Source organism: Camellia sinensis, chromosome 1 (assembly GCF_055761805.1).
Source record: "Camellia sinensis isolate YWXY chromosome 1, ASM5576180v1, whole genome shotgun sequence".
Taxonomy (NCBI): Eukaryota; Viridiplantae; Streptophyta; class Magnoliopsida; order Ericales; family Theaceae; genus Camellia; species Camellia sinensis.
The window spans coordinates 194,393,966-194,466,054 of record NC_138961.1 but is presented as its reverse complement, the minus strand read 5'-3'; the positions used below and the strand labels follow the sequence as shown (position 1 = coordinate 194,466,054).

At 43.1% G+C, this 72,089-nt stretch overlaps 1 pseudogene; it reads right to left on the bottom strand.

Moving 5' to 3' along the window:
- Positions 1-26,027: 26,027 nt before the first annotated feature.
- Positions 26,028-45,289, bottom strand: LOC145821908 (uncharacterized; annotated as a pseudogene).
- Between the last annotated feature and the right edge of the window lie 26,800 nt (positions 45,290-72,089).

The following is a 72,089-nucleotide window of genomic DNA, read 5'->3' as shown; positions in this document are numbered from 1 at the left end:
GGCAGAGCCCACAACCGGTCAGCCTTATGGTCATGCCTTGACAAGACAAGCCTCCGGCAAACCGTTCAGGAATAGCAGATGGCAAACACAGTGTCCTAGGCGCACCAATGCAAATGCAATGCAAAGAATCACACAAGTGTAGTCAAAAACAGATATCATGAGTTCGAGTCAAGTTCTCTAAATCCCCAGCAGAGTCGCCAGAAACTGTTGACGTCCCCGAACGCTCCCGGGAGGAACGAGCTCCCGTTCCGTTCATTTGGGGTCACTACAGCTCGGACTCTTAAATGTCACGGTTCCTAATCTGAACCAAAGAGTCCAAATCCGGCAAATCGTTTTGAGAAACTGATTTTTTTAAAAAAAGTAGTGCCAAATATGGACTGCTTTGCCAGATACAGAGTCGCCACCTAAATATTTTATTTTGGGAAATTTAGGAAACCCTGACTCGGTGCCAAGAGGCCACGTGTCCGTCATCACCAAAGTTGCCTCGGCTCGGGAACTTGGGTACGATTGGGGAAGGTCACTTCGTGAGCACCCCCACTCGCCCGGTCATAGACCGGCCTCTACTAACCATGATATCAATTTTTGAAAACATTGTATGTTCTTATTCCGGTTATTAGCCTAGGTTACTATGTGATGCTCACAGCATACAAGTATAGACTGGATCGCCTGAATTGGAACAAAACATTTCATGCTTGTTTTTGAAAATGGTTTGCTACCCGCAAGTAGGTTTGAAACATTTGATGATTTATTCCAATTCAGATAACCCAACCTTCACCCACAGGCATTCAGGCAGTTATATCATATAAGCACATAGTCTCATGGTAAGCATGCTATCATGGCAGCCACTCACACGCATGTAAGGATGCTAAAGCATAAAACTCACCGAGTACTCCAAGCCAAAATAGAAACTACATTAGAAATCATGCATGATCCTAAGTATACAGAAATGCCTAATGCAACACATGCAAAATGCAACTATAGCAGGCTCGGCTATTCTAAGATGGCATATGGAATGTTACAACTATCATGTATCCAACTTTGAAATTGAAAATACAATGCAGTTAGTATGATGCGCCGAGCCCGGTGCATGCAATGCAGATGAATGAATGCAAACATGCTGTCATACTGTATGCTAATTGAAACATGCCCTAATCTAACCATCATAAGCGGATAAATAAAAGGGAGAAAGACGTGGGGTTGGAAGACATACAACACACTCACGCACACTTATTACAGTTGTGCCCTCTCGCAGAGGGTCTGAATAAATATACAGTCCAAATATTACAGTCCCGAATAAAAGAATATTACAGTCCAAAATATTACAGAATCCTAATTAATTAATGAATTAACTAAGAAAGCAAATAAAACTGGCGTGCAAGCCAGGGACTGCCTTGCTTCTGACGGATGATGCATGTCCGGATTGTCTTGCGCGGAAATCCACCGGAATGCCCCGATTAGCCTCTGTTTACATCTGTTCTTGAAATGCGTGCCAAGCCCCAAAAGGTTGTTGATTCCTGATTTTGCTGCAACAGAGAGCAGGAAAAGGGCATAGCAATGTATTTGCACAGATATATGCATGTCTCGATCCTCGTGCCACCAATCACGCATACCGAGGCATGATGGCCGAGGAGTCGAAATGCACAACTCAATATAGGATGAATGCATATGAAACTACAACTAAAACCTAACTCCATCATGGATAATTCGGAGTGTCGGTGACTGGGGAATTGAGACACATTCCGTCACTCGGAGTACGGAATGTACCTCGTTTCCCGTGCCCGGGCTAACTCCTATTCCGGACACGATGCAATATGCATGATATGCATGAAATGCAACTAAGATACAATCCTAACATATACAATGCTATGGAAATGAAATGCCTCGAAATGCGTGCACACTGGCACGCAAACCGAGAAAATGACAGAATGCAATCTAAGATACAACCTAGTATGCACAATGCTCTGAAAATGAAACGCCTTGAAATGCGTGCACAGGGGCACGCAAACCGAGAAAATGCAAGAATGCAATGAAAATGAAACGCCTCGAAGTGCGTGCACTCGGGCACGAAAACAGAGGCAATGGAAAAATGTGATGAAAATGAGGTGCCTCGAAATGCGTGCACACGGGCACGCAAACTGAGGCAATGATAGAATGCTATGAAAATGAGACGCCTTGAAATGCATGCGTACGGGCACGCAAACCGAGGCGATGACAGAATGCAATGAAAATGAAGTGCCTCGAAATGCGTGCACACGGGCACGCAAACCGAGGCAATGGAAAAATGTGATGTAATGACATGGAAACATGATATGGGCTTATACCAACATGAGTGAGCCTCAGCCACACTCACATAGGATGCCGTCGGATAAAAATGAAGTGCCTCGAAATGCGTGCGCACGGGCACGCAAACCGAGGCGATGACAAAATGTGGTGTAATGACATGGAATGATGATATGGGCTTATACCAACATGAGTGAGCCTCAGCCACACTCACATAGGATGCCGTCGGATAAAAACGAAGTGCCTCGAAATGCGTGCGCACGGGCAGGCAAACCGAGGCGATGACAAAATGTGGTGTAATGACATGGAATGATGATATGGGCTTATACCAACATGAGTGAGCCTCAGCCACACTCACATAGGATGTCGTCGGATAAAAACGAAGTGCCTCGAAATGCGTGCACACGGGCACGCAAACCGAGGCGATGACAAAATGCGATGTAATGATATGAAAATGGCATGAAATCATCCTAATGGAATTTCAGCACTAAAATATGGGGGAAAACAGTCCCGAAATGAGGCGAAATGACATGAAATGCAAGGAATTGTCCCGAAATGCGAATTTTGGCCCCCGAAATGGCCTATAGCTATGCCAAACATGCACAACATGGACATGCAATGCAAAGACAGAAGCTAGACAGTCCCAAAAAAGGCACTTTCACAGTTATAAACATGGCCAAACAGCAAGCATAGGTATGGCAAAATGGCATGCAAGAATAGGGGCCAAATAAGGGGTAATGAAGCAAGTGATACAAGAAAAACCCAAACTGAAAAATTTCCTTCTACAACATTGAAGAGGGACGAAAAATATGAATATTTAAAGCATATGGAAGCCTCAAAATCAGTATACAAACATGATAGAAATGTGATGCAAAATAAGGCTCAAAAATGGCTATAACATGAGGTATGCAAAATAATCACCAAACAGACAAAGACCCTTAATAAAATATGTAGAATGGACCAAAATAAGCACTTTTTCAGAACTGTAAAATGGCCAAAAACAAAAGCATGGTAGGCTGCCATTGCATGCAAGAATGGGGAATAAAAGAGGGATATAACATGAAGTGACCTATGGAAGCCCCAAACCATGAAAGGATCTAAATGAAACATGAAGTATGGACCAAAATAAGAACTTTTTCAGAACTGTAAAATGGCCAAAAACAAAAGCATGGTAGGCTGCCATTGCATGCAAGAATGGGGAAGAAAAGAGGAGTATAAAGGTAGGTACAACATGGAAGTCCCAAATGGTGTTGATCCCTTCTTCAATGTTGAAGAGGGGCTCAAAATAATCCTAATATCAGTTTACAACATGCTCGAAAACAGATTTCTCATGGGCCAAAAATAGCATGCAAAACTATGACATACAAGAGGATAAATGAAGCAAGTGTGTCATAGAGAGCTCAAACAGGGTTGAGCCCTTAATGAAAAGTGAAAATGAGCTCAAAAGAGGGTCCTTTTCAGTTAGGGCCGGAGCTTGAAACAAAAAGCAAGTGAGGCTTACAAATGAATCAAGAAAAAGGGTCAAAGTGAAGAAAAGGTTACTCACCCTTGAAGACTCAAACTTTTGTTGCTTCTTGGATGAATTTGCAGCTTCTTTGGCCTTTGAGAAACCTTCCTTGTTGCTGGAAATGAGGTGGTGGTGGTAGAGCTTGGTGGTGTAGAAGGAATGATGGTTAGGGACTTAGAGATTTTTCAAGAAATGAGAAGGATGAAGATGGAGTTGTGTATGGAGGCTTGAAGGAGAATTTTTCTAACCCCAAAATACTACAAGGCTTGCTTGCTATATAGGCCAACAAGGGGGTGTAAAGGTGGGGGAAAAGGAGAGTAATATTCCCCCACGAAATATCCCCCAGATAAAGATCTTTTCTGGGGGATAAAGCCTCACAGCTGTAAAGGGAACAGTGCAAGGAATACGGCCGGCCTGGTACTTTTGTTGCAGGTGGCCGGCCGGCCACACCCCCTAGCCGGCCGGCTAGGGGTCAAAAGGTTCAATGAGATTTTCTGGCCGGCCACCAACTGGTGGTGTTCTCCTATGTGTGTACAACACAACCATGTGGTTAAAATTCCAAGAAAGTGGGTCCAAGGGGTTCAACATTAGCCCGGAAGGAGGGGGTCAAAAGGGTCAAGTTGAATTAATGGCCGGCCATGAACTTTTAGGGTCCTCTCATGTGTGTACATCACAAATATGTGGTTCAAAGTTCAAGAAAAAGGGTCCAAGGGGTTCAACATTAGCCTGGAAGTGCGAAAAACGGGCGCCGGAGGGCGTCGGAGGATGTATAACTGGTTGCTGTAACAATTGCTGGCCTCTCACCCTTCAGTGACCTCCGCGGTGATAAAACAGAGGTACCTGCCAAAAATGAATGAAAACCGTTGCAAAACGAATGCTCGGGGACCAAAACACGCAGTTCGGGGTCCCGGAAACTGCCCGTTAAACACCGAAAGTGGCGTTCGGCCACGAAGTGGGTTTCTCAGACCCCAGTGTCCCTCAAAAGGGAGAAAATAAGATGTATGCCAAAAAATAGAGCAAATGGAGATGGTTAAGCGGTCCCGAACCGAGGCACACGGCCAACGGTCCCGAAAAACCGGAAACCGGACTCCGAAATGGGAAAAATGGCGTGCGGCCACAAAATGTAGCCCGTGGCCACTGAGAGAGGGTTTACGGGACCTCTCCCTCCCCTCGGGAAAAGAAATAGAGAAAACCGAGTCTGGTTCGCAAACCAAGACAAGACACAGAAGAGGGTTCGGAAATCCGGAGGCGGGGCTCGCAGCCAAGACTCTGAAACTTCTGAACGAGCACATTATGCAATATCACCAAGTGCTCAACTGGTGACGTTTGAGTCTCAAGGTCGGTCAAAAATGGAGTGTCTACAGTTGCCCCTCTTTGACAGAACTCGGAAGTCACAAGTGACGGGAGTGAATGTCAAAGCCCAGAGACAACCCATTTTTGACAAGGCCGAAGACTTAGACAAACATACAAGATAAAAAGGGATGTGCTCGCAGGCATGCCCGCAGGCAGGGGGGGCAAGATGCAAAAAGATATGCGAGAAGATTTTGAAGATTGGACTTATACGCTACGCGAAGCCGGTTTTTGAAAGTTGGACTTATACGCTACGCGAAGCCGATTTGAAAGTTGGACTTATACGCTACGCGAAGCCGATTTGAAAGTTGGACTTATACGCTACGCGAAGCCGATTTGAAAGTTGGGGATTCATGCAATGCACTGTGACGTAGTGGCTAAAATGCAATGTAATAGCTAAGAGGTAAAGGTACCTTACAGGGGCAATTGGCAATGACTTACCTCCTCCTACTGGGGATCTTCCGCTTCTTTTTGGTTGAACTGTAGGTACAACTTTTCTCCCTGACCATGGTCGCAGCTTTCCCTATTCTCCAACGGGGTGACAGACTAGGTTGGTTCAGTATCCAGAATTGAGGTGCATACACGCTATCTCAACCTATGGGGCTTCCATACAGATTTCAAGCCGAGGACACGCCTCTGGGTATTTAAACCAGACTTTAGTCACGGAAATCCCGAATCTTTACGTTCTAGGCATCAGCCATTCGAACTCTAGTTTCCACCGTCGCAGTTGGTCTCCTAGGAACTCACTGCAAACACAGGCAGGTGGCTATACCGGATCACCGGAAGTTGTTCGGGCACGACAAACACCAAAGGAATTACACCTTTAGAGGATTTAAGGTCTCCCAGACCGGGAGTGCACAAGATAGTGCGAATAAAGATGCAGGATTTAAGGTCTCCGCAGACCGGAAGATTTAAGGTCTCCTAGACCGGGGAGTGCACAAGACAGTGCGATGCAGAGTGAGTGCACAAAACAGTGCTAAACAGATGCACAAAATAGTGCGATGCTAAAGGTGTATAAAACAGTACGAGCAAGGTGAATGCACAAAACAGTGCGATACAAATAAGGTGCGCAAGATAGCGCGATACAATGCACTAACAAGTACAGGTGAGATGCGCAAGATAGCGCGATGGAATGCATGCAAAATGCAAGTAAGGTGCACAAAACAGTGCAATGCGCAAGAAAGCGCGAGTGATTTGAAATGCACAGGACAGTGCGATACGCTAAACAGCGCGATTGAAATGCACTAAACAGTGTGATTGATTCGAAATGCACTAGACAGTGCGATGCGCTAAACAGCGCGATTGATTTGAAATGCACTAGACAGTGCGATACGCTAAACAGCGCGATTGATTTGAAATGCACTAGACAGTGCGATACAGATACAACCACAAGATGCACAAGACAGTGCTAGCGAGATACAAAGTGTAAGTGCACAAGATAGTGCGAGTGAATGCATGTTCTATGCAAATGAGGTGCATTTTCTATGCAAGTATGGAAGAGTGCATTTTCTATGCAAAAGATACGAGCATTTTCTATGCAAGAAACAGGAGCATATTCTATGCAATATTGAAAGCAAATTCTATGCAGAATCGAGAGCAAGCATATTCTATGCATGAATCATAACGATGTGTGGCACGCATGCAACAATAGTGTATATGAAAATTCATATTCTATGTAGTTGAGGAGTATCAAATATGTACTCTGGTGCCTCTGATTTACCTCTTAGAGGACTTTGCAACACACTCAGCTCAAAAGGGGCACGCCCTGTTCATATTGGCGAGAGATAACATCTGTTGCTGCTGCTTTAATTGCCGTTCTGACTTGAAGCATGCTTAAGCTTGGAGTAGAGGCACACTCATTCTTCAGGGCACTAGCAAGGCCTGAAGAGGTACATATGGAATGTAATCTCAGAAGTTTCTGAAGGTGAAACACACTCAGATGCTCAAAATTTTCCCTATTTTCTTTTGCTTTGCAGTTCGGAACTTATATAGCTTCAGATAGGTCCTGGTTTTGCTGCTCTGACAATGACCTGGGTTGAACCCTGCAGTTTTATGAAAGAATGAATCTTGTTTTGCACAGATGTGGAGAACGGCACGGCACTCTGAGCGTAAAACGATTTTATTTTGGAATTGGTAAATGAGCTTTTGACCGGATATCAAGCCTATGACTGCACACAGCAAGACAACTCAACACGGAAATAAAAGGCACACAACCTAGACACATCGGGTAACACTCGAGACGACTCAAAACAAGAATCGAGATAAAACAAAAAGACACGACAGTCAAATGTGCACAGGGAGCCTGTTTCACCGGGTAGTGTTTCCCACCCTTTCTTATTTGTGGTGCTCACATCATTTGGCCCTCAAGCTTTGTTTTTTCTGAAAAAGCCCCTTTCTCACTTTTTCTCTCATCGTACATCTCTCTATTCTTCAATCTCTCGTTTTTCATCCCTCCCCTGGGTGGTTGATGGATGAACAGGAAGTTGCGGGCTCACGCCCAACATAATCAGCTCGCGGCTATTTCCTTCGGTGACATCTGTCGATGCGCCGGATGAGGGAATGGAGCATCTTGATCCATTCCAATTCGTGCTTCGCACTCGGCTTGATACCTCGCTGCTTGGAGGATGAGAGAGCTTTCAGCCCTTTGTTGTTAACTTCGGTCATCCCTTTTTTTTTTTTTTTGCGGGTAGAGTGGCCTTTCTGGCAAGTATGTTGGCAATGGGGAAAAGACAGGAAGCCTGACTCAACTGTGCCCGTAGTTCATCATTTTGACCATTTTTTAGTTTTAGTTTTCTCCTAAAAAAAAAAAAAAAATTGACCAAAATGAGAGTTAGATTAACATACTTGTTCAATTTTCTGATTTAAAATCATGCAAGTTAGGCAGTGAGCACTGAGAGTTTTCCTTTTTTGGGTCCAAGAAATGGTCCAGTTTTGAAAATGGAATACTTTTCGAGAAGATTAGTCAACCTCAGTAAAAATTCTCAAAAACTATTTTCGCAAACGACAACTGCTCAACGAGCATGGGACCTACTCTTGAGATGCGCAACCTCGGATCCATGGCAATGGAAAATTGCCCCTTGTCTGAAGGACACTGCATGGCAACGGAATGTTGCCCCTTGTTTGAATGGCACTGCGGCGTTCTGAATGGCAACGGAAAGTTGCCCCTTGTTTGGATAGCACCGCAGCGCATTGAATGGCAACGGAAAGTTGCCCCTTATTTGAATGACACCGCGGTGCATTAAATGGCAACGGAAAGTTGCCCCTTGTCTGAATGGCACCGTAGTGTATTGTAGTCAGTCCTCAGAGCGACGAACGCAACCAGACTCTCAGATATAGAGAAGGCAAAGATTATCAGAACCATTACATGGACATGATTGAGTTTGAAGTGTGTTACGGCTGGACTTCAGAATGAAGTTGCCTACGTATCCCAAAGATGGGAATCAAGCCTCACGTAGTTCGGGGTTAAGGTACACTCGGGTATTAACCTCTCCTTTTTAGGCTCTAACTTTTGCCAAGGCGCCCGTTGCGGGTTTTCGGCCTTGCGAGCTTTGTTCTTCTTTTTTTTTTCAATTCTTTTCATTTCTTTTTCCTTTTTTGATTTTTTCGTTCTTTTCTTTGCATCTTTCTTTTTTGTTCTCTTTTTTTCTTTTTGCATTTTTTGCTTCTTCTTTTTTTTGTATTTTTCTCTTGCTCTAACTTTTGCCTGGGTCGCCCTTCCGGGTTTTCGGCCCAGCGAGCCTCTCAAGGGTAAAAGTATAACAAGTCCATGCCAAATGGTTTTGAGATCCTGGAGTCATCTGAATCCAGGAGAATGGCTGCTGCTTTGCTTTGTAAGCTTCTTCTGATGAGATCTGATCTTCTTGACCTGACTTTGGTGCCTCTTGTTCGAGGGCTGCTTCAAATCTAGCCACACAGGCCTTACATCGTAGTTGACCGTTGAACCTTCTGATTTCAAGTTCAAGGTTTGGAAGCGAAGGGGTTGAGTCTCGAGGCTGAGAGCGATCCTAGGCTGCACAATCTCAAGAGCGATTCCACACAGGTCTTCGCAAGACCGCGCAAAACATTTTGTTTTTGAAAGTTTTAAAGAAAGCGACGAATCGCTCGCGCTGAAGGTAGTGTGAAACCAGTCTGGATCAAGCCAGGGTCCTTCTCAGTACTCACGCTAACAAGCATGATTTCATTCATTAAGGACTTAGCATGCCTCTCTTTCTCTTAAATGATCAAAGTTTTGCAAATCCCGAGGAATTCCTTCCTCTTCGTTTTCACCGCAGTGTTCAAAAAGTTTTGAAAAACTTAGGTTAAATGCAATGATTTTGGGGTGCAGAAGAGAGCAGGTGGAATGTACTGCCATTTCATTCAGATTCCGTCACAACTAGCACACGGCAGAAGCGAACATAGAAGTGCAAAAATTACTGCTGTTTCATTCAAATCTGTTGGTACAACTGGCTCCCTGGTAGAAACAGACTCAAAACAAAACGAAAAGACAAACACAAAACAAAATGGTGACGCCCGAGGTAACACCCCCCGGAATCACCCGACTCCTGTACAACAGGACTGACTCGATACAACAAGATAGATCCAAAATAAAAAGAGACTGACTCAAAACAAAAAGACAGACTCAAAACAAAACAACAAGACTGACCCAATACCCGAGTCGGAAACCGGCATTCGCCAATGCTCAAAACAGTGCATGCCATCCACCATATCTGGAGTAAACTGAGCGCTGCCCGCAGGTGGTTCATCCCTCCAATCACATCACATTATCCCCTACAAATTCACTGATCAAGTGCCGATAGACTTTGCAGGACCTGGTGCGGGGATGACCCCATTGTCAAATAGATCCTGTACTTCATGGCGAAGACGGAAGCAGGCGTTGGTAGTATGGCCAGTTTGTTGATGGTACGCGCAGTACTGGGTAGTATCATGTGTAGCCGGAAGAGGGTTCGGGAGAGGCCGAGGCTCAAGGGGTTTGAGATGGCCTTGTCCAACAAGGATTTGGAGAGCTTTGGACAAAGGCATATAGAGGGCATGGAAGACCCTCCGACCTCGGGGTTGGTACTTCAAGGCTTGTGGATTTTTACTGGGCGCACCAGCAAAGGGATTGGCAGGTGCTGGCCTGGTTTGCCGATCTCTTCCGAGTGGAGGATTAGAGATAACAGGATCGTCTCTGGTATGATAGCCCTTCCCCCGATGTTCCCTTTGATTCGGACTGCCTCCAACCTGAGTAGCGAAAGTGTCATCCACAGCTTTTGCAACAACTGCGAGGACTTGCTCTTTGTTCAGTCCCTCGGCTTTCAAAGCCTCAACAGCCAACAGAAGATGTTCATTGGGATCCATGTCCGCCCCTATCTTGTTCCTCCCACTCACCTCCATTCTGCCAAGGGATTGGCTTTCCTCAAATGCAGCCCGTCCCAACATCGGGGAGTCTCTTGGCATGAAGTTCCTGGTATGTGGTGTGGTCGATGATGGAGCCAATGTCCCGGAGGCCAGATCCGTCACGGTTTTTTGAAGATCTTTAATCATTCCCATCAACTCAGAAGTAGTGGGTTCACGGGTTTGAAATGGTTGAGGTTCGGGTGTACCCATCATGCATAAGTCCATGCTTTCTGGGATAAACACCTCAGGCTTGGGTAGATGGGCCGGGGTGATGTATATGCTGGGGTCAAAGGTGGATGGCAGTATGTGGATGTCATTGAGGTAGGCAAGAGATGTTTAGTCATTGGGGTCCGAAGGTGGAGCTATCGTCCGGTTGTCGATGAGATTTTGGATCTCATGACGAAGGCGGTAGCAACGGTCGGTGCCATGACCGCGCTGCTGATGGTACACACAGTACTTGGCGGGGTTATGTCTGGCTGGGAGTGGGTTGGGAAGAGGTTGAGGATCGAGGGGTTTGAGATGCCCTTTTTCCATCAAGGCTTTTAGTGTGCTAGTCAGGCTCATATAGAGGGGGGTGAAAGTTCTACCCTGAGTTCGGGCTGGGCCAGCTGTTTGTAGGCTCGGTTTGGAAAAAGGGTCGGCTGTGGCGACCGTATTGATTTCGGTGGGTTTGGGAATAGCGCTACTACCAGCGTTGGTACTCCTTGAAATCACCTTCCTTGTCAGTTCCCTTGTCCTGGGAATGATCCCGCTGTTGAACGCATTCTCGACTTGAACCCCCAGTTCATGCAAACTTTTGAAAGTGAATAGTGGAGCGACTATCAACTTTTGCAACATATCATGCTCGAGGTTTCGGACCATCATCTGCACTTGATCCTTCTCAGAAGGGCGACGATCTGTCATTTGTGCTGCCTTGGCTCTCCACCTTGCAATGAATTCCACAAAAGGCTCTGTTGGGTTTTGGCGAGTTGCTTCAAGCTCTTGGATGGTCATTTCAACTTGGGTATTGTAGGAACACTGATCGACAAAGGCCTCAGCCAGTTCTTCCCAGTTTTGCTTCACTGTATCCTCCAATTTGGTATACCAAGTGGCTGCCACACCCGACAGGGTTCTTCCATACAAAGAGAGTTTCTGTGGCTTAGTCAGACCCATCGGCTTCAGGACATCTAAGAAAACTCGGATATGTACCATTGGATCTCCAGACCCATCGAAACGGTCGATATATGGCATTTTGAATCTGTCTGGGAGCCGGATGGAAGCCTCGGTGTGCCCATCCTCAATGCCAGGAATGGAGTTAAGGCCCTGTGCCCTTTTGAATTGCTTCTCAAGGTTTGCAATTTTCACTGCAGTCGGATTGAACTCATCAACATGAAAGGGTTGAGTTTTCTCATTAGGCTGCACCAGGGGTCTGAGCACCTGAGCTTGAGCCAACCATTCTCGAGGATTCAGACACTGCAAGTCTTCAACTGGCGGAATTGGGTCAAAGTTCGGCTGGGGTCCCAAAGCTGGATGTGAGGCAGATGCCCCAGATGGGCGCTGCGTTTCAATACTGGTCTCAGCTTGCATGGCAGTTCCCCGATTTAGCGCTGCTGTCACGGCTGCGAATTCTTCCGAACCTTGTGCCATCACGGTCTGCTGAGTCTGAACAAAAGTGATGTGACTGGCGACTGACTGATTAGATGAACATATGAGCCCTGACCGGCTTTTCTTTACCTTGCCTCAGCGAAAGAACACTGATTACCCTTGAACTGAATCTCTGACCTCACAAAGTCTATCATCACAAGTTCGATGAACCTCGGGGGATATCGGAGCCTTCTGAAGCGACAGTTTCGAGACTACCTAGCAAAAGAGAAAACAGACAGCATCTCAGCCTGATTCCACCTGAATAGATATGAGCCTATTTGAATGAGTGTGCTCTCTACTGAATTCTGCCCCAAACTTCGGCCTCAAAATCTGAGTCTGATACCCACGGGTAAAGCTGACTCCCAAATACTGATAGTAATGCCCGCAGGCCTGATGCCAAAATTCGCAAACTGGTGCCCACAGGCCTGGTGCCCAAACTCATACACTGATACATGCATTCCTGTAGAGACGCACTCTAAAGCACATAACAGATAAGTGAGATCCAAAACACCCCTATGTTGGGGTAGGGTTTCCCTGTCCTATCGTGTCAGGAGCTAGGGTTTCACTACGCACAGAGCGGTTTCAAACAACCTATAAACGGGTAAGCAACCTGTCCTAATTTGGAATGGTCACTATGGATCCGAATATGCACTAGGTCGAATGGTCAAAGAGGGTGCCCCGGTAAAACCGGGGTTTGTGTTCCCACACTGGCAGAGCCCACAACCGGTCAGCCTTATGGTCATGCCTTGACAAGACAAGCCTCCGGCAAACCGTTCAGGAATAGCAGATGGCAAACACAGTGTCCTAGGCGCACCAATGCAAATGCAATGCAAAGAATCACACAAGTGTAGTCAAAAACAGATATCATGAGTTCGAGTCAAGTTCTCTAAATCCCCAGCAGAGTCGCCAGAAACTGTTGACGTCCCCGAACGCTCCCGGGAGGAACGAGCTCCCGTTCCGTTCATTTGGGGTCACTACAGCTCGGACTCTTAAATGTCACGGTTCCTAATCTGAACCAAAGAGTCCAAATCCGGCAAATCGTTTTGAGAAACTGATTTTTTTAAAAAAAGTAGTGCCAAATATGGACTGCTTTGCCAGATACAGAGTCGCCACCTAAATATTTTATTTTGGGAAATTTAGGAAACCCTGACTCGGTGCCAAGAGGCCACGTGTCCGTCATCACCAAAGTTGCCTCGGCTCGGGAACTTGGGTACGATTGGGGAAGGTCACTTCGTGAGCACCCCCACTCGCCCGGTCATAGACCGGCCTCTACTAACCATGATATCAATTTTTGAAAACATTGTATGTTCTTATTCCAGTTATTAGCCTAGGTTACTATGTGATGCTCACAGCATACAAGTATAGACTGGATCGCCTGAATTGGAACAAAACATTTCATGCTTGTTTTTGAAAATGGTTTGCTACCCGCAAGTAGGTTTGAAACATTTGATGATTTATTCCAATTCAGATAACCCAACCTTCACCCACAGGCATTCAGGCAGTTATATCATATAAGCACATAGCCTCATGGTAAGCATGCTATCATGGCAGCCACTCACACGCATGTAAGGATGCTAAAGCATAAAACTCACTGAGTACTCCAAGCCAAAATAGAAACTACATTAGAAATCATGCATGATCCTAAGTATACAGAAATGCCTAATGCAACACATGCAAAATGCAACTATAGCAGGCTCGGCTATTCTAAGATGGCATATGGAATGTTACAACTATCATGTATCCAACTTTGAAATTGAAAATACAATGCAGTTAGTATGATGCGCCGAGCCCGGTGCATGCAATACAGATGAATGAATGCAAACATGCTGTCATACTGTATGCTAATTGAAACATGCCCTAATCTAACCATCATAAGCGGATAAATAAAAGGGAGAAAGACGTGGGGTTGGAAGACATACAACACACTCACGCACACTTATTACAATTGTGCCCTCTCGTAGAGGGTCTGAATAAATATACAGTCCAAATATTACAGTCCCGAATAAAAGAATATTACAGTCCAAAATATTACAGAATCCTAATTAATTAATGAATTAACTAAGAAAGCAAATAAAACTGGCGTGCAAGCCAGGGACTGCCTTGCTTCTGACGGATGATGCATGTCCGGATTGTCTTGCGCGGAAATCCACCGGAATGCCCCGATTAGCCTCTGTTTACATCTGTTCTTGAAATGCGTGCCAAGCCCCAAAAGGTTGTTGATTCCTGATTTTGCTGCAACAGAGAGCAGGAAAGGGGCATAGCAATTTATTTGCACAGATATATGCATGTCTCGATCCTCGTGCCACCAATCACGCATACCGAGGCATGATGGCCGAGGAGTCGAAATGCACAACTCAATATAGGATAAATGCACATGAAACTACAACTAAAACCTAACTCCATCATGGATAATCCGGAGTGTCGGTGACTGGGGAATTGAGACACATTCCGTCACTCGGAGTACGGAATGTACCTCGTTTCCCGTGCCCGGGCTAACTCCTATTCCGGACACGATGCAATATGCATGATATGCATGAAATGCAACTAAGATACAATCCTAACATATACAATGCTATGGAAATGAAATGCCTCGAAATGCGTGCACACTGGCACGCAAACCGAGAAAATGACAGAATGCAATCTAAGATACAACCTAGTATGCACAATGCTCTGAAAATGAAACGCCTTGAAATGCGTGCACAGGGGCACGCAAACCGAGAAAATGCAAGAATGCAATGAAAATGAAACGCCTCGAAGTGCGTGCACTTGGGCACGCAAACCGAGGCAATGGAAAAATGTGATGAAAATGAGGTGCCTCGAAATGCGTGCACACGGGCACGCAAACTGAGGCAATGATAGAATGCTATGAAAATGAGACGCCTTGAAATGCGTGCGTACGGGCACGCAAACCGAGGCGATGACAGAATGCAATGAAAATGAGGTGCCTCGAAATGCGTGCACACGGGCACGCAAACCGAGGCAATGGAAAAATGTGATGTAATGACATGGAAACATGATATGGGCTTATACCAACATGAGTGAGCCTCAGCCACACTCACATAGGATGCCGTCGGATAAAAACGAAGTGCCTCGAAATGCGTGCGCACGGGCACGCAAATCGAGGCGATGACAAAATGTGGTGTAATGACATGGAATGATGATATGGGCTTATACCAACATGAGTGAGCCTCAGCCACACTCACATAGGATGCCGTCGGATAAAAACGAAGTTCCTCGAAATGCGTGCGCACGGGCAGGCAAACCGAGGCGATGACAAAATGTGGTGTAATGACATGGAATGATGATATGGGCTTATACCAACATGAGTGAGCCTCAGCCACACTCACATAGGATGCCATTGGATAAAAACGAAGTGCCTCGAAATGCGTGCACACGGGCACGCAAACCGAGGCGATGACAAAATGCGATGTAATGATATGAAAATGGCATGCAATCATCCTAATGGAATTTTAGCACTAAAATATGGGGGAAAACAGTCCCGAAATGAGGCGAAATGACATGAAATGCAAGGAATTGTCCCGAAATGCGAATTTTGGCCCCCGAAATGGCCTATAGCTATGCCAAACATGCACAACATGGACATGCAATGCAAAGACAGAAGCTAGACAGTCCCAAAAAAGGCACTTTCACAGTTATAAACATGGCCAAACAGCAAGCATAGGTATGGCAAAATGGCATGCAAGAATAGGGGCCAAATAAGGGGTAATGAAGCAAGTGATACAAGAAAAACCCAAACTGAAAAATTTCCTTCTACAACATTGAAGAGGGACGAAAAATATGAATATTTAAAGCATATTGCAGCCTCAAAATCAGTATACAAACATGATAGAAATGTGATGCAAAATAAGGCTCAAAAATGGCTATAACATGAGGTATGCAAAATAATCACCAAACAGACAAAGACCCTTAATAAAATATGTAGAATGGACCAAAATAAGCACTTTTTCAGAACTGTAAAATGGCCAAAAACAAAAGCATGGTAGGCTGCCATTGCATGCAAGAATGGGGAATAAAAGAGGGATATAACATGAAGTGACCTATGGAAGCCCCAAACCATGAAAGGATCTAAATGAAACATGAAGTATGGACCAAAATAAGAACTTTTTCAGAACTGTAAAATGGCCAAAAACAAAAGCATGGTAGGCTGCCATTGCATGCAAGAATGGGGAAGAAAAGAGGAGTATAAAGGTAGGTACAACATGGAAGTCCCAAATGGTGTTGATCCCTTCTTCAATGTTGAAGAGGGGCTCAAAATAATCCTAATATCAGTTTACAACATACTCGAAAACAGATTTCTCATGGGCCAAAAATAGCATGCAAAACTATGACATACATGAGAAGGATGAAGATGGAGTTGTGTATGGAGGCTTGAAGGAGAATTTTTCTAACCCCAAAATACTACAAGGCTTGCTTGCTATATAGGCCAACAAGGGGGTGTAAAGGTGGGGGAAAAGGAGAGTAATATTCCCCCACGAAATATCCCCCAGATAAAGATCTTTTCTGGGGGATAAAGCCTCACAGCTGTAAAGGGAACAGTGCAAGGAATACGGCCGGCCTGGTACTTTTGTTGCAGGTGGCCGGCCGGCCACACCCCCTAGCCGGCCGGCTAGGGGTCAAAAGGTTCAATGAGATTTTCTGGCCGGCCACCAACTGGTGGTGTTCTCCTATGTGTGTACAACACAACCATGTGGTTAAAATTCCAAGAAAGTGGGTCCAAGGGGTTCAACATTAGCCCGGAAGGAGGGGGTCAAAAGGGTCAAGTTGAATTAATGGCCGGCCATGAACTTTTAGGGTCCTCTCATGTGTGTACATCACAAATATGTGGTTCAAAGTTCAAGAAAAAGGGTCCAAGGGGTTCAACATTAGCCCGGAAGTGCGAAAAACGGGCGCCGGAGGGCGTCGGAGGATGTATAACTGGTTGCTGCAAAAATTGCTGGCCTCTCACCCTTAAGTGACCTCCCCGGTGATAAAACAGAGGTACCTGCCAAAAATGAACGAAAACCGTTGCAAAACGAATGCTCGGGGACCAAAACACGCAGTTCGGGGTCCCGGAAACTGCCCGTTAAACACCGAAAGTGGCGTTTGGCCATGAAGTGGGTTTCTCAGACCCCAGTGTCCCTCAAAAGGGAGAAAATAAGATGTATGCCAAAAAACAGAGCAAATGGAGATGGTTAAGCGGTCCCGAACCGAGGCACACGGCCAACGGTCCCGAAAAACCGGAAACCGGACTCCGAAATGGGAAAAATGGCGTGCGGCCACAAAATGTAGCCCGTGGCCACTGAGAGAGGGTTTACGGGACCTCTCCCTTCCCTCGGGAAAAGAAACAAAGAAAACCGAGTCTGGTTCGCAAACCAAGACAAGGCACAGAAGAGGGTTCGGAAATCCGGAGGCGGGGCTCGCAGCCAAGACTCTGAAACTTCTGAACGAGCACATTATGCAATATCACCAAGTGCTCAACTGGTGACGTCTGAGTCTCAAGGTCGGTCAAAAATGGGGTGTCTACAATAAGCAACATCCGACATTTTCTGATGACTCTCGAAATGTAAGGCTAGGGCTGGCAACAGATGGTTTCAATCCATTTGGGAATATGAGCACATCATATAGCATGTGGCCCGTAATCTTAATGCCTTGCAATCTTCCACCGTGGAAGTGCATGAAAGAGCCATATTGCATGATGTCATTGCTTATTCCCGGACGTTCGGCACCTGGAAGAGACATTGATGTTTACTTGCAACCATTAATAGAAGAATTGAAGAATTTGTGGGAGCATGGTGTGCAAACATATGATGCATCGAACAGGCAAGTTTTTAGAATGCATGCGGCGGTAATGTGGACCATAAATGAGTTCCCTGTGTACGGTAACATGTCAGGGTGGAGTACAGAGGGTTACTTGGCTTGCCCTAATTGTAACAATAATGCATCGTCCCAGGGATTATGGAGTAAAATAGGGTATATGGGTGCTCGTCGCCACTTGCCTGAGAACCACACTTGACGAACAAGTAAGCTCTTCAATGGTCAAACGGAGCATAGGTCCGAGAACCACACTTGGCGAACAAGTAAGCTCTTCAATGGTCAAACGGAGCATAGGTCCAAACCTTTGGACTTATCGGGGGACCAAATACTAGAGCAAATTGATTCTGGGACTTACAAGCCGTATGGAAAGCATCCACAAATCGAAAACGACAAAGGAATGAACATCAAAATTTGAATTGAAGCAAGAGAAGCATTATGTTTGACTTGCCCTATTGGAAAACGTTGAAGCTTCGACACAACCTTGATGTCATGCATATTGAAAAGAATATATGTGACAATGTCGTTGGGACACTTTTGAGCGTAGATAGAAAGAACAAGGTCACAGACAAAGCACGCTTAGATTTGGAGGACATGAAAATACGTAAAGAGTTACACTTGAAGAGGCGTTCTAATGGGTCCTTTGAGAAGCCTCCTGCATTGTACACATTGTCTATGAAAGAAAGAGAAGGCTTTTGTGATTTCTTGAAATCAATGAAGTACCCTGATGGCTTTGCAGCAAATATCTCCAATTGCGAGACCGCTCAAGCTGGAAAATTATCTAGCCTCAAAAGTCATGGCAGTCATGTCCTTATACAACGCCTTCTTCCAATTGGGATGCATGGCTACCTGAATAACGAAATTGGAACGAAACTTTTTGAGTTGGGAAATTTCTTCAAACAATTGTGTTCAAAGACATTGAGGCATTCAAATTTGCAAAAATTGGATGAACAAATCGTACTCGTACTTTGTAAGCTTGAGATGATTTTCCCGCCGGCTTTTTTTGATGTCATGGTCCACTTGGCAATTCACTTGCCTCGAGAGGCTATGCTTAGAGGCCCAGTGCAATATCGATGGATGTACCCAATTGAGAGGTATTAACTCATCCCTCGTATTACTGTCAAATTTTAATTAACGCTTTACTGCTGATACAAAGATTGTAGTATAACATTGTCATCGACTTAGGATTTAGGTTGCTTGGCCGGCTAAAAGGGTTTGTGGCCAACAAAGCTCATCCTGAAGGTTCTATTGCCAAGGCTTACATTTCCAAAGAATGCACAACGTTTTGTTCAATGTATTTGGATGGAGTTGAAACATTGTTTAATTGCCTAGAAAGGAATTATGACATGGGTGACCGTGGCCCAGGGTTGGCGGTATTCACTCAAACTGTACGTCCCTTTGGTCTAATGACAAGGGCGTCCGATGTGTCCGTAGCTGAACGCGAGATGGCTCATTGGTTTGTCCTATACAATAGCATAGAAGTGGATAAACACATAGAGTATGAATCCTCCAAACGTATTTATAATGTGTTTGTTGTAAATTGATTAGTCTTTATCTTAGTAAATATTTATGAATCGTATTTCTTGTAACTAGGGAGCACAAGAACTTGTTACACCAAAGAGCCGGTGCGTTCGACATCGAAAATAGACATCGGAAAGAATTCCCTAAATGGTTCAAAGATCATGTAAGCTAATATTCTCATATCCTACCATAAATCGTACATTACGTAAAAAAAACGCATGCTTGTAACATGACACGTGTTCTTTATGTAGATGAATGAATTGCGGAGCCAAGTTTCCCCTGAAGCAACTGATGATATGTGGTCATTAGCCAATGGTCCTAGTGGCTTAGTGAACACATATTCAAGATGTATTTGTAATGGTGTCCGTTATCATACTATCGACCGTGACAACCGTCGGAAAAGTCAGAATAGTGGATTAGTCGTGGAAGGGGAGCATGAAGGGCAATTGATACACTTCTGTGGACACTTGTACAAAGTGTGGGAACTGAACTATTTGTTTAGACGTCGGATTATATTATTCCAATATGAATGGTTTAACAGCGGTAGTAGTAGAACTATGCATGTAGAACCACATTTCACAACAGTTGATGTAACAAGTCGATGGTACAAAGATGACTCATTTGTATTACTAAGTCAAGTTGAACAAGTATTCTATGTTAATGACACCAAATTAGGTACCAATTGGAGAGTCGTTGAAAAGTTCCAACATCGAGGAATTTGGGATGTGCCAGAGATGGATGTCGTACAACCTGATGATGTGTTCTAACAAGAAGAAACCACTGAGGTCGTACCTGCTATGGCTATTGATGATGATGTGGTTTTGCGTCGAGATGATATTGAATCTGAAATTATTCCCATGGAAGTTTTGCAATCTGTCAGAGAGGTAGAAGCCAAGGGTGTTACAGATGATGCTTTCATCTGTGATGATGAAGATGGATTAATGAGGGAGGGTGACGACGCAGACGAAGAATATGACGTACAAAGTGATTTTGATACAGATGTTGATATAGAATCTTGATGTATATCATGCTTTAGTTCATGCCATAATTTGAGCAATGTGAATGTTCAATTGGTGCACAAATGCAAGGGAAACTCAAAATAATGAAGGGGGCTATATCTTCGTAAATGTCAATAAACTCAGAAATGAATGTGTGTTTAAGGCAGCTAATCCAAATTTGATGGAGTTGTGTGAATTGGTTAAAACTAGGATGGCTCTGTGGTTGATTCCATATTCCTCAAGAGTTCCATTTCTGAACCAATGATTTCATCTGTAATTTAGGGCAGATCAGAATGTGTTTTGGAGGTGCTGAGCTGTACTGAAATGAGTGGAGTTTTGCTGTGGGTGTACCCACTCAGTGCAGAAGTGCAGGCCTTAGGCTCATGTTTTTCTTTTCTGCCATTCTATGTTTTTTTTCTCTGGTTTATCTCTGCACTGGCTTCGGGAAATCTGCCCTGGAAGGCTTGTTGTCCAGAATGAAGTGGGAGGTATTTTTGGTGTATCTTTGGTAGTGAAGTTTATGGTGTAGCTTTGGTATTTCCCAGCATGCTTACTGTGTCAAGTAGAATGTTTTCTGAGGAGGCCTGGAGTACATTCTCTGGAGCTGCTGTCAAATGGTTGGCCTACTGTAAATGTGGTGTTTTGTTGGGCTGTTGTCAAATGGAAGGGTGCTGAATTGTTGCATTGTGGTGTTTTTTTTTTTGTCTTGTTATTGGTGATGGAAGGGTGTATTGGATCTGGTGTGTTATGATCTGATTGTGAGGGATGGGTCAGTGCACCCCTGTTTTGCAGTTCTGATGGGTTACTGTCTCATGCTGTTTTCAACACCACATGAGGCTTTGTGCTGGTCTGCATCTGGTTTGGCTACAGCTATGCTGGTCAAATTTTGAGTTGAGCCCAGTTAAACCTGCATTGATTGAAGATCTGAATGGTTGGTGTATTTAATGGTCATCATGGCAGTTTGTACAATGGGTTACTATGGGGTGTGCTGGTGGAATGTAACTGAAGGGTGCCTTTTGGTGGAATGCATCTGATATAGGAAGCTCTGAGCTTGTCTGCATTTGTTTGGCTACAACTATGCTGGTATGGCTGTAAAGCTGATTTTGTCTGGTTGCTGCTCTGTTTTGCAATGGGTTTTTGTTGTGATGCTACTGTGTGGATGTTGTTGGGTTCAAGTTTCGGGCTGCCTCTGCTATGTTTATGCTTTGTTGTTGGTATTTCATGGTTTTGTAGATAGACTGATCAATTCTGGCTGGTATCTGCTGGTAGTTGTTCTGCTAAATGTTGCTGCAGGATCATGGGCCTTGTGCTTTTCTGGCTGTTTTTTTCTATGCTGTGTTTATCTGGTTTTTTTCTTTGTTTGTTGTTGGTTTCTCACCAACTGGAGCTTGGAGCTTGTGTTAGCTCCAAGCTCCTCTTTATTGATGTACTCGTTCATCCTTCGTATGTTCTCATCAATAAAAAGTTTGTTTTGCTGATCAAAAAAAAATATGTCGTGACATAAAACACTATCATGAATGAGTTTTTTTTTTTTTTGGAACAATTGGTGCTCGTCAAACTTCTATTATTATGAAAATTCAATAGTGATAATAAGAAAATCTGGTAATCTGAAAATTCTGAAATTCTGAAATCTGGAAATTTGAAATATGAAAATCTGGAAATCACTTTGGTCTGCAAATTCTGGAAATCTGGAAATTTGAAATCTAGAAATCTGAAAAATCTGGAAATCTGAAAATTCTGAAAATTCTATAGTTATAATAAGAAAATCTGGTGCATTTTCAAATAATTTGATTTTTGTCCAAATCTGGAAATCACCTTGGTCTGTATCTGCAAATTTGAAAATCTGGAAATCACTTTGAAATCTGGAAATCTGAAAAATGTGGAAATCTAAAAATTCTGAAAATTCTATGACATTCAAAAGTATCTAGTTTTTATTAGTATATATATATCTCTCTCAATGCTATAATACAAAGCAACAATAATTGAAAGCAGCATATGCCTACTTTCAGTGACACTAGCAATGTCTTTAACATCCTAATAATCTTCCAATAAACACAAAATTCTGGTATTCAAGTAAGATATTCTGGTATTCAAGGTCTTGCATTCAAATCTCTCAATTTGCATTCTTTTTGCACAATTGAGCAATTTCAAGATGTGCCACAATTGAACCTTTCATGGTAGTTTCACTAATGATTTATATGTTTTCTTCCTTAGCAGAGAACATATCTATGTTCTTCGTATATGCCTAAACGTAGTAGCTTTGGTGGTAATCTTGAGACTGAGGTATTACTTTCGGTAGGCTTTTTTTTGATAGGTTCTGTATTGAGGTTCGTAGGAAATAATTTCGAAGGTTGTGTTTAGATTATAAATTTGTATATGAATTTGTTGAGAGAAAAGAAAAAGACATAAGGAATGTGAATGACTTTCTATCCACAATTTTTTACTTAAATTTGTGATTCAAATACATTCTGAGGATATTAAGATTAAGGATAAATTATAAATATATTTCTTAAAATTTGTTTAAAATATTAATTACTTTAAGTGGTTTAGAAAATAACATCACTCTTTCAAATTTCTAATCGTATAAAAAATGACTTCTTTTATTAAGCTTGCATAAAATATTAATTGTCTCAGTCATTTTGAAATTCTATCTTGCTTATTAAAGTAATTAATAATTTTAATAATGTCAAAAATATATTGTTATTAATAGTTTCGTTAGCTTTATTGTTGTATAGAAAGATAGTTAGAAATTTTATTATTTCGGTTAACTCTGTTAAATGATAACACAAGCACTTTGAATGCAAAGTTATGGAGAGATTTGAATGCAAAGATATTCTGTTATTCGAGGTCTGTTAGATGCCAAAAATATATGTTAAGTGAAGTTTCAGTGGATTACACCAAATCATTGCCTACTTAGCCCTTTTCCAACAAACTTTAATGGAAGAACAGCCTATGAGACCTTTCTTTGATGTGCTTTCATTATATTCAATGACTAACCAGTAAATTATTAAAGGATCCAACCAATTGATATGACAGCTATTATGTTCTTCAAGGCTTGTGATTACACAATTGAAAAGTGACCACATGCATTGTTCCCTCACATGGATGTAGATTAATATAAGTGATTCTGCCAATGTTTAGACCTGTAACTGGGATAATTCTCATAAAAAATTTAGGGGGAAAAAATAAACCAAATCAGACCCTAGCAATGGTGATATAGTGATTTTGATCTACTGCATGTTGGCTGAGTCTTTGTAGTCTGCTTAGTTGCTTGGTGCAGGGTGTCATGTATGGTTTTGATCTGCTGCAAACATGGTTTCTTGTGCTGTTTATTTGTTGGTTATTTTTCACCGCGTGGCTTATCTTTCTCTGTAAAAGATGGAGTTCTTATGCTAGGTTCTATTTTCTTGCAGGCTGACAGTGCAATTGCTGCTTTGAACTGTAGTGGTGTGGTTTTGGGATCATTGCCTATAAGGTTGGTTTTGTGAATTGTGCACTTTACATACTCTGACTATATTTTTTTGGTAGATAATAAAAAAAAAGTATGTCATTTCCATTAAGCAGTAAGTGCTTGTAACTAACTCAAGGAATGATATATGCAAATAACTTGGTATAAAAGAATAATTAGTACACACCCATGTCATTGTTCGAAGATTACCTGAGCATTTCAACTAATTAACATAATCATACTGCATTTCAGCACAGCTGGAGATTGAGAACCATACCTTTCTAGCTCGTGATGGTTTTTCTGCACTGGCAGGGCTCTTTGGATCAGGAAGCAATTCTCTCACAATCTTAGACAACTCCCTACCAGGTCTTGTTTACGCTTCTCCTCTTGGAAATTTTGTAGTAAACTCCATGTTTACTACTTGAAGTTCTCATAAAAAGCAGTGCTTAAAAAAAAAATCAGCATAAGAACAGCATTATAACAAAACACATGAAGTATCTTCCAAAGTAGCTCATTAAGTGGTGCTTTAAATTCCATTTTAACAAGTGTGTTTTCCCTTCTTTTTCATGAAAGGCAATGCTAACAATCATGTCATTTTTAAGGAAGATAGTTTGGATGTAAACAATTTTTGCCTGCTTGAGCTGGAAGATAGTCTTTTGTTAACTGACTGATTTTCAATTAAACATTGCTTTTGTGGTCCACCACAGCTGATTGCTATGACTCAAACCCGTGCAACAGTGCTGGGAGTGGATAGCACATGTCGTTGTTCTAAGTCACAGCAAATATCCTTTAGAGGTGCATTGTTTAAAAAAGAAAAAAAAAAGACTTTTAACATATCTCTGTGTATGCCTGTAGTAACTCTAAACAGAACCATCTTCAGCATGTTATTCCCTCAAAGTTGTGCTCTGTTAATAGAGTATTTATTTCTTACTGAGTTTGTCCTTCACCCGCTTTCAATTGATTTGTGCATATTATGCTTCAGTAACAGAGGTTGTTTGGGAGGGTGGGGAGACAGAAACCAAAGCTGATAGTAATACAATGAAGAAAGCAGACAACAACTCAGTTAGCAATACTGTTAACAGGTAATCATTTTAGTAATTAACTATTTTTGTTTGTTTGCTTGTTAGTTTATTTTTAGTTATCTTGCTCACACCTCTTCTTTTCTTTTCTTTTTATTTATTTTATTTTATTATTTTTTTTGTGGGGGTTTTGTTGCAAAATGATGAAACATTGTAGGGACAGATGACTGTAACCAGAAATTCTATTTGTCAGTTCAGTTTTTTTTATCTCATTGCATCAATACTAATTTACCATGCTTTGCATGCCATATTCTATTTTTCAGTTCAGTTTTTTTAAAATAAGTGGTGCGGTACAAGTCCGAGAATAGGTCAGGAAAGAGAAGCCATGCTACTGAGGGGATCATACTAATGAGATCGGAAAATTTGGGATGATCTCAGAATTACTTCAAATTTAGTAGTAGTTTTGATCAGCCATAACAAGTTGAACACAATGCATTGCCTTTGGCAACGATGCATGTGGAATTGGCTAAATTCCATTGATTAGGCTTCCAAAATAGCTTTTTCTTATTTTAGGAAAGTTTTATTCTTTCTATAACTTTGTTTTGAAGTTTGTGCTTTCAGCACCACTTATTTTGGCATGTCTTATAAATCAAGGAGTATTCAAGTTTGGACTTAAATTTGTCATTTTAGTGATTTTCCCTTTTCTTAGTTATTTCTGTTCTGCAAGAATTATGATTAATCTACAAATAGAGATGTGTTTATATTTTTTCCTTGTGGATTAATTTTCTTTCTCATGGATTGAAGATATTTTTGTCTTCTAAAACAATATCTAGACATCGTACCCTATTTTGTTGCGTTATGTGAATAACTACATGACTAGACAACTATTAAGGGCAGAATTTGCAGAGTAACTGAATAATCCAATGTTTTTTGTTTAAAAATAAACAATCCAATGCTTAGAATGTACAATAGCTCAAATTCAAAAATATATATAAAAAAAAGAAGAGAGTACAATAGCATAATAACTTACAAATAAATAACTGTGCAAATAAAAAGCCATTACTTCTATTTCAAGAAAATTTTGTAGATTGATGTCAGACATGCCTCCATGGCCTTTCTGTAATGCTCACACACTCACTAAACCTAAAACAATCAACAAGATGATCAATTGTCATTCCTGCGGCTTGCATGAATGAATAGACAATCACTGGTCCCACGAACCAGAAACCGCGCTTCAATAAGTCCCTGCTAACGGCCTCTGCTTTTGGAGATCTCAAAGGAACATTTCTTGGGTATCTGTATCTGTTGATCACTGGTTTGTAATCTACATAAGCCCACATATAGCTACTGAAAGATCCAAATTCCCTCACAATCTGCATTTGTAGTTCAAATTCAGCTACTGTATCTATGTTAGTTGATGCATATGCTCCGTTTGTTTCGGAAAAAACTTTTTCTAGAAAATGTATTTTGCAGAAAATGTTTTTCTGTGTTTGGTTGCTTCTGTATAACTGATGTGCTGGTGCTGTGGCGGTGGTAGTGAGTTAGAGATTGCAGTGGTTGTGTGGTGGTGGTAGTGACGGTAAAGGTCGTGGTTGGTGGTTGGTGGTTGGTGGTGATGGTGATGGTGCTGGTGCTGGAGTGTCAGTGACAGCGATTGTTGTGTGGTGTTGTGGGTGGGTGGTGGTAGTAACAGTGGCGGTGGTGGCAGCGGCAACATTGGCAACGGTCGAGGTGATGGTAGGGTGGTAGTGGTGTTACCTCTAGTCCAAAAAACATTTTTCATTTTTAAAAGTAAAAAATATTTTTCACCCAAATAATTTTGTTTTCTGTTGATCACATAAAATATTTTAGTGTTATTTGATTTTTCAACATAACAAACGTAAGAAAATAGAGAAACATTTTGTGCCAAAACAAACGGAGTGGAAAACTTGTGAAGACACGAATTATGCAAAACTTGCCTGCACTATGCATTTGGCATTGTCTACAATGCACCTCACTCTGCTCTCTGTTAGCATTATTGCTTTGTTGGATGCTATTTCCATGATCTCTTTCTCCGCCATTTTTGCAACAGTGTTAGGATCAAATCCAGCAAACGTTTCTCTACATATATGCTCATTATTGTACTAATATTGCGTCCAATATATGATATTGACTAAAAAAATTTAGCAAAAAATAAAAATAAAAAGAAAAATCTTAAGTTTTTACTAGCATTGTGTAGACACCCCATTTTTAACCGACCTTAAGACTTAGGCGTCACCGATTGAGCGCTTGGTGATGTTGCATAATGTGCTTGTTCAGAAGTTTCGGAGTTGCGGCCGTGAGCCCTGCCTCCGGACTCCCGGACCCTTTTCTGTGCCTTGTCTCGGTTTGCGAACCAGACTCAGTTTTCTCTGTTTCTTTTCCTGAGGGAAGGGAGAGGTCCCGTAGACTATCTCTCAATGCCCGTGGGCTACATTTGGTGGCCGTAGGCTTTTTTTTTCCCATTTCGGAGCCCGATTTCCGGTTTTTCGGAGCCGTCAGGCCGTGTGCCTCGGTTCGGGACCGCCTAACCATCTCCGTTTGCTCTGATTTTTGGCATACATCTTATTTTCTCCCTTTTGAGGGACACTGGGGTCTGAGAAACCCACTTCGTGGCCGAACGCCACTTTCGGTGTTTAACAGCCCATTTTCGGGACCCCGAACTGCGTGTTTTGGCCCCGGAACATTCGTTTTGCAACGGTTTTCGTTCATTTTTGGCAGGTACCTCTGTTTTATCACAGGGAAGGTCACTGAAGGGTGGGAGGCTAGTAATTGTTGCAGCAACCAGTTATCTCTCCTCCGGAGCCTCCCGGCGCCCGTTTTTCGCACTTCCGGGCTAATGTTGAACACCCTAGGGTTAGTGTTGCCAACTTTCAACCACATATCTGTGATCTACACACCTGAGAGGCCACTAAAAGTTGGTGGCCGGCCATTAAGGTCACCTGACCCTTTTGACCCCTTTCTTCCGGGCTAATGTTGAACCCCTTGGACCTTTTTTCTTAAACTTTGAACCACATATTTGTGATGTACACACATGGGAGGCCACTAAAAAGTGGTGGCCGGCCATTAATGTTGATTGACCCTTTTGAACCCCTCTTTCCGAGCCAATGTTGAACCCCTTGGACCCATTTTCTTGGACTTTGAACCACATGGTTGTGATGAGGAGACCTAGGGGAACATCACCATGTGGTGGCCGGCCACCAAATTTGATTGAACCTTTTGACCCCTAGCCGGCCGGCTAGGGGGGGTGGCCGGCCAGCCACCTGCAGCCAAAGCAATGGGCCGGCCTGCTTCCTCACTGTGTGTGCTTTACAGCTGTCCAGCTGTTTCCCCCCAGAAAATATCCCAATTCGGGGATATTTTGTGGGGAAAGATTGCCTCCTTTTGGGCCCCACCTTTACACCCATCTTCTTGTCCATATAACCAGCTGAGGTCCTTCTTGACAAGGGTTAGAAAATTTGATCTTAAGAACTCCATAGCTATCTCCATCTTCTTCCTTCTCAATTCTTCAAAAAACCCTAAGCCCCTAACCACCATTTACACTACAACACCAAGCTCTATCACCACCACTCCATTTCAAGAGCAAGGAAAGGCATTCCAGCAGCTAAGAAGCAACAAATTTGGTCCAAGAAGCAACCAAAGAATTGATCTTCAAGGGTGAGTAACACTTTTATCCTTTTGACCCCTTTTCTTGATCTATTTCTAAACCCCACTTCCTTTTGGTTTCAAGCTCCGGCCCTAACTGAAAAGGGCCATATTTTGAGCTCATCTTCACTTCTCATTAAGGGCTCAACCCTGTTTGAGCCCTCCATAATACACTTGCTTCATTGATCATCTTGTATGTCATAGTTTTGCATGCTATTTTTGACCCATGAGCAATCTGTTTTTGAGCATGTTATAAACTGATATAAGGCTTATTTTGAGCCCCTCTTCAACATTGGAGAAGGACTCAACTTTGTTTGGTGTCTCCATGTATCACTTGTAGTTATATCCCTTGTTTGGCTCCATTTTTGCATAAATTGGTAGCCCTCTTTGCTTCTGTTTTTGGACCTTGGTCCGAACTGAAAGTGGCCTTATTTTGGCCTATACTTCATGTTTCATTCACACTTTTTTTCTGTTTGGTGATTATTTTGTATACTTCATGTTTTAGCACCTTTTGAGCCTCATTTTGCATCATATTTTTAGCATATTTGTATACTGATTTGAGGTCTGCTATATACTGTAAATGTTCATATTTTTGGTCCATCTTCAGTGTTGTAGAAGGAAATTTTTCAGTTTGGGTTTTTTTTATACCCCTTGCTTCATTACCCCTCTTTTGGCCCCTATTCTTGCATGCTATTTTTCCATTACCTATGCTTGCTGTTTGGCCATGTTTATAACTGTGAAAGTGCATCTCTTGGGACTGTCTAGCTTCTGTCTTTGCATTGCATGTCCATATTGTGCATGTTTGGCATGGCTATAGGCCATTTCGGGTGCTTAATGTTGCATTTCGGGACATTTCCTTGTATTTCATGTCATTTCGCTTCATTTCGGGACTGTTTTCCCCCATATTTTGTTGCTGAAATTCCATTGGCATGCTTGCATATCATTTTTGCCATATTTCATTGCATTTTATCACTGCCTCGGTTTGCGTGCCCGTGTGCACGCATTTCGAGGCACTCCATTTTTATCCGCCGGCATCCTATGTGAGTGTGGCTGAGGCTCACTCATGTTGGTATAAGCCCACTTGTCATTTCCATGCCATTTCATTGCATTTTATCACTGCCTCGGTTTGCGTGCCCGTGTGCACGCATTTCGAGGCACTTCATTTTCTGCAATCGGCATCTTGTGTGAGTGTGGCTGAGGCTCTCTCATGTTAGTATAAGTCCATGTTGCATTTTCCATGTCATTCGCATCGCTTTTGCATCGCCTCGGTTTGCGCGCCCGCGTGCACGCATTTCAAGGCACTTCATTTTTATCCGATCGGCATCCCATGTGAGTGTGGCTGAGGCTCACTCATGTTGGTATAAGCCCATTTGTCATTACCATGTCATTTTGTCATTACCTCGGTTTGCGTGCCCGTGTGCGCGCATTTCGAGGCACCCCTTTTTTATCCGATCGGCATCCCATGTGAGTGTGGCTGAGGCTCACTCATATTGGTATAAGCCCATTTGTCATTTCCATATCATTTCATCATATTCTAGCATTGCCTCGGTTTGCGTGCCCGTGTGCACGCATTTCGAGGCACCTCATTTTCATAGCATTTACCATTGCCTCGGTTTGCGTGCCCGCGTGCACGTATTTCGAGATACCTATCATCGCCTCGGTTTGCGTGCCCGCGTGCACGTATTTCGAGACGCATATCATCGCCTCGGTTTGCGTGCCCGCGTGCACGTATTTCGAGACGCCTATCATCGCCTCGGTTTGCGTGCCCGCGTGCACGTATTTCGAGACGCATATCATCGCCTCGGTTTGCGTGCCCGCGTGCACGTATTTCGAGACGCATATCATCGCCTCGGTTTGCGTGCCCGCGTGCACATATTTCGAGGCACCTCATTTTCAGTGCATTCTGTCATTTTCTCGGTTTGCGTGCCCGTGTGCACGCATTTCGAGACATCTCATTTTCATAACGTTGTGTATGTTAGGATTGCATCTTAGTTGCATTTCATCCATATCATGCATATTGCATCGTGTCCGGAATAGGAGTTAGCCCGGGCACGGGAAACGAGGTACATTTCGTACTCCGAGTGACGGAATGTGTCTCAATTCCCCCAGTCACCGACACTCCAGATAATCCATGATGGAGTTAGGTTTTAGCTGTAGTTTCATGTGCATTCATCCTATATTGAGTTGTGCATTTCGACTCCTCGGCCATCATGCCTCGGTATGCGTGATTGGTGGCACGAGGATCGAGACATGCATATATTTGTGCAAATACATTGCTATGCCCCTTTCCTGCTCTCTGTTGCAGCAAAACCAGGAATCAGCAACCTTTTGGGGCTTGGCACACATTTCAAGAACAGGTGTAAACAGAGGCTAATTGGGGCATTCCGGTGGATTTCCGCGCAAGACAATCCGGACATGCACCATCCACCAGAAGCAAGACAGTCCCTGGCTTGCACGCCAGTTTATTTGCTTTCTAGTTAATTCATTAATTAATTAGAATTCTGTAATATTTTGGACTGTAATATTCTTTCATTCGGGACTGTAATATTTGGACTGTATATTTATTCGGACCCTCTGTGCGAGGGCACAACTGTAATAAGTGTGCGTGTGTGTGTTGTATGTCTTCCAACCCCACGTCTTTCTCCCTTTTATTTATCCGCTTTTGATGGTTAGATTAGGGCATATTTTAATTAGCATACAGTATGACAGCATGTTTGCATCATTCATCTGTATTGCATGCACCGGGCTCGGCGCACCATACTAACTGCATCGTACTTTCAATTCCAAATTGAATACATGGTAGTTGTAGCATTTCATATACCATCTTAGAATAGCCGAGCCTGCCATAGTTGCATTTTTGTATGTGTTGCATTAGGCATTTCTGTATACTTAGGATTCATGCATAATTTCTAATGTAATTCTCTGTTTTGGCTTGGAGTACTCGGTAAGTTTTATGCTTTAGCATCCTTGCATGCGTGTGAGTGTTACCATGAATAGCATATTTACCATGAGGCTATGTGCTTATCTGATATAACTGCCTGAATGCCTGCGGATGAAGGTTGGGTTATCTGGATTGGAATGAATCATCAAAATGTTTAAAGCCTACCTGCGGGTAGCAAAACTTCCTTTAAAAGGCAAGCATGAAATGTTTTGTTCCAATTCGGGCGACCCGGTCTATACTTATATGCTGTGAGCATCACATAGTAACCTAGGCTAATAAACCGGGATAAGAACTCGCAATGTTTTCAAAAATTAGATATCATGGTTAGTAGAGGCCGGTCTATGACCGGGCGAGCGGGGGTGCTCACGAAGTGACCTTCCCCAATCGTACCCAAGTTCCCGAGCCGAGGCAACTTTGGTGATGACGGACGCGTGGCCTTTTGGCACCGAGTCAGGGTTTCCTAAATTTCCCAAAATAAAATATTTAGGTGGCGACTCTGTATCTGGCAAAGCAGTCCATGTTTGGCACTTCTTTCAAAAATCAGTTTTTCTCAAAAACGACTTGCCGGATTTGGACTCTTTGGTTCAGACTTAGAACCGTGACAACGAAAAGTCGAGTCCGAGCTGTAGCGAGGTCCCCCGCGGGCTTGTTACAGTTTCTGGCGACTCTGCTGGGGATTTAGAGAACTTGACTCGAACTCATGATATCTGTTTTTTTTACTACACTTGTGTGTTTCTTTGCATTGCATTTGCATTGGTGCGCCTAGGACACCGTGTTTGCCATCTGCTATTCCTGAACGGTTTGCCGGAGGCTTGTCTTGTCAAGGCATGACCATAAGGCTGACCGGTTGTGGGCTCTGCCAGTATGGGAACACAAACCCCGGTTTTACCGGGGCACCCTCTTTGACCATTCGACCTAGTGCATATTCGGATCCATAGTGACTATTCCAAATTAGGACAGGTTGCTTGCCCGTTTATAGGTTGTTTGAAACCGCTGCGTGCATAGTGAAACCCTAGCTCCTGACAAAATAGGACAGGGAAACCCTACCCCAACATAGGGGTGTTTTGGCTCTCACTTATCGGTTATGTGCTTTAGAGTGCGTCTCTACAAGAATGCATGTATCAGTGTATGAGGTTGGGCATCAGGCCTGCGGGCATCAATCAGTATCTGGGAATCAGTTTTGCCTGAGGGTATCGATTCACCGGCAGAATTTTGGGCAGAATTCAGTAGAGAGCACACTCATTCAACTATGTTCATATCTGTTCAGGTGAAATCAGGCTGAGATGCTGCACGTTTTCTCTTTTGCTAGGGTAATCCTGGAACTATAGCTTCAGAAGGCTCCGATATCCCCCGGGTACATTGGATCCGTGTTGATAGACTTTGTCAGGTCGGAAATTCAGTTCAAAGGCAAATCAGTGTTCCTTCGCTGAGGTAAGGCAAAGGAGGGCCAGATAGGGTTCATTTGTTCATCTAATCCGTCAGTCGCCAGTCACATCACCTTTGTTCAGACTCAGCAGGCCATGATGGCACAAGGTTCGGAAGAATTTGCGGCCGTGACAGCAGCGCTAAATCAGGGAACTGCCATGCAGGCTGAGACCAGTATTGAAACGCAGCGCCCATCTGGGGCATCTGCCTCACATCCAGCTTTGGGACCCCAGCCGAACTTTGACCCAATTCCGCCAGTTAAAGACTTGCAGTGTCTGAATCCTCGAGAAGGGTTGGCTCAAGCTCAGGTGCTCAGACCCCTGGTGCAGCCTAATGAGAAAACTCAACCCTTTCATGTTGATGAATTCAATCCGACTGCAGTGAAAATTGTGAACCTTGAGAAGCAGTTAAAAGGGGCACAGGACCCCAACTCCATTCACAACATTGAGGATTGGTCCACCGAGGTTGCCGTAAGGCTCCCAGCCGAGAGTACCAATGTTGGTGGTAACACTATTTCCAAACCTGCTAAAGTCAACACAGTCGCCATAGCCGACCCTTTTGCCAAGGCCAGCCTACAAATAGCCAGCTCAGCCCGAGCTCAGGGTAGATTTTTCACCCCCCTCCATATGAGCCTAACCAGGACATTCAAAGTTCTAATGGAAAGAGGGCACCTCAAACCCCTTAATCCTCAACCTTTGCCAAACCCACTCCCTGCCAGACATAACCCCAGCAAATACTGTGTATATCATCAACAGCGCGGCCATGGCACCGATGGTTGCTACCGCCTTCGTCATGAGATCCAGAATCTCATTGACAACCGGACAATAGTTCCACCTCAAAACCCCGAGGACCAAGTGCCTCCTCCACATCTCAACCTCAGCCAAACACTGCCACCCACCTACGATCCCAGTATATACACCCCGACCCATCTACCCAAGCCTGAGGTGTTTATCCCAGAAAGCATAGACCTATGCATGATGGATGCACCTGAACCTCAACCATCTCAAACCCGTGAACCCACTATTTCTGAGTTGATGGGAATGATTAAAGATCTTCAAAAAACCGTGACAGATCTGGCCTCCGGGACATTGGCTCCATCATCGACCACACCACATACCGGGAACTTCATGTCAAAAGACTCCCCGATGTTGGGACGAGCTGCGTTTGAGGAAGGCCAATCCCTTGGCAAAGTGGAAGCGACTGGTAAGAGCAAGGTAGGGGCAGGCATTGGTCCCCATGAACACCTTCGGTGGGATATTGAGGCTTTGAAAGCCGAAGGGCTGAACAAGCAGCAAGTACTCGCAGTTGTTGCAGAAATTGTAGATAACACTTTCGCCACTCAGCATGAGATTAGTCTGAATCAAGGGGCAATCCGGGAGAAGGGCCGCTGTACCAGGAATGTTCCTTTCAGCTCTAAACCCTTACTCGGAAGAGATCGGCAAACCAGGCCAGCACCTGCCAATCCCTTTGCTGGTGCACCCAGTAAAAATCCACAAACCTCAAAATACCCACCTCGAGGCCAGAGGGTGTTCGCACCACTATACATGTCTCTATCAGCGGCCTTTAGGATCTTGGTTAGAGAGGGGGATTTGAAGCCCCTGGAGCCGCAGCCATTACCAAAGAACCTCCCTCTCTCGCACAACCCAGCCGACTACTGTGCCTTCCATCAGCAAACCGGTCATGACACTGACATGTGCTTTCGTCTCCGCCACGAAATACAAGATCTGATCGACAATGGGGTCATCCCCCTGCTAAGTCCTGCAAAGTCTATTGGCACTTGATCAGTGAACTTGGGGGATAATGTGATCTGATCAGAGGTTGAACCAGCTGCGGGTGGCGCTCAATTTACTCCAGACATGGTGGATGGCATGCACTGTTTTGAGCATTTGTGAATGCCGGTTTCCGACTCGGGTATTGGGTCAGTCTTGTTGTTTTGTTTTGAATCTGTCTTTTTGTTTTGAGTCAGTCTCTTTTTATTTTGGATCTGTCTTGTCGTATCGAGTCAGTCCTATTGTACAGGAGTCGGGTGATTCCGGGGGGGGTGTTACCTCGGGCGTCACCATTTTGTTTTGTGTTTGTCATTTCGTTTTGTTTTGAGTCTGTTTCTGCCAGGGAGCCAATTGTACCAACAGATTTGATTGAAACAGCAATAATTTTTGCACTTCTATGTTCGCTTCTGCCGTGTGCTAGTTGTGACGGAATCTGAATGAAATGGCAGTGCATTCCACCTGCTCTCTTGTGCCCCAGAATCATTGCATCGACCTAAGTTTTTCAAAACTCTTTTTGAACATTGCAGTAAAAACGAAGAGGAAGGAATTCCTTGGGATTTGCAAAACTTTGATCATTTGAGAGAAAGAGAGGCATGCTAAGCCCTTAATGAATGAAATCATGCTTGTTAACGTGAGTACTGAGAAGGACCCTGGCTTGATCCAGACTGGTTTCACACTACCTTCAGCGCGAGCGATTTGTCGCTTTCTTAAAAACTTTCAAAAACAAAATGTTTTGCGCGGTCTTGCGAAGACCTGTGTGGAATCGCTCTTGAGATTGTGCAGCCTAGGATCGCTCTCAGCCTCGAGACTCAACCCCTTCGCTTCCAAACCTTGAACTTGAAATCAGAAGGTTCGACGGTCAACTACGATGTGAGGCCTGTGTGGCTAGATTTGAAGCAGCCCTCGAACAAGAGGCCAGGAAAGTCAGATCAAAAGATCAGAAGATCAGAAGAAGCTTGCAAAGCTAGAACAGAAGTACCCCTCGAACTAGGGGCAAAGATATCAGACATGCTCGAAGAACTGAAGATGAGTCCTCTTGCAAAGCAGCAGCCATTCTCCTGGATTCAGATGACTCTAGGATCTCGAAACCATTTGGCATGGACTTGTTATACTTTTACCCTTGAGAGGCTCGCTGGGCCGAAAACCCGGAAGGGCGACCCAGGCAAAAGTTAGAGCAAGAGGAAAAATACAAAAAAGAAGAAGCAAAAAATGCAAAAAGAAAAAAAGAGAACAAAAAAGAAAGATGCAAAGAAAAGAACGAAAAAAAAAAAAAAATCAAAAAAGGAAAAAGAAATGAAAAGAATTAAAAAGAAAAGAAAAACAAAGCTCGCAAGGTCGAAAACCCGCAACGGGCGCCTTGGCAAAAGTTAGAGCCTAAAAAGGAGAGGTTAAATACCCGAGTGTACCTTAACCCCGAACTACGTGAGGCTTGATTCCCATCTTTGGGATACGTAGGCAACTTCATTCTGAAGTCCAGCCGTAAAATACTTCAAATTGACTGTGCCCATGTAATGGTTTTGATCATCTTCGATTTCTCTGTATCTGAGAATTTGGTTGTATTCGTCGCTCTAAGGACTGCCTTCAATACGCTGCGGTGCCATCCACACAAGGGGCAACTTTCCGTTGCCATTCAATGCGCTGCGGTGCCATCCAAACAAGGGGCAACTTTCCGTTGCCATTCAAATGCACCGCGGTGTCATTCAAACAAGGGGCAACTTTCCGTTGCCATTCAATGCGCTGCGGTGCTATCCAAACAAGGGGCAACTTTCCGTTGCCATTCAGAACGCCGCGGTGCCATTTCAAACAAGGGGCAACATTCCGTTGCCATGCAGTATCCTTCAGACCAGGGGCAATTTTTCATTGCCATGGATCCGAGGTTGCGCATCTCAAGAGTAGATCCCATGCTCGTAGAGCAGTGGTCGTTTGCAAAAATAGTTTTTGAGAATTTTTACTAAGGTTGACTAATCTTCTCGAAAAGTATTCCATTTTCAAAACTGGACCATTTCTTAGACCCAAAAAGGGAAAATTTTCAGTGCTCGCAGCCTAACTCGCATGATTTTAAATCAGAAAATTGAACAAGCATGTTAATCTAACTCTCATTTTGGTCAATTTTTTTTAGAAGAAAACTAAAACAAAAAAAAAAAAAATGGTCAAAATGATGAACTACGGGCACAGTTGAGTCAGGCTTCCTGTCTTTTCCCCATTGCCAACATACTTGCCAGAAAGGCACTCTACCTACCAGAAAAGGGGACCGCTGAAGCTGACCGCGAAAGGGCTGAAAGCTCTCACATCCTCCAAGCAACGAGGTATCAAGACAAGTGCGAAACACGAACTAGAATGGGGCAAGATATTCCAACTCCATCATCCGGACAGATCTTACCACGTCCAAACTCCCCAACAAAGCATCATCAACTGATGTTAGTTGCAGATTTGCTACACACCCAGTTGTAGTGCAACCTTTCCATGGGAGGAATTCACTAGTTGTGAGCAGAAGAAAGAGAATCTAGCAGAATGCTAGGGACACGAGCCCACAGTTTGCTGTTCGTCCATCAACCACCCAGGGGAGGGATGAAAAATGAGAGAATGAAGAATAGAGAGATGTGCGATGAGAGGAAAAGTGAGAAGAGGGCTTTTTCAGAAAAACCGAGCTTGAGAGCCGAGTGATGTGAGAATCACAAATAAGAAAGGGTGGGAATAATACCCGGTGAAACAGGCTCCCTGTGCACGCCTGTGTGTCATGTCTTTTGCTTTGTTTGTCTCTTTTCTTGTTTTGAGTCGTTTCGAGTGTTACTCGATGTGTCTAGGTTGTGTGCCTTTTTGTTTCCTTGTTGAGTCATTTTGCTGTGTTCAGTCATAGGCTCAATACTTGGTCGAAAGCTCATCTCTGAATTTCAAAAACAAAATCGTTTTGTGCTCCGAGTGCCATGCCATTCTCCACATTTGTGCAAAACAAGATTCGTTTCTTTCATAAAACCGCAGGGTTCAACCCAGGTCATGCGAGAACAGTAGAACTAGGACCTATTTGAAGCTATATGGGTTCCAGACTACAAAGCAAAAGCAAAAGAGGAAATGTCGGGTATCTGAGTTTGTTTCAACTTCAGTAAATTCCGAGACTACATCCCGTGTGTACCTCTTCAAGTCTTGCCAAGGCTCCGAAGTATGAGTGTGCCTCTACCTCAAGCTCCAGATCCAGTCTGCTTCAAGCCAAAATGGTAATCAGAAGTGCTCTCCCTGAGTACCATTCCCCGCCAGAGGCATCTTGGCCGTGTTCGCAATGAGTTCCTAGGAGACCAACTGCGACGGTGGAAACTAGAGTTCGAATGGCCGATGCCTAGAACGTAAAGGTTCGGGATTTCCGAGACCAAAGTCTGGTTTAAATACCCAGAGGCGTGTCCTCGGCTTGAAGTCTGTATGGAAGCCCCATAGGTTGAGATAGCATGTATGCACCTCAATTCTGGATACTGAACCAACCTAGTCTGTCACCCCGTTGGAGAATAGGGAAAGTTGTGAACATAGCCAGAAAGGAAAGGTAGTAACTGCGGTTTGGAAGTACAGTCAAGAAAGCGCAAGAAGGACCTACTCTTTTCAGCTCAAAATGTTTCTGCGGGATTTTCAAACTCATGTCTTCGATGTGTAGCTCATTGTCAGTCGGCATGCACGAGGTGTATCCTTTTTGGAATGTATCATGACCCCTCCGAGAGGTAAATCGGAGGTTGCGTTTGGAAATTGGTCTACTTAAGGCTAGTATTCCCTTGTTCGGTATTTTGTTTCAAATATGCGCTGTCACGCACACTCCACCTGCATTGTTATGCTCATTTGTTGCATTGTTATGCACATTTATCTAGCATTGTTATGCTCATTTGTTGCATTGTTATGCACATTTATCTAGCATTGTTATGCTCATTGTTGCATTATTAAGCACCCACTTCACTAGCATTGTTATATCCATTGCATTGATTATGCACATCTATTTTCGCATTATTATGCTCAATTACTTGCATTTTTACGCACCAGTTCACTTGCAATTATCTTTCTTTCTCCTCGCGCGTGCGACGGGTTAGACCCTCTTCGGTTAAAAGCGTTCGGAAGAAGTCCCAATGCTCACACCATTCTGAAACGCCGGGATACGTCCCTTTGCTTCTCCCTCTTCGGTTAAAAGCATTCGGAAGAAGTCCCAATGCTCACACCACTCTGAAACGCCGGGATACGTCCCTATGTTTCTCCCTTTCGGTTAAAAGCGTTCGGAAGAAGTCCCAATGCTCACACCATTCTGAAACGCCGGGATACGTCCCTTTGCTTCTCCCTCTTCGGTTAAAAGCATTCGGAAGAAGTCCCAATGCTCACACCACTCTGAAACGCCGGGATACGTCCCTATGTTTCTCCCTTTCGGTTAAAAGCATTCGGAAGAAGTCCCAATGCTCACACCACTCTGAAACGCCGGGATACGTCCCTATGTTTCTCCCTTTCGGTTAAAAGCATTCGGAAGAAGTCCCAATGCTCACACCATTCTGAAACGCCGGGATACGTCCCTATGTTTCTCCCTTTCGGTTAAAAGCATTCGGAAGAAGTCCCAATGCTCACACCATTCTGAAACGCCGGGATACGTCCCTATGTTTCTCCTCCTTCGGTTAAAAGCATTCGGAATAAGTCCCAATGCTCACACCACTCTGAAACGCCGGGATACGTCCCTATGTTTCTCCTCCTTCGGTTAAAAGCATTCGGAAGAAGTCCCAATGCTCACACCACTCTGAAACGCCGGGATACGTCCCTATGTTTCTCCTCCTTCGGTTAAAAGCATTCGGAAGAAGTCCCAATGCTCACACCATTCTGAAACGCCGGGATACGTCCCTTTGCTTCTCCCTCTTCGGTTAAAAGCATTCGGAAGAAGTCCCAATGCTCACACCACTCTGAAACGCCGGGATACGTCCCTATGTTTCTCCTCCTTCGGTTAAAAGCATTCGGAATAAGTCCCAATGCTCACACCACTCTGAAACGCCGGGATACGTCCCTATGTTTCTCCTCCTTCGGTTAAAAGCATTCGGAAGAAGTCCCAATGCTCACACCATTTTGAAACACCAGGATACGTCCCTTTGTTTCTCCTCATCGTCCTTAAATTCTTGGGATACGTCCCTACACCTCTGGGATACGTCCCTAAACACCGAGTTACAGCTTGCTGCATTTGCATGATCATTGAGTTATGTTCGGCTTCTTGCATATCATTTTGCATTTTGCCCCCCCTGCCTGCGGGCCTGCCTGCGGGCACATTTCTGTTTATCTTGTATGTTTGTCTAAGTCTTCGGCCTTGTCAAAAATGGGTCGTCTCTAGGCTTTGACATTCACTCCCGTCACTTGTGACTTCCGAGTTCTGTCAAAGAGGGGCAACTGTAGACACCCCATTTTTAACCGACCTTAAGACTTAGGCGTCACCGATTGAGCGCTTGGTGATGTTGCATAATGTGCTTGTTCAGAAGTTTCGGAGTTGCGGCCGTGAGCCCTGCCTCCGGACTCCCGGACCCTTTTCTGTGCCTTGTCTCGGTTTGCGAACCAGACTCAGTTTTCTCTGTTTCTTTTCCTGAGGGAAGGGAGAGGTCCCGTAGACTATCTCTCAATGCCCGTGGGCTACATTTGGTGGCCGTAGGCTTTTTTTTTCCCATTTCGGAGCCCGATTTCCGGTTTTTCGGAGCCGTCAGGCCGTGTGCCTCGGTTCGGGACCGCCTAACCATCTCCGTTTGCTCTGATTTTTGGCATACATCTTATTTTCTCCCTTTTGAGGGACACTGGGGTCTGAGAAACCCACTTCGTGGCCGAACGCCACTTTCGGTGTTTAACAGCCCATTTTCGGGACCCCGAACTGCGTGTTTTGGCCCCGGAACATTCGTTTTGCAACGGTTTTCGTTCATTTTTGGCAGGTACCTCTGTTTTATCACAGGGAAGGTCACTGAAGGGTGGGAGGCTAGTAATTGTTGCAGCAACCAGTTATCTCTCCTCCGGAGCCTCCCGGCGCCCGTTTTTCGCACTTCCGGGCTAATGTTGAACACCCTAGGGTTAGTGTTGCCAACTTTCAACCACATATCTGTGATCTACACACCTGAGAGGCCACTAAAAGTTGGTGGCCGGCCATTAAGGTCACCTGACCCTTTTGACCCCTTTCTTCCGGGCTAATGTTGAACCCCTTGGACCTTTTTTCTTAAACTTTGAACCACATATTTGTGATGTACACACATGGGAGGCCACTAAAAAGTGGTGGCCGGCCATTAATGTTGATTGACCCTTTTGAACCCCTCTTTCCGAGCCAATGTTGAACCCCTTGGACCCATTTTCTTGGACTTTGAACCACATGGTTGTGATGAGGAGACCTAGGGGAACATCACCATGTGGTGGCCGGCCACCAAATTTGATTGAACCTTTTGACCCCTAGCCGGCCGGCTAGGGGGGGTGGCCGGCCAGCCACCTGCAGCCAAAGCAATGGGCCGGCCTGCTTCCTCACTGTGTGTGCTTTACAGCTGTCCAGCTGTTTCCCCCCAGAAAATATCCCAATTCGGGGATATTTTGTGGGGAAAGATTGCCTCCTTTTGGGCCCCACCTTTACACCCATCTTCTTGTCCATATAACCAGCTGAGGTCCTTCTTGACAAGGGTTAGAAAATTTGATCTTAAGAACTCCATAGCTATCTCCATCTTCTTCCTTCTCAATTCTTCAAAAAACCCTAAGCCCCTAACCACCATTTACACTACAACACCAAGCTCTATCACCACCACTCCATTTCAAGAGCAAGGAAAGGCATTCCAGCAGCTAAGAAGCAACAAATTTGGTCCAAGAAGCAACCAAAGAATTGATCTTCAAGGGTGAGTAACACTTTTATCCTTTTGACCCCTTTTCTTGATCTATTTCTAAACCCCACTTCCTTTTGGTTTCAAGCTCCGGCCCTAACTGAAAAGGGCCATATTTTGAGCTCATCTTCACTTCTCATTAAGGGCTCAACCCTGTTTGAGCCCTCCATAATACACTTGCTTCATTGATCATCTTGTATGTCATAGTTTTGCATGCTATTTTTGACCCATGAGCAATCTGTTTTTGAGCATGTTATAAACTGATATAAGGCTTATTTTGAGCCCCTCTTCAACATTGGAGAAGGACTCAACTTTGTTTGGTGTCTCCATGTATCACTTGTAGTTATATCCCTTGTTTGGCTCCATTTTTGCATAAATTGGTAGCCCTCTTTGCTTCTGTTTTTGGACCTTGGTCCGAACTGAAAGTGGCCTTATTTTGGCCTATACTTCATGTTTCATTCACACTTTTTTTCTGTTTGGTGATTATTTTGTATACTTCATGTTTTAGCACCTTTTGAGCCTCATTTTGCATCATATTTTTAGCATATTTGTATACTGATTTGAGGTCTGCTATATACTGTAAATGTTCATATTTTTGGTCCATCTTCAGTGTTGTAGAAGGAAATTTTTCAGTTTGGGTTTTTTTTATACCCCTTGCTTCATTACCCCTCTTTTGGCCCCTATTCTTGCATGCTATTTTTCCATTACCTATGCTTGCTGTTTGGCCATGTTTATAACTGTGAAAGTGCATCTCTTGGGACTGTCTAGCTTCTGTCTTTGCATTGCATGTCCATATTGTGCATGTTTGGCATGGCTATAGGCCATTTCGGGTGCTTAATGTTGCATTTCGGGACATTTCCTTGTATTTCATGTCATTTCGCTTCATTTCGGGACTGTTTTCCCCCATATTTTGTTGCTGAAATTCCATTGGCATGCTTGCATATCATTTTTGCCATATTTCATTGCATTTTATCACTGCCTCGGTTTGCGTGCCCGTGTGCACGCATTTCGAGGCACTCCATTTTTATCCGCCGGCATCCTATGTGAGTGTGGCTGAGGCTCACTCATGTTGGTATAAGCCCACTTGTCATTTCCATGCCATTTCATTGCATTTTATCACTGCCTCGGTTTGCGTGCCCGTGTGCACGCATTTCGAGGCACTTCATTTTCTGCAATCGGCATCTTGTGTGAGTGTGGCTGAGGCTCTCTCATGTTAGTATAAGTCCATGTTGCATTTTCCATGTCATTCGCATCGCTTTTGCATCGCCTCGGTTTGCGCGCCCGCGTGCACGCATTTCAAGGCACTTCATTTTTATCCGATCGGCATCCCATGTGAGTGTGGCTGAGGCTCACTCATGTTGGTATAAGCCCATTTGTCATTACCATGTCATTTTGTCATTACCTCGGTTTGCGTGCCCGTGTGCGCGCATTTCGAGGCACCCCTTTTTTATCCGATCGGCATCCCATGTGAGTGTGGCTGAGGCTCACTCATATTGGTATAAGCCCATTTGTCATTTCCATATCATTTCATCATATTCTAGCATTGCCTCGGTTTGCGTGCCCGTGTGCACGCATTTCGAGGCACCTCATTTTCATAGCATTTACCATTGCCTCGGTTTGCGTGCCCGCGTGCACGTATTTCGAGATACCTATCATCGCCTCGGTTTGCGTGCCCGCGTGCACGTATTTCGAGACGCATATCATCGCCTCGGTTTGCGTGCCCGCGTGCACGTATTTCGAGACGCCTATCATCGCCTCGGTTTGCGTGCCCGCGTGCACGTATTTCGAGACGCATATCATCGCCTCGGTTTGCGTGCCCGCGTGCACGTATTTCGAGACGCATATCATCGCCTCGGTTTGCGTGCCCGCGTGCACATATTTCGAGGCACCTCATTTTCAGTGCATTCTGTCATTTTCTCGGTTTGCGTGCCCGTGTGCACGCATTTCGAGACATCTCATTTTCATAACGTTGTGTATGTTAGGATTTCATCTTAGTTGCATTTCATCCATATCATGCATATTGCATCGTGTCCGGAATAGGAGTTAGCCCGGGCACGGGAAACGAGGTACATTTCGTACTCCGAGTGACGGAATGTGTCTCAATTCCCCCAGTCACCGACACTCCAGATAATCCATGATGGAGTTAGGTTTTAGCTGTAGTTTCATGTGCATTCATCCTATATTGAGTTGTGCATTTCGACTCCTCGGCCATCATGCCTCGGTATGCGTGATTGGTGGCACGAGGATCGAGACATGCATATATTTGTGCAAATACATTGCTATGCCCCTTTCCTGCTCTCTGTTGCAGCAAAACCAGGAATCAGCAACCTTTTGGGGCTTGGCACACATTTCAAGAACAGGTGTAAACAGAGGCTAATTGGGGCATTCCGGTGGATTTCCGCGCAAGACAATCCGGACATGCACCATCCACCAGAAGCAAGACAGTCCCTGGCTTGCACGCCAGTTTATTTGCTTTCTAGTTAATTCATTAATTAATTAGAATTCTGTAATATTTTGGACTGTAATATTCTTTCATTCGGGACTGTAATATTTGGACTGTATATTTATTCGGACCCTCTGTGCGAGGGCACAACTGTAATAAGTGTGCGTGTGTGTGTTGTATGTCTTCCAACCCCACGTCTTTCTCCCTTTTATTTATCCGCTTTTGATGGTTAGATTAGGGCATATTTTAATTAGCATACAGTATGACAGCATGTTTGCATCATTCATCTGTATTGCATGCACCGGGCTCGGCGCACCATACTAACTGCATCGTACTTTCAATTCCAAATTGAATACATGGTAGTTGTAGCATTTCATATACCATCTTAGAATAGCCGAGCCTGCCATAGTTGCATTTTTGTATGTGTTGCATTAGGCATTTCTGTATACTTAGGATTCATGCATAATTTCTAATGTAATTCTCTGTTTTGGCTTGGAGTACTCGGTAAGTTTTATGCTTTAGCATCCTTGCATGCGTGTGAGTGTTACCATGAATAGCATATTTACCATGAGGCTATGTGCTTATCTGATATAACTGCCTGAATGCCTGCGGATGAAGGTTGGGTTATCTGGATTGGAATGAATCATCAAAATGTTTAAAGCCTACCTGCGGGTAGCAAAACTTCCTTTAAAAGGCAAGCATGAAATGTTTTGTTCCAATTCGGGCGACCCGGTCTATACTTATATGCTGTGAGCATCACATAGTAACCTAGGCTAATAAACCGGGATAAGAACTCGCAATGTTTTCAAAAATTAGATATCATGGTTAGTAGAGGCCGGTCTATGACCGGGCGAGCGGGGGTGCTCACGAAGTGACCTTCCCCAATCGTACCCAAGTTCCCGAGCCGAGGCAACTTTGGTGATGACGGACGCGTGGCCTTTTGGCACCGAGTCAGGGTTTCCTAAATTTCCCAAAATAAAATATTTAGGTGGCGACTCTGTATCTGGCAAAGCAGTCCATGTTTGGCACTTCTTTCAAAAATCAGTTTTTCTCAAAAACGACTTGCCGGATTTGGACTCTTTGGTTCAGACTTAGAACCGTGACAACGAAAAGTCGAGTCCGAGCTGTAGCGAGGTCCCCCCGCGGGCTTGTTACACATTGGTTGTGAGAAAAACAAATAAATTTACCTGAACAATTCCTTTCTTTTGAGAATCTCTGTCCAATTGTAATCCATCAACATACTAGACATTGCAAGTAACTCAAACAATTCACTGTTTGTAATCATTCCATGCTTATTGGTCAATTACATATTTTGTTTGCTTGTGGACAGATAAAGGTGTGGGACGCACAAGCAAACTACCAGTTAATTCATGTGACCCAAAACAGATCTAGAACTAAAAACAGATCCAAAGTCAAAACATTCCACAAATAGCAGCAGGGAACAAAACATCAAAATTCAACAAATAGCAGCAGAAAATACTCATCAACAGCAGCAAACATATCAGCTTAAACAGATCAGCAAACAGTTCAAGGTTGGTTAGCTTATTCCTTCTCTCCCGTTTTTATATAAGAGTTAGATGCCCTGATGTGATCCATTCCTTATTCTTCTAGCTTCAAAGTGCAATAATCAAGCATTATTTGGGTGTACTCTTTTTCTGTGACGAACTTTTATTTATTTCTATTGTTTTTGTGTAATTTAGTTCATGCCTTCTAAATTATTTTTGTCTAATTTAGTTCAGGTATTAGTTGAGTTAGTTCATGCCTTCTAAATTATTTTTGTCTAATTTATTTTAAAGCAGGCATATCATGCTTTATAGTGTTACTTGTGTTATTGCAGATTGGAAAATGGTTCCTGGCTTAAAGACTGGTCGGCTTCGGAAGAAGACACTCATCCAACTAGAAATAGACTCGCCAGCTGCTATTCCTTTAGGATCACCCGTTGCTCCATCTCCTGTTCTCCCCGTCCGATCAAATGTGGGACCATCTCAGCATGTCACTAGCCAACCAATGGTTGATTCTGATGAGACACAAGCCCCATCCGAAACGCAGCCGAGTGGCATAGGTAAGATTAAAGTGTATCAAATTTGTCAATTACCACATGCCATTGCCATTGTTTTTTTGTAGGCAAGTTTTAGCCAATTTTCGTGTTGTTATTTTGTTAACAGGGACTTCAAAACCCCTACATGTACGCGGACCGACACTTGGCAAAGGCATACAAAAAATAATTAGAGCCAAGAAAGGGGAAAAATGTTATGTTCACATCGATCGTGAGTTGAATGCAATAACTGGCAAGTATGCCACTCCAGCAACTAACGAGTTAGGAATTCAAATTAGAACCTTGTGCCCTTTGAAAGATGTGAAGACATGGCTAGATCTTGATGAGACTACAAAAGCTGCCGTCATCCAAGGAGTTCTTGTAACTAATATTACTTGTCCACAAGATGTAATTGTATTATGTATGCTAATAAGAAAGTCTAATATTTAATGATTACAATTTCAATTTGTTTTGCTTGTAGGACAAGTTTAAAATTGGAGACGATTTCCACAATGACTTACAAGCACAAGAGATTGTGAATAAGAAGGCCTATGGGTTGTACAAAGATTGGAGGTACACTTTGAAGCAAGAGTTCGAATTGTTAGAGGGACTTCCACGTGATGAGATCTATGCTCATCTACCCGTAGGGGTGAGTTTAGATAATTGGAAGCATTTGATCGATGTGGCATGGCAAGATGCATCTCACCAGGTAAAATAATAGACTAGATAGAGTACATACATCTATGTGAAAATGTGATATGCCTTAATATTTACCTATAAATTGTTTACCTGCTTGACTTATTTTTAGAAACGGTCAAAAGCTGGCAAGAGTAATAGGAGTCAATTGCCGTACAATCATACCAATGGGTCTCGCTCATTTCCTATCGCAATGGCTGCTATGGTGAGTTCGATTTTTTTTACACTTGAATCCATTATAAGTTGTTTGGATATGAAAAATGTTATGTTATGATACATATATATATATGTTAAACTCTGTTAGTAAACATCTACTGTCTGCAAAAAATCTATCTGGAAAAAATCTGTTAATGATACCCTTGCCACATGTTTGCATTCTAAATCTGTCTACACTATACTCTGTTTTTCATTCGAAATCTGTCTCACAAAATCTGAACTATACTGCCCCAAATCTAAACTATACTATGTTTTTCACTTCAGATTATTAGTCTTGTAGCTCTATTTGTTTTAGATTTAAGTTAATACATTCACAAAAAATAGATATTCCCGTACATACACATGTTATAATACACATAATCTGAAGTGATTATAAGTGGCTATCTGTGAAAATCTGTTTGCAAAAATCTGTTGGATAAAATCTGTTTAAGAAAAGCTGAACGTATGTGTTCGCAAAAAAATGTTGGAAAATATAAATCTGTTAATGATAATTTCTTTGAATTCGAACTCTGTATAAATTAAAAAATCTGTCTGCAACAACTCTTCCTGTATTGACATAGTGTATGCAAAAAATCTTATGGCTCAACTTTGGTGCATAAAGTGTCTTTCAGTTATACGTTGATGTGTTAACAGGTACCAGAAAATGGAGAGTTGGATTTTCCTAAGTTCTTCGAGGATAGCCACACTTTCAACATTTACGAATGGCTGGATCCATCTGAAATGCGGTGAACTTTAAATACCTGATACAAAATTAGGACCATCACCAACTAATCCAACTTCAGCCATGTAGGGTGTAGCACAACCATTAGGACAACCAGTTATCATTATCACTATAGATTCATTATATTCAAGACCAACCTGAAATCATAAAAGTCCATCTAGTTAACACGTATCATTACCCAATCTAACAATATGACCTTAATCGAAAACCTTTTCTAGCTACTTTGCTGGATTTTTTTAATTTATGTAGCTTAATTAATATACCTTCTCAAGTACATCATGAAAATCTGGCCGCCTCTATTTTACTAGAATACTCAAGTACTTTACTAGAATACTCTTGTAATCTCAAGTACTTTACTAGAATACTGCTGCCTCTATTTCCAAATCTGGCTACAAATCTGTCTAAAAATCTGTCTCCAAATCTGTCTAGCAATTTGTTTTAAAATTTGTTAATGAAAATTTGTCTATACAAATCTGTCTGCAAAAACTCTGTTATCATACAGATCTGTCTGCAAAAATCTGTATAAAGTGTCATTGATTTATACGTTGATGTGTTAACAGGTAGCAAAAGATGGAGAGTTGGATTTCCCAAAGTTCTATGAGGACAGCCACACTTCAAAGAAAACGAATGACTAGATCCATCTGAAATGCCGTGAGCTGCATGTAAGTATGTGACAAGGAAATATATGTATTCAATATTTTCTTGTACTTAGTACCCAATAATACATATATGTTGCCAAAGTTTTTTCCGTCTTATTTATTTGCAATGACAGCAAGAGATTGTCAATGTACAAGCGGCTGCCATCGAGTCGGGGACGCCATTGACACAAGAGGAGATTTCAAGGCAAGTGCTAGGACAGAAGAAAAGGTAATTGCTTGGATTTGGGAGTGGCCCACAACCCTCTACCATATTTGCAACACAAGCACACGATAAGGACATGGTGGCAATGCGAGTTGAGGTGGAGGCACTTCATGAGGAGCGGCAAAAAGATCATGACGAGTTAATGAAAGAGCGAGAAAAGCGTGAGAGATGTTACAATGAGCTGTTGAAAGAGCGAGATGAGCGCATTCAATTATCCAATGAGATATTGAAAGAGCGGGAGGAGGGACAAAAGGCAAGGAAGGAGACAAATACAAAGGTCGAGCATCTTAATAACGTAGTCGCCAAACTATCACAACTCTTGGAAATCTAAGTTAGGCATCCGACGTTTGTTTTTTGGTAAGAACAATTTCATTAATGTCACACTTACTTTGTTTAAATATGTTCGCTTTAAGAGTTGAAAATGTCATCAATTTCGGAGTTAATCTGCCTCACAAATTCAATGGGGGTTGTTTAAATATGTTCGCTTTAACTTTTGTTCATAAGTTTCTGAGCTGATTCTTTATACTCATTCCTAGATTACAAACCAAGACCGTCATTCACTAAAACCTCTGTTTATACCCACCAACCATCAAAGTTGAAAACCTTTGCATTTTCAACTTTAATTTACATTGTATCATTACCACCCAAGACCCTCATTCACTGAACAGCCACAAGTCAAAAAGAATACTTCAAATGAGGAGTTGTTTAAATATATTCACTTTGTTTCTTAACAATGAACTTGTATTTAAAATATGTACTTGATTAAGATTAACTATAGTAGAAACATGTTAAAAAAACATAGCGAATTTCAATCTTCGTTTACAGTAACATGTAAACTTTCAACAGTGGTATTTTGAATAGTAACTCGAACCACTATTTGAACGTAATGGTAAGCTTCCCGGTGACAAATGTGACATGTAGGGACAGACGGTACGTAAATAGGACACATACGTTGGGAGTTAGAGTTGAAAATGTCATAAACTTAGTCGAAAATAGGGGTTCGGGGGGCGAAAATGCAAAACAACCCCCGAAACACCGTTTTCTCGTAATGGGAAGCTTCCTGGTGATAAATGTGACATGTAGGGACAGATGGTACGTAAATAGGACACCTACGTTGGGAATTAGAGTTGAAAATGTCATAAACTTAGTCGGAAAAAGGGGTTCGCAGGGTGAAAATGCAAAACAGCCCCCGAACCTTTCATTTTCTCGTAACGGGAAGCTTCCCGGTGATAAATGTGACATGTAGGGACAGATGGTACGTAAATAGGACACCTACGTTGGGAATTAGAGTTGAAAATGTCATAAACTTAGTAAAAAAAAAGGTTCGGGGGGCGAAAATGCAAAACAGCCCCCGAAACACTATTTTCTCATAACGGGAAGCTTCCCGGTGATAAATGTGACATGTAGGGACAGACGGTACGTAAATAGGACACCTACGTTGGGAGTTGGAGTTGAAAATGTCATAAACTTAGTCGAAAAAAAGGGTTCGGGGGGCGAAAATGCAAAACAGCCCCCGAAACACTGTTTTCTCGTAACGGGAAGCTTCTCGGTGATAAATGTGACATGTAGGGATAGACGGCACGTAAATAGGACACCTACGTTGGCAATTATAGTTGAAAATGTCATAAACTTAGTCAAAAAAATGAGTTCGGGGTGGGAAAATGTAGAACAAGCCTCGAACCATTGTTTTTTTGTAATGGGAACCTTTCTGGAGACAAATGTGTCATGTACGGACATACGGTATGTAAGTAGTACACGTACATTGGGATTTAGGGTTGAAAATGTCATGAACTTAGTCGAAAAAAGGGATTCGGGGGGCGAAAATGCACAACAGCCCCCGAGCCACTGGTTTTTCGTGACAGGAAGCTTCTTGGTGATAAATGTGACATGTAGGGATAGCCGATACGCAAGTAGGACAAGTACGTTGGGAGTTAGAGTTGAAAATGTCATAAACTTAGTCGAAAAAAGGGGTTTGGGGGGCACCATTTTGCAAGAACTAAATGTGACGAAGGATATATCCTGTTGACCTAATCGTTTGGAAATTCGAACAATGGATCTGTAAAGTTCAGCTAAGGTTTAGGCGCAATTGTGTATTTGATAAGTTTAACTATCACCACTGCAAAATGTGCAACAACAGTTGAACAATAGACAGTTCATATATATAACATGGCGTCAAGATTTGGCTGATGGGAGGATAATTCCTCAGTAACAGAACAGGGAACTTAGGACTAAAGAAGCTAAGTATTGAAGATACCTATCAAAATTAGATGGTGTTATGGAAGAATTGTTAAGCATAATCTTTTTTAGCTCTTGTCCCCATAAGCCTATAAAGAACCCAAGGCATTACTCATTCGCAAACAGAAGCATATCTACATCTATAAACCCATTAATTAGTTAAATAGAAATGAACAGTATTATGAATTCATTACATTGTTGACTTAGTTTCTTCTTTAAGGAAAGCGTTTCCAAAATTTCAATGATTATATCGAGAAAATTAGAATCTTTTATGAAGAAAAAGACCATATTAACTTCCATCCGTGGAGGTCACAAAAGCACTGTTTTAACGTAACTAGAAGCTTCATGGAGGTCACAAAAGCGTAAGCATAGTGAGTTTTATGGATACCAGACAAACTCTAATGATGGGTCCTCTTTCATTTTTACTTAGATAGATTTAGAGATTAAAAAGCTAAAACAAGAACTCATGATGGGTCCATGTTTGGATGTCTTGCATTAGTTAATAGATATTACTCTCCTTGTCTTTTAATGTTTGAAATTATTACGATAGATATATGTCGTCCAGAAGTGCCTATACACGCACCGAACTAATATTTTTTTCCCATTTTTTGCAGATGTTTTTGGACATACAAATGTGGATATGTTTTTGTTGACAAGTACGGGAGGGCATTGTTTTTATATCTCTTGTGTATATAGTGGTTTGTACAAATTAATTTTTTGGTAGAGTAAATATCAGCTAATTTGGTAGAAATTAACATAGCACGTGGTACAAAATAGTTTTGTGGCAGTACAGAATATAATTTTTGTTGTGGTACAAAAGTTCTAGGTGTACAATTAATTTGGTTATTCTAGTATTATGTATGGAATTAAATTATTGACGTGGGATTAGACTTGGTTCTTATGAAATTTGTAATATATATATATAAGTGGACGTTCAATATTAATTTTTTGGATGGTTGGAACTGAAATGTGTGCACGTTGTTGAATGCTTGATAACATATTTACATTTGATGGATTATATTGTTTATCACTAGTGTACAGGTTGTATTAATAATGGATACAGGTTGTTTAGAAAATTTTATTTATAAAAAAAAAAACACGTTAAAGTATTTGGCCACCAAATATTTTGGTAGCTAAATACGTAATCAAATGTTTTGGTAAGTAAGAATTTAGTAGCAAAAACATAACCCATTAATTTTTTGCGACCAAATAATTAGTAGCTAAAACAATTGAGAATGAGAGAAAGAAACTATTGGCCACTAAATTTTTTAGTCACGGAAAAAATGGTATCATTTGGCGACTAAAACGTTTGGTGGCAAAAAGTGAAGAAGTGAATGTGAGGAGGCTTTTGGCTGCAAAACTTTTAGTGGGCAAAAGTAACAATGACAAAAATTACTTAGTCGCTAAAAATATGTATTCTATTGGTGACAAAAATGTTTGGTCTATAATAGTTATTCTCAAATTATGGTAGCACTTTTAGTGACTAATACTTTAGTGGCGGAAACAAACCTTTTGCCGACTAAACTACAATTAGTAGCCAAATGTGTACTTTCGGCGACGAATTATTTAGTAGCTAAAAGTGACACCTTCCCTGACCAGAAGCCTTTAGTAGCGAAAAAGCTTCATTCGGCGACTAATACTTTAGTGGCGGAAACAAACCTTTTGCCGACTAAACTACAATTAGTAGCCAAATGTGTACTTTCGGCGACGAATTATTTAGTAGCTAAAAGTGACACCTTCCCCGACCATAACAACTTAGTAGCGAAAAAGCCTCATTCGGCGACTAAAGGCTTTAGTGGCGGAAACAAACCTTTTTCTGACTAAACTAAAATTAGTAGCCAAATGTAGTCACTTTCGGCGACCAAACAAGTTTTAGTCGCCAATACTATCGCCAACAGGGTAAAGGCGACGAGCTTAGCGACAAAATATTTTAGTCGCTAAATCGTTTCAGCGACTAAATATTGGACTTTTGGCGACCAATATTTTGGTAGCCAAAAGTGACATTTCTTGTAGTGCATGGAAGCCATTTTCATGGCCAAATTTGCTGCCATTTCCCTCCTTTGGAAATCAGGCATCAACCTCAAGCTATCTTTAATCTCAGACATCAAATGTTACAAATCCTCAAAGTCATAATGTGTACCCTTATCAAGTTCTAAGGCTTTGTCAGGTTCATGTGCATTTGGCAATACTTCCTTGTCAATCTCTTCATCCAACTGAGACATTGATGTAGAAGATTGTTGCTCTCCTCCAAACCTAATCTCTTTGTCTCCCTCACATCCATTGGTGTTTGCAACAGAGCCATATGAAGATACCCATCCTCCATCTATGTCATCCCATGGTTCTGCTGAATCGACAGATAATACTTCATATCCAAATTCATAATCAGATTCTTCTTTTGGCATCTCTGACCAGTGAAGATGAAAAATTCAGCAGTCTGAATAAACAAAAAGCAAACTGTCAAATTCAATGAAAGTAGTACATCGAACCTTGCTTCTCAGACAGAGATAGTTCAGTTATCTAACGGAAGGATTTCAAGATCATTCCAGGCCACATATGAGCAGAAAGAGCCCCATAGAGTCGTTCAACACCCTGAAAATCTCCATCAACTGACAAACCTGAAAAGAAAATAGTTTTTATCTTATCAATAATATTACACACACATGCAACAAAAATATAAGGCAAATCAAGGGAGCTAAGCTACAGATTACACTTCCATTTCAATGTGCATGAACTTCACAACAAATGAAAAGTCGTATATGACTCAAAAAAGAAAAGACTCTGCAAAGGCATATGTGAAGGTGTTAATCATAAATTTATCAATTTATTTGATAAGTTGATGTGGTCTAATGGATTTAGACATACTCTCTCATCCAAACAGAACTCTTTCCTCCTCCTCTCCTTTTCCTGGTTCTTTTCTCTTTCTTTTTCTTATTTTCTTGATTATCCCCCATTCTTTTATATTGTTCCCCAGGGACCCTCTAAGGGCCCACTGCCTCCTCATGGGCTTTGACCTCATTCATGAGCTTGCTATACAGCCCATGGGATACACGGCTCTGATGGCCCTTTTACTTGGTTTTACTCAACTACGGCCCTCCACTGGACCTAGCATGGTGTCACACACTGGCAATACGGAAGTCTTGATAAAGATATGTAAGTGTGTATGGGGCTAGTTAACTCTCTTCACTAGCCCGCCAATAAAGCTCAAGAGGTTTGCAAAGACAAGAAAACACAATATTAGTTAAGTTGATGAGCCACAAGATTGGAGACAAAACACAAAATAGCAATCAACAAGCTAGAAGTAAAGTAAGCAACAATTGAAAGGCTTTGCACAATTTAAAGGCGAAAGGAACTTTTCATTACTAAAAAGAAGGCATTACAATAGTTGGACAATGCACTAAAAGTGCTACAAAAGTTGCCTTACCATAAGCTAGGTTGGGGTACATTAAAGGCACAAGTGGTCTGGTTCAACACTTGGGTACCCCCTCTTTAATATAGCTTGTTAAGCATTTTCCAAGCTGGAAGGAGGAAACATCCAATATGTTTGAGGAGTCATAATGGATTTTTAAAAATTCTACAAAAATAGAAAAATTATAACTCTTGGTCCCAAAACACCTTTAATACTAAGGTATTTACATAAAAATTTACAGGGTAAAAAGATTACATTTGACCCTCTAAAATTTGGCCTAAAGTTACTACTTGGTGGTTAGGTTGCTTCATGGCATGTCTTGGACTATCTTGAGCCTTTGCTTGCACTTGCACCAACAACTTCTTAGACATGTCTTTGGCTCTCCAAAGGGCACAAATGTGTGTGGCATCAAGGTGTTGACCCTTGGATGGGCGCACCTTGACAGTCTCTCCTACTTGAACGATCGACGCCCTCGACGACTTGGCCCAATAAGCATCAATCTCGTCTTGAAAAGCCGAAAAGTCCGCCTCCCGTTCCTAGCTGATTTCTTTATCTCCAAGGCCTTTCCATTTCACCAAGTATTGCCTTTGTTTCTTCTTGGAAACCATTTTCACCCGATCGGCCAAGATAGTTTGGCAACCGAACTTTTAGTCAAAAAGCCAAAAAATTACTAAATTAGCCAAAAAGCCAACACCCCATACCAAAAAGTCAAAAATTCTTTTTTCTCTCTACTTTTGCACATCTTTTCATAAAAAGCCAAAAAGTCATCCCAAACATACTAGTTTTTTTTAGCTCATATTTTAACCAAAAAGCCAAAAAGTTACTAATTTAGCCTGTTCCCAAACGAGGCCTCAATAAACCTTTTTCTTGCTTTGGCTGTGATGGTTTGGCGTTTCAGCTCATTTCGAGTTGGATCTTCTTTGTCTAGATAGTAAGATTTCAAATAACTCACATGGAAAACCGGATGCACTTTCACTTAAGATGGAGCATTTATCTTGTAAGCACACTTGCCAATTCTCTTCAGAATGGTTACCGGTCCCTCATACTTGCGCACTAGCCTTCTGTCTCTTCCCCTCATGAACTTGCATTGCTTAGGGTTGAGTTTGACAAGAACTTGATCCCCAGCTCTAAACTCAAGTGGCCTCCTTTTTTCATCAGCCCATTTCTTCATTTTATTTGCTTCTTTTTCAAGATAGGCACGAGTAATGTCATGGTTCCTCTTCCATTCCTTAGCAAATTGGTAAGCCCTGGGTGCCTTTCCTTCATAAGGTCCATCCACTGTGTGGGGCAACAGTGGCTGCTGTCCATTAACTATCTCAAAAGCACTCTTGCCTGTAGAGCTACTCTTTTGAGAGTTGAAGCATAACTGTGCTACATCAAGAAGTTACACCCAATTTCGTTGATTAGCATTGAAAAAGTGGTGCAAATACTCCTCGAGCATACAGTTGAAGCGTTCAGTTTGCCCATCCGTTTCTGGATGGTAGCTTGATGAAGTATTAAGTTGTGACCTAAGAAGCTTGAATAACTCCGTCCAGAAGTTGCCAACAAAGCGCGTATCTCGGTCACTAACAATACTTTTAGGCACACCCCAATATTTAACAATGTGTTTGAAAAAGAGTTGGGCAGTCTCCTCCTCTGAAACATACTTTGGGGCCGCAATAAAGGTGACATATTTGGAGAACCGGTCCACAATAGTCAAGATAGTCCTGATGTCTCCCACTTTAGGCAATCTAGTGATGAAGTCAAGTGATACTCTTTCCCATGGACGTTTAGGCACAGGTAAAGGTTCAAGCAAGCCTGCTTTCTTCTTATGCTCAACCTTGTCTTGCTGGCAAGTGAGACAAGTGAGGACATATTCTTCTATATCATTACGCATTTGGGGCCAATAATATCCTTGTTTCACGAAGGCTAATGTTCGCTCCCAACCTAGATGTCCTGCCCAAAGTGTATCATGGCACTCTCTAAGAAGTGTCTTCCTCAAATCACCAGCCCTGGGTATAAATATGCGGCTACCTGTTGTCATTAGAAGTCCATCTTGCACCCAAAATTGGCGAGTCTTGCCCTTTTTAACAAGTTTCATAAGATTCTTTGCCATAGCATCCTTGTCTAGATGAGCCTTGATTTTTCCCTTGAGGCTGGTTGAAATGGAAGGAAGTGAACATATATGATGGCACACGACAAGCTCCGCCTTCCTACTTAGTGCATCAGCGACATGGTTAGTGGCACCAGCCTTGTATTCTAAGGCAAAATCAAACTCTGCCAACTTCTCTTGCCATCGTGCTTGCCGTGTGCTTAGCTTGGGCTATGTTAAGAAATGGCTAACCGTCGTGTTGTCAATCTTTACAACAAACCGCGAGCCCAACATGTAATGCCTCCAAGTCCTTAGACAATGCACTACTGCAAGCAACTCTTTCTCATGAGCTGGATATCTCTACTCCGCATCATTAAGCTTTCTACTCTCATAGGCAATTAGGTGACCATCCTGCAAAAGAACACCACCCAAAGCAAAATCAGATGCATCAGTTTGTATCTCAAAAGCTTTACCTAAGTCAGGTAGAGCAAGAACATGATCTTTTGACATGGCTTCTTTCAAGGCTTGAAAGGCTTGTTGGCACTCCTCTGCCCAAACATATGGCTTGCCCTTCTTTAGCAACTCTGTTAATGGGGAAGCTAGTCTTGAGTAGCCTTCAACAAACTTGCGATAATAATTAGCCAACCCAAGGAATGATCGCAACTCTGAGACATTAGTGGGTGGATGCCACTCTTGAATAGCCTTGACCTTCTCTTGGTCCATTTTGGTGCATCACTGCTCAACAATGTGCCCTAAAGAACACTTCTCTAGCTTGATATAAAGTTTGTGCTCTCTCAACTTGGTAAAGGCCTTCTAAAGATGTTCCACGTGCTCTTCTAAAGTGGAGCTATAAATTACAATGTTATCCAAATATACTACCACGAACTGGTCCAGTTACTTTTGAAAAACGTCATTCATCATGGTGCAGAATGTTGCTGGGGCATTGGTCAAGCCAAATGGCCTTCTAAAGATGTTCCACGTGCTCTTCTAAAGTGGAGTCATAACGAGTAACACAAGTAGTTTTAGGCTCGTCTCTGTAGACACCCCATTTTTGACCGTCCTCAAGACTTGGACGTCATCGTTTGAACACTCGATGATCATCCATGTTCGAGTTCGTTTTGAGTTCCTGAAGGTCTCGGTTGCGCGCCTTGCCTTAGGATCTCTCAACTTGTTTATTTTGTGCTTGGTTGTGGACCAAGGACTTGTGGTTTTGCTTCTGAGGGAAGAGGGTGGCTTGTTAGCCATCCCTACAACCCATTGGCTAAAGCATTGTGCCATCGGCCTTCTTTTCTTGCCATCGGCCATAAGTGGTGGCCGATCGGCACTCTTTTTGGTCGATCGACACTCTTTTTGGTCGATCGGCCATATTTCTTGGCCGAGACCTTTCCATCTGCTTTTGCAAATATTTTTGTGCCAGTTGAGCATAATTGCCATCCTCCATACGCGTGTATGGAGGGATTGAATCAAGACTCAAGCTTGCTCAACAAGCTTGAGAATTGATTTTCTATAAGAAGGGAGACCTCTCTCCCTTTTCAGAGGTTCTAAAAATTTGGGATAGAAGTTATATATCTCTCTATATATTTTACCTCTCCCTCTTCATTTACCTTTGTTTGTGCTCAAAAGTGTAAAATCTTTATACTATTGCACCCAAACACCTACTAGAACACCATCCTTTTGTTGCTGAGGTGCTGAGAAGTTGGTTTTAGTGTTTTTGGGTTGGTTTGAACTCAGAAAAGCTGCTCGAGTTGTGTTCTTGAAGGTGTTCTTCAAGGGTGAAAAACTAACCTTTTAATCCCTTGTTTTGGCTTAAGCTTTTAGACCTATTTGTATGCTGATTTAAGCTTAACTTTATACTGTAAAAAGTTCTGATTTTTCATGCTTGTGATGTTTGTTTAAGGTCATTTTTGTGTTGGGGGTTGTCTACCCCCTCTTAGGCCTTGTTTGGTCTTGTTTTGTGCCTTCATTTTAAGCTTTTGGAACCACCTTGTTTTGACCTTCTCACCACTGAAATCCAGAGGATTTTCAGTGGTGGAAAGGTGGCTTTTGAGTCTTAAATAGAAGAGGGACACCCCCCTCTCCTTGTGTCTTGTATGCTAATATAAATGACTCATAATAGTAGCATGTTTGCTTAGCATGTTTTGGTTCCATTTCAGCAACTTTTTGGTGTTATTTTAGCATGCTTCAACTCTTTTTTAAGTTGGTTTGATAGCATCTTGCATGCTTCACATACTTGTAAAGCAATCTTGCATGCAAGCATAACATGCATCTTGTGTTTGGACCATCATTCGTGTAGTGTAATACACCTTCGTAGTCAAAACTCTTGCATGTCAGATGGACCATCATTTTGACATGCATCTTGCATGTCAAAACTCTGGTTTTATTGGTTAAGTCATGCCATTTTGGTTTTAATAGGTGTAGTGTAATACACCTTTGTAGCCTTGCATGCTTCATGATTTTGGTACTTTGTTCTAGCTTGTGTTGACTAGGTTCAAGCATGCTTTTGGTCTTGCATTGACCTGCCTTGGAACTGTTTTGGTTGCCCTTAGCCCTTTGGGGTTTGCTTTGTATGGCCATGGTGTAAATCCCTTTACTAGCCTTAAGCTTTGAGCCTCATGCATGCTATGCTTGTGTTATGTGTGTGATTTGGCATCATTCCTAACATCATTTCAGAACATGTAGTGTTGTCATACTTGCATGCTTTACACTCTTTAAGTGCTCTTGAGAGTTGTCCTCTTTATGCCTTAATTCTTGGGCCAATTGGCATGCATGCTTGTCTTACAATTCATGTCATCAATTCATCATTTTGGCCACTGTTTTTGGCATGGCTGAGGTCTATCCATTTCCGGTTTAAGTCCATTAGGTATGTGGTTTGCATGTTGTTGCATGCTTGTTGCATTCCATGTTGTTGCATGCTTGGTACATTGTATGTTGTTGCATGCTAGTTTCATTACATAACATTTTTGCATGTCGTTGCATGCTTGGTACATTGCATGTTTGCATGTTTAGGTTGCATTGCATTTTCCATGCTTGTTACATTGCATTTGGCATGCTTATGTTGCATTGCATAGCATCTCCATGTTGCATTGCATAGCATCTCCATGTTGCATGCATTGCATTGTGTTTGGTTTAGGTGTTAAGCCAAACACGAGGAACGAAGGACGTTTCATACTTGAAGTGATGAAACGTGCCTCAATTCTCAGTCGCCGACACTCTTGATCAAACATGATAGAGTTTAAGGCACTTATGTGTTTTTGTGCATTTCATTCCATATTGATTTGTGCAACTTGGCCTCTTTGGCCATCATGCATTGGAATGCGTAATTGATGGCTCGAGAGTCGAGCACTACACGTCTTTGAGCTTTGAACATGATAAGGGGTGTAGTTCCACAACATTTTCTTTCAAATGTATTGCCATGCCTCTGTTTGTACTCTGCTGCAGCAAAAGGAGCAGTTTGCAGGAAGAGATAGTCGATCGGCTATCTAGTGTGCCGATCGGCTAACAATATTTGGCCGATGGACTCAAAAGTGGTCGATGACCCTTATCCCTTGGCCGATGACCATACCATTTGGCCGATGGCCTCTCAGCATGTCTATGAGGTGGATCAGAATTGTTTTGGAGATTTGTATAGCTTTTAGAAGTCTAAAATAGTGCAACCATAGGCAACATGAGGCATGGCAACGGATTTCCGAACAAGGCGATCGAGTATGCATCATTCATCATTCTGAGGCAGAGCTATGGCAGCTCAATTCAGCTTCTTTCCTTCCTTACTTAGTTGGTTTTGTAACTTAATTAATTTGCTTAATTAGTTAAGGTTTTGTAATAATTAATTAGTGTAGCGTAGCTAGCTAGTTAATTCATTCGGACCCTCCGTCGAGAGGGCGAATTTTGTAATAAGTGTGTGTGAGTATGTGAATGTCTTCCAACCCCACGTCTTTCTCCCTTTTACTTAACCGCTTTCTATGGTTAGTTTAGAACATATTTTAATTAGCATCCTTATCTTTGCATGTTTGCATCCATTCATCTGTCTTGCATGCACCGGACTCAGCGCATCATACTAACTGCATTGTATTTTAAATACATTTACTTGAATACATGATTATCAAGTTGCATTTCATATGCCATCTTAGAATAGCCGAGCCTATTTTAGTTGCATTTTTGCATGTGTTGCATTAGGCATCTTAACATAGCTAGGATCATGCATTGATTACTAACTAGCTATTGTTTTGGCTCGGAATACTAGGTAAGCTTTTATGCTTTAGCATCTTGCATGTATGTAAGTGTTGCCATGTTAGCATGCTTTCCATGAGGCGGTTTCTTCCACCTTGCACCAAATGTTGAAATACCCCCACAGGAAGGGGGTTGCTATAGTTTTTGGGAATTATTCAATCCATCCGCCGCCAGAGGTGTTTATACCGGTTCTGGAAATCGAGCATGGCACGAAGGATGTGTTCCTGTCAGGATTTACCCTAGCCGAGGCCCAGGTCGTACAGAACATTTTGGCTGTTGATGAGGGGTTATATGTCAGTGCACAGTCTGTGTACATCATGAACAAGCTCCAGCACATCCCTGGGATGGGATTAGGAAAAAGTGGCCGAAAAGGCATTACAGTATCGGCCGAAGTGCCGCACAACCCACATACCTTTGGCTTAGGTTATCTGCCTACCAAAAAGGACTGGGTGAGGAAAGGCAAAGAGATGGCTGGAAGAGCCAGAGCCAAACAAACCGGGAAGCCTTACGAGTTAGTACACCGACCTATCCAGGGCACCCTAAACGGACGCTTCGTCTGGGAGGGGGAAGACTTTCCATTCTGCGGCTTCCAAGAGCCATGGCTGAATGCCGAGAAAAGGTGCTTGTCAGGGTTTGAGATCTTCTTTTACTTGCAGTTATCCGGGGATGATGTTGCCGAAGAGCAGACAGACCCACCAGCTGAGGCTGAGCAGTATAAGGAAGAGGATTCCGAGAGCACCAAGATTGAAATGGGGGTAGCACTAGCTTGTCTACTTTTAGATCCTCCGATCGTACATGAGTGCTTTGGAGATAACTCAGTGTCCATGATTGGGAATGAAACGGCTGCGAGCCCATCTTCGAACATTCTGGATGCGTCCATCGCACCCTCCCTCGTCTGGTAGTACGAGGAGGGATTCTTATCGAGCAGCACCAGGTCAGGTAGTGAGCCAGAATCTGATTCCACCGAGTCTGTGGAGTCGAAATCAAGTTCCAGCTCGTCTGAGTCTGAGTCTGAGTCCGATATTCCTGGAGGTGGCAACCCAGATGCCACAGTCCTGTCTAGGTCGTCTTTTTCTTTCTCCTTTGAGTCTGTTGTTACAGAGGAATCAGGCGACTTGGAAGTGATTAATGAGAATGGAATGGCTATGGCCTTTGAGTATTTTTCTGTGCCCTTGACTTATTGTATTAATCAGGACTTTCAAAATTTCGATGAAAACAACGAGGAAGAAATTCTTCCGGTTTTGAAATATTTTCTTGATCAAGAGCAGGAGAGATTTGTTAAACCCTTGGTTGATAAAATCACCCAAATTAATGTGGTACTGAGAAGAACCCGCGGCTGGTCCAGGTTGGGTCCATGTTGTCTTCGGAGGAGCGCGAGCGCTTAGTCGCTTTATTAAAAGATTTCAAAGATGTTTTCGCGTGGTCCTACAAAGACATGCTTGGAATCGATCCTGAGATTGTACAGCACCGGATCCCTCTTGACCCAGAGGCCTGACCTGTTAAGCAAAAGCTCAGAAGGATCCGTCCGGACTGGGCTCTCAAGATCAAAGAAGAGGTCACCAAGAAAATTGACGCATGGTTCCTGCTGGTATCTGAATACCCAACTTGGTTGGCTAATATAGTTCCAGTACCGAAGAAGGACGGCAGAATTCGAGTATGTGTGGACTTCAGGGATTTGAACAAAGCCAGTCCGAAGGACGACTTTCCTCTACCGCATATCGATGAATTAGTGGACTTCACTGCTGGGCATGTGTTGCTCTCGTTCATGGATGGATTTTCTGGCTACAATCAGATTTTGATGACACCCGAAGACCGGGAGAAGACTGTTTTCACCACCCCGTAGGGGACCTATTGTTATAGGGTAATGCCGTTTGGGCTGAAGAATGCTGGGGCTACATGTCAACAGGTTGCGACCACAATTTTGCATGACATGATCCATAAAGAGGTTGAGGTGTACGTGGACATGATCCACAATTTTGCATGACATGATTGTCAAGTCCAAGGAAAGAGAGGACCACTACACCGCCTTGTAGAAATTCTTTCAACAGATCAGAGAGTATCGGTTACGGCTGAATCCTCAAAAGTGTACATTTGGTGTTACAGCAGGGAAAATGATGTGGTTCTTGATCACACAGAGAGGTATTGAGGTTGATCCTTCCAAAATCAAGGCCATCTTAGAAATGCCACCACCGATGACTGAAAAGGAGGTGCGAGGCTTTCTGGGTAAAGTGCAATTCATAAGACGGTTTATTGCAAAATTAACCTTGACTTGTGAACCACTCTTTGGTCTCCTGAAGAAATGAAAGAAATTCCAATGGGACGGCCGATGCCAAGTTGCTTTTGAACAGATCAAGCAATATTTACAGAACCCACCTGTATTGTCACCGCCTGAGCCGGGGAAACCGTTGATTCTGTATCTTTCAGTGACTGAAACTACAATGGGTTGTATGCTTGCGCAGGAGTCTGAGGACAAAAGTGGAGAAGGCTATCTCCTACCTGAGCAAGAAAATGCTGGATTACGAGGTCCGCTACACTCTGCTGGAGAAGGCTTGTCTAGCCTTGGTATGGGCTACCAGGAAGCTGCGGCACTACCTGTTTGCTCACTTTGTAATACTGGTTTCGAGATTAGATCCCATCAAATATCTGTTAGAGAAACCAGCACTTACGGGTAGGCCAGCCCGTTGGTTGCGTCTGTTTTCCGAATTCGATCTGAAGTATATGATGCGCATGTTAGTGAAAGGGAGAGCGGTAGTGAAATTCCTAGCTGATCACCCAGTCGTAGGGGATGAAGCAGTTGAGTATCTATTCCCAGACGAGGCCATTCTGCATGTCGAAGAAGAGACCTGGACGATGTACTTTGACGGAGCGTTAAACCAATACGGGTATGGGATAGGGGTGTTGCTGATAGCACCCGACAATTCCCGTATACCTTTAGCAATGAAACTCTGATTCAAAGTCTCGAATAATGAAGAAGAGTATGAGGTATGTATTGCTGGTTTAGAAGCTGCCCTAGAACTAGGGGCAAACGGATTGATGTCATCGGGGACTCGAACCTTGTTGTATCTCAAGCTAAAGGAGATTGGAAATTCAATGAAGAAAAGATGAAAATCTATCACCAGGCCTTGGACATGCTGATTCCTCGGTTTGAGAAACTGAACTTCGCTCATCTGTTAAGAGAAAACAACAGGTTCGCAGATTCATTAGCAACTCTATCTTCTATGATAGACATCCTGTTCGGAGTTCGGATGCGTCTGATCATCATTTACCAGAAATTCGTGCCGGCCTACGAGCTGATTGCTGCCATAGATGAGGTACAAGATGAGAACCCCTGGTATTACGATGTTTGGAACTTCTTGGAAAAAGAGGCGTATCCACTAGGGGCAAATGCCAAAGGTAAGAGGGCAATTCAAAGAATGGCTGCTCAGTTCATCGTCTGCGGGGGAAAACTGTAGAAGAGAGGTCATCTCGGGATGCATAAGCTGTGTGTTGATGTCGAAGAGTCTAAGTGCCTGATGGAGGCCATCCATGGAGGAGAGTGCGGAGCGCACATGAACGGGGTGATGCTAGCCCGGAAAATTCTCAGACAACGTTATTACTAGTCCACCATGGAGGAGGATTGTATTGGCTTTGTCCGGCGATGCCACAAATGTCAGATTCATGCAAACTGCATGAACATTCCGCCGTCGAAGCTGTACAACATGACTTCGCCATGGCCGTTTTCAGTCTAGGGGATTGATGTGATCGGGGCTATCACTCCAAAGGGGTCCAATGGGCATGAATTCATTCTAGTCGCGATAGACTATTTAACGAAATGGGTTGAGGCCTAATCTTATGCGGTATTGAAGGCATCGCATGTTGCTAAGTTCATCAGAAACAACATCATCTGTCGCTACGGGGTCCCGAACGAGATTATTTTAGATAATGGTTCCCACTTCAAGAAGGAAGTGATTGACTTGTTGGAGAAGCATAACGTGGCTTTTCATAAGTCATCTATATATTGGCCGCAAATCAACGGTGCAATTAAGGCCGCCAACAAGAACATCAAGTGTATTCTGCAGAAGATGGTGGAAACCTAACGGGACTGGCCAGATAAGCTGTCGTTTGCTCTGTGGGGCTACCGGACTTCAATTCGAACTTCTATTGGGGTGACTCTATATTCCTTGGTCTATGGGATGGAGGCCGTTCTGCCTATCAAAATTGAGGTTCCGTCATTGTGAGTATTGGCGGAGTGTCAGATAGCTGAGGCAGATTGACAGCAAAGCAGGTTCGAAGAACTCATGCTTTTTGATGAAAGAAGGCTGAAAGCACTATATCATGTTCAGGGTTATCAACGGAGAATTGCCAGGGCTTTCAACATGAAGGTTAAGTCCAGGAATTTGAAAGAAGGAGATCTTGTGCTCAAAGACAATCGAGCTCCTATCCACGACCCTAGGGGCAAGTTAAGACCCAATTGGACTGGTCCTTACATCATCAAGTCAATCTGGTCAAGTGGAGCTGTCGTTCTGATGGACCTAGATGGCCTAGAGTTCTCCCAACCGATCAACATGGACAAGTTGAAGAAATATTTTCCCTGAGTGGCTCGCTAGGCCGAAAACCCGAAAGGATGACCTAGGCAAAAGTTAGAGCACAGAAAATTTGAAATAATAAAAATTGAGCTCGCAAGGTTGAAAACCCAGAAATGGCGGCCTTGGCAAAAGTTAAAGCGCAAAAGGAAAGTTTTAATACACGAGTGAACCTAATCCGAACTACGTAAGGCTTGGTTCCCATCTTTAGGATACGTAGGCAACTTTATCTTGAAGTCCAGCCATAAACACTTCCCCGATCAACTTTGTCCCTGTGATCATGTTTGGTCATCTTTGTCTATTCTGCATTCAAGAGCTCGGTTGTGATCTCCAGTGCTGTGCTATTCAGACTAGGGGCAACTTTCCAATTGTTGGGATCCAGGGTTGTACATCTCAGTGATAGATCTCAGGCGTGTCCAGTTTTGATCCATATCGAAAATGGTTTTGAAAAGTTTTAATAAAAGTTGGTTTTGCTTAAATTAATCTTTTTACAACGTAGACCATTTTTGGACCAAATGAAAAATTTTCAGTACCCACAACCTTCAATTACATTGATTTCAATACAGAGTTCTCCTACTCTTGAATACAAATTGAAATTGCTTTTTATTACATTCATAAAGAAAATTTGAAAGTACTGATTAAGGCAAATAAATTTGGGGCATAGTCAGGTGTTCCTGCGTCCCCTCCCGGAGCTTGTGGAAGCCTCTGATGCCAAAGTGGGCCCAATCTGTGCCTCTTCATCAAGCCAAGCTATGCACTCATCAGAGAGGGTGCAACTGAAAGTGGGAGCGGGGGCCAGAAGCTCTCTCGTCCTCCATGCTATGGCATACCGAGCTAGCTGCACGCCTTGGACCGAAAATGTAGTAAGGTACTCTATCCCCTCTTCTGGGCAAGTCTGATCATGTCCGAACTGGCGCCGAAATCGGAACGGGAAGTAAAGACACAGTGTGTCAAGCCAATCAACTGGATCTTGGGCTGACGGGTCATGCTGTAGCTCATCACTGGTAAATTAAGCCAGGGGCAGTGCCAAGCAATGTCGAGAGCAGACAAACTGCACATCCAGTCGCACCACCATCCCTCATCAGGGGCATCGACTAGACGTCGCCGGAAGAAATAGCTGCGAGCTGAATATGCTGGGCATGAGTCCACAATCTTCAACTTATCCATCAACCATACTGGGGAGGGATGAAAAATGAGAGATTAAAGAATAGAGAGGTGTACGTTGAGAGAAAAGTGAGAAAAGGGTTTTGAGAGAAAAAAAAACCGAGCCTGAGGGCCGAGTGATATGAGAAATATATGTGAGATGAGGTGGGAAACATTACCTGCAGTAGTAGTGGACTCCCCGCGAATCTAGTCGTCTCCCGGCGATGAAAAGCATTCAAACCCATCAATGTCTCAGCTAGCGTCATGGCAATGCAGCTCTTGCCCTCTTTTAAGTCCTCGACGACTTCATTCAAACGAGTGCTAAACCCTCCGGAGTTCAGGACAAGCAAGAAATGAGACAACATGTATAAGCAAAGCGCATGTCGCCGATAACCCTGCCAATGATGATCACCGCGGTCACCGGCATCAGAAAATCGACGAATCAAGCTCGGAATGTCCAGCTCTCTGTCTTGAATCAATGACCGAGTGTCATGCAAAGTAAGCACGCACATCCATCCTAAGGCTTAGACGTAGCCGAAGCGGAATTGAGGCAAGATTTCTTCATCGTGCTCGAATTCCATTAAAGCTTGGAAATCCTCGAAAGTGGGACACATTTCTTGTCCGCCAAAGCTAAAGACGTGTGTTACCGGATTTCAAAACCTTGTCGCGGCATGGAGGAACGGAAAATGTAGCAGGGTATGACTCAACGTGAATAGTGCATTAATCTCGAAACCCCAAAAATTTAGCTTTTCCGAGCCATCCAAGTTGGCAATCCAATTTGTGAGATTTTGGACAAGAAATGCTTCCATTTGGTGCAAAAACTGAGCTGAAATGGAGAAAACTACGAAGCTGAGGCTTTTGTAGAAGATAAGGTGTTGAGTGGAAGACAGGTATCAGCATTCTGGAGGTGCTTTCCATTTTTGGCCGATCAGCCAAAAAGAGTGCCGACCAATCATCTTTTTTGGCCGATCGGTTAGTAATGTTGGCCGATGGCCATTTCTTGTGGCCGATGGCCTCTCACTTTGGCTGATGGCCTCTTCTCTTGTTTTCTAAGCTGTGTATATGTTAGAGATGTTGAGAACTTGTGACTGGTTCCACTTTCAATGCCTTTCGGTGATGATTTTGCAAAGTCGCGCCTATGTTACTTTAATTTGTTTATCGAGTTGTTGCACTTTTGTTTATCGAGTTGCATTTTTGTATTATTTAAGTCTTTGTTTTGCTTATCGAGTTGTATTTACATTTGGTTAGCTTGTCAAATTCTTTGTTTTGCTTATCGAGTTGTTTTGTTGTCAGTTGGCTCACTACCTGATTAATGCAATTTGAGTGTTTAGTTTTCAAAGCAAAGTTCAATCTCATTTACATTGTTATGTAATGTGATGCGATGCGATGCATAGAATGTACAAATGCAACACTTGTTCAACAAAAAAGAGCTGTTTCATTCCATCATATTTTCTTTTGCAAAAGTACATAGTTTTGAAGAAAATAAAACCTGCCTGAGGCAGTACAATGTGCAAAACTACCAGTAAAAAGAAAAATAAAGAAAAAAAGAAAAGCAGCAAAATGTCAGGATCGGCATCGGTAGCCTCAAGTACGAGAGTCCGTCTTGGTCCTCTTCCTGGACGAAGGTCCAGGATCTCCACCGTCAAAGTCTGAATCTGAGCCATCCCCGGCCTCATCCTGAGATGACTCTGCCTCCGCATCGAACTCATCATCATCTGGAGCGGGCTCCCGCGAACTGCCCTCGGTACGAGTACGCCTATGTCTGCCCTGGTTGTGCATCGTCATCCCTCGTCCGACTCCCCTTGCTGCTCTGGGAGGTACTGATGGTCCTACTAGAGCACCCCCCGCGGCCGGTATCTGGAATGGGGTCTGAAAAGAACAATTGGAAAACGCATTAGTTATGCTATGCAAAGTCGAGTATGAATACCGAATACAATGTATGAGTACAGTGTATGAATGCTGTGAGTAGCGTATGAATACCGAATACAGTGTATGAATGTTGTGAGCAGTGTATCAATGCCGTGAGTAGCACACGAGTTACAGTGTATCAGTGCCGTGAGTGCTATGTGGGTGTAGTGCATCAAGTGTCGTATTGATAATGTGATGTATCATATCAATATGGAACAAATGTGCAAAGTTTTGGGACTGAGGTTGAAAGAACTCACCGGGATACCATAGATGCTGAGCAGGTCTATGCTCCTCTGCAGCATCCCCATCACCGAGGCTGTCAGCTCCAGAGGCTGCCCAGTGTACTCGATGGAAGCCTGCAAAAGTGTTGAAGTCATTAGTATTCTGCGAGATATCAAATGAAATGAAATGACTGTACAGAATGCAAAGTATAGTATATACCGGGGTTGAGCCGCGAACTCCGATAAGCTCATGATCAGCTGGAGGAGGAGCGATGGGTATCTGGTAAGTCTCCCCACCCTGTCCTCGGCATATCATGGTGGTGGGCAGGGCTGGCCACTCAACTCCCCGTCCCCTCCGGGACCTACTCCTGTCGCGGGCCTGAGTCACCCTCGGTGCTCCTGCTCTTCCTACTGGCACTGCAGGCCTCTCCCTCTCAACTCGGCGAGCACCGGTCAAAGGTCGCGTGAGATAAGTCTGGATAAACTCGGTGTAGTCGCCCTCGTCTCTGAAAAAGTCAACATCCCAACCTATCGTAAAATCCATCATCTCCTATAGGGTGTACCTCTCGGTAACCCTCGTATGGGTATGAGGTAGCCTTGGGACTATCTGCTCTGGTAGGCTGAGGGTCTGACGCAGGAAGCGCTCTCTCAAATACCAAGACCGGCAGACCGGACCCTCCAACAAGACCCTGAACCAGGCAGTCTCCCGAGCACCCATGAACTGGTCCCTTACTGTATCCAGCAACACGGCCCAGGGCTGTCAGGTGATCTGCAAATGACAGGATATACAATTTGTTATCTGCTGTTGAAAGTACAATGCAAAGCGAAGCTTAAATAAGTTGTAAAGTTTGAAATACCTCTATTGCGGTAATGGTGTCGAAGTATCTGCGGAAGAACAGGAAGGACTCCCGCGGCCTCCGCTCACACCTCACATTGTATCGATGAGAATATGGAACCATGTGGGGCGTCTCTACATCCAGCACTAGGGCAAGCCTCGGAAAGTAGGCATACACCCACAACTACAGGGTGTAACAGGGTAAGAATGAGTATGTTTATTCGTAAAGTAGAATGCAGATAATACAGAAATCACAAAACGGTGTGCACTGTATTGTGCAGTGTGTTGTGCGCTGTGTGCAGTGTACAACCAGTGTAAAGCAGATTGCGTGTATGCAATGTGTGTGTGGTGTACATATAGTGTAAAGCAGAGCTATAAAACAGAAAAGGGAAAATGTACCTCCCAGGCCCGCCAGTAGCCTCCGAGCAGATGTCCGCTGCAGCGGGAGGAAGAGCTCATGTACCCATAAAGTGTGGCTAAGCCTGCGCCACCCCAGTCGTAGCACCGGATCCACGTCACATCCACTAGTGCGCTCAACAGATATAGGGTAACAGTGTTCGCTCGGTCGGCGAAAAGAGTGGTGCCCAGCAAGAACATGATGAATCCTCGAGCGTACTGCTCTACTTCTTCGCGGGTCGTAGGCGCCTGTATTTGCATTTTGCATGCTTGTTACATTGCATTTGGCATGATTATGTTGCATTGCATAGCATCTCCATGTTGCATGCATTGCATTGTGTTTAGTTTGGGTGTTAAGCCAAACACGAGGAATGAAGGACATTTCATACTTGAAGTGATGAAACGTGCCTCAATTCTCGGTCGCCGACACTCTTGGTCAAACATGATAGAGTTTAAGGCACTTATGTGTTTTTGTGCATTTCATTCCATATTGATTTTTGCAACTTGGCCTCTTTGGCCATCATGCATTGGAATGCGTGATTGATGGCTCGAGAGTCGAGCACTACACTCCTTTGAGCTTTGAACATGATAAGGGGTGTAGTTGCACAACATTTTCTTGCAAATGTATTGCCATGCCTCTGTTTGTACTCTGCTGCAACAAAAGGAGCAGTTTGTAGGAAGAGATGGCCGATCGGCTATCTGGTGTGCCGATCGGCTAACAATATTTGGCCGATGGACTCAAAAGTGGTCGATGACCCTTATCCCTTGGCCGATGACCATACCATTTGGCCGATGGCCTCTCAGTATGTCTATGAGGTGGATCAAAAGTGTTTTGGAGATTTGTACAGTCTTCAGAAGTCTAAAACAGTGCAAACAGAGGCGACATAAGGCATGACAACGGATTTCTGAGCGAGGCGATCGAGCATGCATCATTCATCATTCCAAGGCAGAGCTATGGCAGCTCAATTCAGCTTCTTTCCTTCCTTACTTAGTTGGTTTTGTAACTTAATTAATTTGCTTAATTAGTTAAGGTTTTGTAATAATTAATTAGTGTAGCGTAGCTAGCTAGTTAATTCATTCGGACCCTCCCTCGAGAGGGCAAATTTTGTAATAAGTGTGCGTGAGTGTATGAATGTCTTCCAACCCCACGTCTTTCTCCCTTTTACTTAACCGCTTTCGATGGTTAGTTTAGGACATATTTCAATTAGCATCCTTATATTTGCATGTTTACATCTATTCATCTGTCTTACATGCACCGGACTCGGCGCATCATACTAACTACATTGTATTTTAAATACATTTACTTGAATACATGATTATCAAGTTGCATTTCATATGCCATCTTAGAATAGCCGAGCCTATTTTAGTTGCATTTTTGCATATGTTGCATTAGGCATCTTAACATAGCTAGGATCATGCATTGATTACTAACTAGCTATTGTTTTGGCTCGGAGTACTAGGTAAGCTTTTATGCTTTAGCATCTTGCATGTATGTAAGTGTTGCCATGTTAGCATGCTTGCTATGAGGCTAACTGCTTATATGTTTAACTGTATGAATGCCTGTGGATGAAAGCTTCATTGCTTGAATTGGAATAATTCATCGAAATGCGAGTTTTAAGCCCACTTTGCGGAGTGGCAGAATCATGTTTTCTAAGCCCACTTGAGGGTGGCAAATCCATGTCTTAGCCTACTTGCGAGTAGCACCTTCAAACCATTTTCAAACAAACATGAGATGTTTTGTTCCAACTTAGGCGATTTAGTCTATACTTATGTGTTGTGCGCATCACGTAGTAATGATAGATTAATAAACCGGAATAAGAGCGCGTGTGTTTTCAAAAACAAAATATCATGTTAGTAAAGGCCGATCTTTGATCGGGCGAGTGGGGGTACTCATTGCATGACCTTCCCCTCTCGTACCCAAGTTCCCGAGCCGAGACAACTTTGGTGATGATGGACACGTGGCCTTAGGCACGAGTTAGGGTTTTCTAAATTTTCCAAAACAAAAACATTTAAATGGCGACTCTGTATTAGTAAAGCAGTCTATGTTTGGCACTTCTTTATTAAAATCATTTTTTCAAAACGATTTGCCAGATTTGGACTCTTTGGTGATTTATCAATCTTGCATTGCACTTTGCAAGATTAGATTCAGAATCATGACTTTGAGTCTGAACTGTAGTAGCTAATGAACAAAACGGATTTCGCGTCATTCGCGCACGGAGCCGGGACGTTCTGGCACGTCTACGGTCTCCCTCGGCAATTCTTACTTGTTAGTACCCCGATTAAAGATCTAGCTTTGTGAAATACCTCGCTTTGCTCAATTGATCAAATGAATCTGCAATGAGAGGAAGGGGATACTTGTTCTTGACGGTCAGCTTGTTGAGAGCCCGATAATCCACACATAAGCGAAGACTACCATCATGCTTCTTTTGGAATAAGACAGGTGCACCGAATGGGGCCTTAGATGGCCTAATGAAGCCTGCTTCCAATAACTCTATAAGCTGCTTCCTTAACTCATTCAACTCAGGAATAGCCATTCTATATGGTGCACGAGC